This window comes from Capricornis sumatraensis, chromosome 4 (assembly GCF_032405125.1).
Source record: "Capricornis sumatraensis isolate serow.1 chromosome 4, serow.2, whole genome shotgun sequence".
Lineage (NCBI taxonomy): Eukaryota > Metazoa > Chordata > Mammalia > Artiodactyla > Bovidae > Capricornis > Capricornis sumatraensis.
Window position 1 is genome coordinate 36,696,880 of NC_091072.1, and position 72,089 is coordinate 36,768,968.

General features: G+C 39.1%; 1 protein-coding gene across 1 annotated transcript; it reads right to left on the reverse strand.

Moving 5' to 3' along the window:
* Positions 1-4,410: 4,410 nt before the first annotated feature.
* Positions 4,411-49,720, reverse strand: NEIL3 (nei like DNA glycosylase 3). Its single transcript, XM_068972096.1, has 12 exons — positions 49,611-49,720; positions 48,485-48,502; positions 42,767-42,794; positions 35,778-35,905; positions 28,512-28,646; positions 27,989-28,202; positions 22,372-22,446; positions 20,466-20,632; positions 15,223-15,392; positions 13,356-13,773; positions 7,279-7,453; positions 4,411-4,593 (listed from the first exon to the last, which is right to left on the reverse strand). Exons 1-12 carry the CDS (start codon positions 49,718-49,720, stop codon positions 4,411-4,413), a joined length of 1,821 nt encoding a protein of 606 aa, XP_068828197.1.
* Between the last annotated feature and the right edge of the window lie 22,369 nt (positions 49,721-72,089).

Below are 72,089 nucleotides of genomic sequence, written 5' to 3' on the forward strand. Positions count from 1 at the left end.
TTTTCAACAAATACATGCTCTTTGATCTGATTAGTTTTTGCCTATCTGTATGTAAGCAAATTTCTATAAAATGCCAATTTTTTTCATTTAAATTACTAGAAAGATTTAACAGCTTTTAGACACTAAGGAATTTCTCTTTTATAATAAACTAGTGACACTCTTTTCAATGACATTTAAGTGCATTCATGTTTGAATAGTGGTAACAAGGTTAAAAATGTTCCAACAGAGTGACATGATATTAAACCTTCATCTATTAGGTTCAACAAATGTTTACCAAGTTTCTACTGTGTACAGGCACAATCCTTGGTAAGACTCTGTGAAGAACAAAGAAGGATTACACACAGTCCTTTAGGTGAACATCAGTAAATGCAGACAGGACAAGTTATACAACACAAGGGAAACCCTAGCATAGGCTCCAGCAGAAATGCAAAGTGCTGAAAAGATATACAAAGAAAAAGGAGGTTCAATTTTTTGAAAACTCATTAGAACATTTGTTCTTTCATTCCACACACCAACTTGCTAATAATGGTAGTCTAGAATATGTGATTGTGAGTACAAATAATGGATTAAAAAAGTAATAGAAATTAATTTTTAAAAGTAATGGAAAGTAATAGGCTTAAAATCAATTTATAGAAATTTTTAACATGACAAATTTTAGAGAAAAAAAGACCATAATTTTATCATCCCACAATTATTTTCATTTGTATATGTTAGATATCTATTTGTATATACCAATGACACACAATTCTGGATACAGCCACTTTAATTCATGAAGAAAGAAGGATATCCACGTGTTTTAGCACTAAGCAAACTTCAAACCACAGCCTGTGTGACACACATTTCTGCGTTAGCCTATAGCAAGCCAGCTTTCTTAAACTGGAAAATTAGAAATAACAGGAAAAGATTTCATGGGGCAGTTAACAGAATTAGATAAAATAATTTATGGAAAGTGACAATAGCTGTCACCACATAAAAGTTCAGAAACAGCTCTTAAAATCATCATTTTACTTTCAATCTCATTTTTGGCTTTCCCTGAATTATGAAAAGCCTTTGTATTCACAGTATAGTAGTTTGAAATATCAAGAAATAGGCAGATAAACTCCAAAGGGAGAACAGTAGCAGACAACACAGCAGCTTCCAAAGGTTCAGCACAATGATATACCAAGGTAGGATCTGAAGGCTGACTGTCTGGTTCTGGCTCGGGTGCTGTGGGAACCCACGCTGTTGATGGGGACAACAAAAACACCAGTTCCCTTTACCCCGTGACATAAGGAGATGCAGGGGCAGTGGCTCCTGCCCTCCCCCCTCTGAACAAGATGTCCCAGAAACACCAGACAGCCCAGGGATCACCTTCTCTGCCTGCAGACAGCACCAGAGGGCTCGATGAGGACTCACAGCAAGTCCAGAATAAAGCAGGCCAGAACTGGACTGCAAGGGCTCTGAAAGTTAATCTGCCTCTGGGAATAAAACCCAAAATGTAAGTCAGAAACTACACACTCAGCTAAACAAAATGACTGCATGTCCTATTTACAGAAGACCAAGTCTCCTAACATAATAACCGAACATTAAAGTCTCCAAACATTAATAACCAAATACTTTTCATACAACTGAAAAATCATCTATCCTGTTCTGAACTGGAAAACACACATCTGAAGGAGAAAAGACGCTCAGCTGATGGAGATATTACGATAAATCAAGTATTGGGATTATCCAACAAAGATTTTAGAGCGGACACCATAAATGTGCTTCTGGAATAAATTATCTTGAAACCAATGGAAAAAAAATGGGAAAACATCAATAAAGAAACAGAAATCATAAAAAGAGAACCAGGTAGAAGTACAGGAATGAAAAAAAAATAACAAATAAAAATTTTAGCTGGATGATCTCAACAATAGAGTGAAGATCAAAAACAAGTCAGTGAACTTGAAGACAGATCAGTAGGATTTACCCAGTTTGAATGAGAGTGGAAGAAATAAACAGAGCCCAGAAGTCTGTGGGATAATAATAATGCAATGATCTAATATTTGAAACATCAGAATCTCAGAAAGAAGAGTGTGAACTAAAAAAGTACTCAGAAACAGTGGTTGAATAGTCCCTGAGTCTGATAATAGATATCACATACACACAAACATACACTTTTCATAATTAGAGTTAATATGGAACCATTTCACACAAAACGTAGAAAACTTGCAACTGAATAGCTCCTTTGATCTTTCTCTTTAGGCTATTGTCATGTCTACATACATTATAAATCTTACAAGATTATATTTTTGCTTTAAAAAATCCATGTATTATAATGAAACTAAGAGACAAAGTAATACCTTTTTATTTAGATGTTTGCCATTTCAGAGTTTCTCTATTGCTTCTTGAAGATCTGAATTTCTACTTGGCATCATATCCATTTAGCATTTATTTACTTTACTGAGCAGAGTTATAATAGCTGCTCTAAGATCCTTGGTGGGTAATTTCAACATCTTGGTCATCTTAGAGTAGGTCTTGGGTGCTAAGCTTTTTCTCCGAATCTGGGTCACATTATTCTGGATCTTCTTATGCTGTATAATTCCTGATGGAATAATGAATGTGAACAAGTGGTGGGCTCTGGATTTGGTATATTCTTTTGGAGACTCTTTTGGTTGACTCTTTTCTAAGGCGATTGATTTCATTGGATTCAAACTGCAAATTCTCCTGGGTGGTAGATAAAATCTTGGTTCAGTTGGTGTATCTTTAGCTGCCCTATACATGAATGTTGTTCAGGGGTCATTCAAGGTCATGGGGAGTTTAAACACAGAACTTAGGGCTCCTCATCTCAAACTGTCTTCTGAAATTCCCCCTTCTCAGGAGTTGTGGTTGCCCAGACTGCCTGCTGACTCTTCAAGACAGAAAGATAGTGGGTTGAAACTGACTTTGTCCCACTCTCAGGATAAAAACTGTTTACCTCCAGCTGGTCTCTTCCTCCAAACTCCACAGCCTTCTAGAAGCTGTCTGCATTTGTTCATTCTCCAGAATGGTTTTTTCCAGAATCTAGAGCTGGGTTCAGTTGGAGCTTACTCCTCAATGGAAGCAGAAGCCTCCCTGAGATTTTGATGGGAAATTTCTTTAAAACCCAAAATTAAGTTTGGAAGAATGACCTTTTTTAAACATCCATCCTTTTCAATCAAGATGCTGCCTTGTCTAGACACGTTTCTTTGATGTGTCAGTAAAATTTTCTTCATATAAAGCTTGCACATTTTTTAGTAGATAATCTCTAAATTTATTATTTTATTTGCCTATATTTATTTGTAATTAATTTGCTGATTTTGGGGACTAGAATTTATGGAATCCTGGTTTGCAATAGGCCTTTCCGCTTGTTGTTGTACAATCAACACGTAGTTACTTTCTGAATGCACACCCTGTGTACTTCACATCAGTCATTAACACCATCAATGGCCCAATTGAGCTCTAAAATTACCCTGTTGAGCAATTAAGATCACTGATCTTAGGTTGGTTCTGTGTCTCTTCAGAGTAAAATTTCAAGCACCTGGTGATGAAATATGCTCTTTCCTTGTTGGTAATTTTATATGCTGTTAACTTCCAGAGTGCTGCAGGGACTATTTGGTTTTAGAAGGGGCATGAGGGTCCAGCCATCTTCCATGCTATCCTTTAAAATAGATTGAACCAGCTCTGAATGGAATTTTCCACAAACATGCAGAAATGCATTGAGATTAATATTTTTCTTTTCTTTTGGGAAATAATTATACCTAAACTAAATTTTTTAATAAGAGGGGAGTTAAAACTAGAAATTAAAAAATAATAGCACATTAAGCTTTTGAAATGAACTTAAGCAATTAATTAACAGGCATTAAATCATGAGCAGAAAAGTTTAAACCAACTTCTCTTTTAAAGATATACAGATGACTTCTTTTCTTAAATGTTACTTTTATATTCTGAATCCCCATAGCTTTTCACAAAAAATGTGTTTGAAGTTATACATGTGTTCAGCATGTCTAGAGCATCTTGAGGAACTTGATGTTTGTTGAATAGAATAAAAAGAAAATATTTTCTATAAAGATTCCATTTCTTACATTTCACTTAGGAAAACAAGAAGTTCCTTTAATCATATATTATGAATAGTGGTGATACATGAGAAATTATTCATCACAGACAGAATACCGCATTATTTTATTGAACTGCACACTCCTCTCCTGAAAGAAAAAAAAAAAATTACTGCTTCCCTGAATAAGTTAAAACAGACCAAGAGCATATTAACAATACTTTATTGTCATAACTAAATAGGTTAAATATACATTATAAATGGAATATATTGTATATTTGATGAAACATATAGCATTCATCAAGCAAAAAAAGAAATATACACAGCCATTGAATGGAAAGATGACACACTTAAATGAATAGCTCTCAAATACTAGAAACTTAGCATCCTGGAATAATGTTTATTCCTGGCCCATTTTGTGCCCACTGGAAAAAATTGCACTGTTTTTCCTTCCCAAGAGGGCACACAAAAAAATTCTTTCCATTATTTGGTCCAATCTTCAACACTGTTCTCATGATGGAGCGTTTGCCATGGTTGCAGAATGGGAAGGACAAATCTGCCCACTGGAGAGAAACAGACGGTAAAGTTTAGATGGAAGTAGACTGATGAGATGTATTTCATTAGTACCTTGTTGTTTCCACTCCTTTTCCTATTAACCTGACACTGTAAGATACATGTAAGTCATTAGTTATTGCCCTTTAAAAGCCTTATATCCTATAAGTAGCTTCTCTAACAAATTTGCCTGAACCACACGATAAATTGTCATAATTCCAAGTCTCCTTCCAAAGGCTTACTTACAGAAGTTCCTTCACTTTATTGAAAATCTCATTGTAAAGTAAATCAGCAATGTTCCTGCTATAGATCTGTTTCAGTTAAAGCTATTAAGATCAAAGATTTGTTATGACTTTAATACTAAACTTTCTTACTCTCTTAGGAAAAGAATCCAATACAGAATTACCCAGACTAATTACTACCAGATTCCACTGTATTATTCTTATCCTTACTAATTTTGGCCTCAAGAGGCCTTTACCAAGAAGGCTGTGATTAATATTGTTAATAATATTTTCTCCAGTAAGTCTATACAAGCTTCTAGGGGAGATGTGTACGTTGAGTCAGATGGAGTCACATCTCGGACAGGGGCTAGGCTCTGAAATGATCACATCTTCTCTGGGGAATTCCTTAGGAAGACACCACATTGAATACAGATAACTTCTCTCTCAGTAAGCCCAACCAGCAAACTTCTGCTCCAGCACTGAAACAGATTCATCTTTTCTTTTTCCAGTCTTTCATCAGATAAAGCAGTTGGGGAGAACATGTATCTTTAAACCTTAAGATGACAGTCAGCAGCGTGAGGCTCACAATGAGGAAGGAAGCAAGACTGACCTGAAGGACCCAGGTTCCTGTCTTCTGTCTCATAGTCATTTGGAGGGACAAACTCAGACTGAAAGACTGGGGAATCACCTACACCTAAACTGTGTCATCACTTTTTTTGGCTAAGCCTGTGTAGTAGGATTCGCCAAGCTTATTGTAAACCCAGAGCATGTAAATTAGTTTCCCAGGTACCTCTACTCAATGTATAAACCAAAGGTCTGGATGTCACTCTGTGCCGGGAGCCAGCACGGGATATCCCGCCCATGACAAAGTCATGCAGAGAGACCTGACGGGCAAGACGAGTCAGGTCTCAAGGGGTCCTCTGCCTGAGCATCTACCCTGAAACCAAAATCTGTCTGTTTACTGTCTGCTATATTATACTCTTCTGACATTACAGGGGGCTATCCCCGACCACCTTTCTCTGGAAAAACTTAACTTAGAGCTCCAACTGGTCTCCTGCATATGAAAGGAATGTTTCACCTCAAACTCCTTTGATGGCTCTCTAACTTGCCTGACAGGTTTAACTACATTTGTGATTGTTCACAGCCCCCCAACTGAGAGAGGCAGGAAGCTTAAAGCATCTTAAAGATATAGAGCCCTTTGCTAAAAAGCTAAAAATTATATTGGTGATGGGTTTCACTGTTGAGTCAATGACTGCTGCCAGACCTCCATCGTCTTCATCTTTTAGGCACCTGAAGGATATTAATCAATGTAATTGGGATATAGAAAAAGGAATATAGTAGTTTTGATGTTAGCAACACTAGACTTTTGAGTTAGTAAACTTTCTCTTTGTTATAAATCACTGTACTCCTCTTTCTTTGTTATAAATCGTTGTGTCCTTGCTATGTAAGAATGTAACCTTAATTAGTGCTTTCTGAGAGTGGCACCAAACTTTGGGAAGAACAACACTATTAAGGCAAATAAGTTTTCTGGTTGACAGAACCTTATCAGAAAAGGGCCATAAAATGCTAATAGGCCTTTTGGCCAGAAGTTGATGTAAATCACCTAAGACTTGTGTATACATCTAGGTATCCAGAGAGAAAGCCTGGTCTCAATAACAGTCAGGGCTGCTGATGCTGCATAATTTTATAGTATCCATTGATCTCTATGTACAACCAAAAGTATAAAAAGCTTTCCTGAACAATAAAGGATGGACCAGTTTCTCAGACCAGCTTCTCGAACTGGTTTCTTGGAAATCTGGCTCCCCCTGTGTCGACTCTCTCTCCCTCCCTCTTCTTTTCAGGCTGAATTCCCATCTGGAGTGTGAGGCTCACCATGTCTACTTACTTGCCCTGGCTTCTAAGACCCACGCAAGAGGGAGCCCAAGGTGGGGCACCCTCCACTATTCAAGCGGGCACCGGTGGCCTACATAGATGGTGCAAACCTCTTGTCTCAAAGTTTTATTAGCTCTCCGTGTAAAGCAAGTTATTCAGCTTCTTTTCTCCACTAACTTTTCCTACTACATGACTTTTTCCTAATCTCTCTTTATATTTCTAAATGAATAAGTTTTTCCTCGCCTACTCTGTCTCCCCTTCAAATTACCCAGGATCCACCAGGGCTGGACCCCAGCAACTGAAGTCAGGAAAAGCAAATATCTATCTTGGATTATCAGTCCCTGGTAAGTGACTCGGTTACTTTTCTTTCTGTAAACCAAGGGACACTTCTACCTGTACTGGTGGCTACAAATATACTCTAATAACGGAACAGCTGTCATTGAATTAGTTTTTCTTTTTGAGATGAACACCTTCAAATTTTAACAACACCAGTACAGCTTTTATATTTAAAGATAAAACCATAAATGGATAGATATTTGCTACATTTTAGTGGCCTAAGAATTCAATGACACAATCATTAAGCATGATGAATCATACACGTACTTCAAAAAATCCACACTGTGCTTCTCTTGGTAGAGGACAAGCATAGAAGTGCCTGCCCTTGTTTTCTCCACTCTTCCTCACCACTCGGAGAGCGCAGGGGCGGCCGTGTTTACTGCAGCGGGGACTGCCGGCATTTAACAAACGAGGACCATCTGTCATATTGCTTTGAAGTTCACTGTAATGACAAGTTACAAAATAACTGCAGCACAACAGGGCTAAAAGGGATCATTCACATCACCTCACCTCCACATTAGAATCCTTCCTGTACAGAGAAATTGTGCCAAAAAGGGACCGTGGTCAACTTCACATAATTACGTACACTCCTGCTGCTGCTGCTGCTAAATCGCTTCAGTCGTGTCCAACTCTGTGCGACCCCATAGACGGCAGCCCGCCAGGCTCCCCCGTCCCTGGGATTCTCCAGGCAAGAACACTGGAGTGGGTTGCCATTTCCTTCTCCAATGCATGAAAGTGAAGTCGCTCAGCCATGTCCAACTCTTAGGTCATTCTAATTCTTGGTTTTCCCAGGTAATTCTAATTTACTTCCAAAGGTACCTATTTATGCAAATTTAATTTAAATTAGACATGTAATTCAAATTTCTCAAGAATAAAAACAGCTGACCTGCACATCCAATCTTCTTAGTTTTCATTTGTGACATTTGGTTATTTTCTTACCCAACATGACTGGGTGGCCACTTTTATTTCCCCTAAAATATGCTCAAGTCCAACAGCTCCCTGACCCCAAAACGAGCAAGAGTCACAATCTTCTCTAATTATTTTCTCATGGGTAGCAGACTGTCATCAGTGGCTCTGACAAGGCCAAAGAGATCACTCTTTCTACTGCCCACTCTAAAGATAATTTTCTATGCTTTGCTTTGATCAAGGCTACATAATAGTTGCAATCATATTTCAGCAGGCTGCCGCCAGAGCAGAAAGGTGTATTCTGTAAAGCTAGCAAGGAAGCTTTATTCTTCCTCATGATTAGATCAAGAGCAGCTGGAGGTTATCCCTGTATACAGTGTATAAAGGTCAGAAGCTGGCCTTCCACTGTATATGGATTTTCTCTTCAAAAAGGAGCTTCATGATTTAATTTTTATACTTTGCATAATTTTAATAATGCCTTTATAGTAGTCTTTTTAATAAACCAATTGAAGAGAAAAAGAGCCCTTATTAAAAACAGAAGCCCTTCCCCTAATAGCCCAATTTTAAATTTTTAAATGATAAACTTCTTCCTTTCTTTTGTTGATTTCTGAAGAACAAAATACCATTCTCAAGTGATTTTTTAAAAAATACTTATAAATCCTAAACTATATGCTTTACATACTCGTTCCTATAATATCTCAAGGCATCATATCTCATCAAAATGTTCAGAGTGTGAGATATTTTTTCCAGTTTCAATTGAGATATAATTGACATACAAGGGATCTTTTATTTGTGATGAAGTTGGTCTACACTTGTTTATAAAAGACATTTAACTATATCGCTTTAAATGGACTCAAACATCCTGAGGGTAGTTTCTGAAGCTGTTTGTGCAGCCATGTCTATGAGATGAAAGCAGCTGTGGGCATTGTGAAGAAACTGTTATTATTAAATATTCCTCAACAGGTATTTTGTTGGTAGCACTTTTAGTGTGGGGGATGGTGGCTTATTATTTAGAATCACAGGGAACACTAACCAGAAATAAATAAGGTGAAGGGCAAAACACTTCTCTTTTCCATCTCCTTTGGTTTCATCAGTGCCTCCAAAAGAGTAAATATTAAAATGTTAACTCCAAGAGAAGCTAAACATTTAGATAGTTGTAGAGAAGTTGAGTGATTTCAAAATCAAAGCAAGAGGGCAGTAAATAATGCTTACAAAAAATTTAGAGGAGGAGAAAATAAAGTTAAAAATCTTAAGAGAAGGAAATAAACTGATGCTTTCTTTTAAAAAGTACACATATGCAAACATAATTTTATTATTTGGAAGGCTGGGGTTAACAATCAAACATTTTTGAACCCACTTGCTTCAACCTAGAAATCTCCAGCTTCACAAATCCAGGGAGAGGTTTAGATTCCCTTATTAGTAAAGCTATTTTGGAGAGGAGCATGGTGGAAGATAGGATCAAGGTAGGAAGGAAAGACTCCAGTGTCTCTTGTAAGTTCCTCATTTGTGTCTTCCATTCCCTTTCTTCCTTAGTATAATGATAAATTAAAAAACACCATATGCTATCTTATCCTGGCCCTCTGAGTATGGCCCATTGACCAGAAGCTTCAGGATTACTGGGCAGCTCCTCAGAATCATCTGCCTCTACACCAGATGGCTGGCAGAATCAGAACCCCAGAGACTGAATATGCACACAGTACGTGTCAGAGTACCGAGTTACTGTGACCAAGAACACACAGGCTCCAAAGACACAACACAAATCTTCATTTCATGATAACAAACATTACCCAGAATAATTAAATGTTCTGATTAACTGAGGACATTCTGGTTCATCTTTGTTTCCATCATTACTTTAAAAACTCTCAATAATGTAGCAAAATGTTTTCTTGGGTAAACAGCATGTGGAATAGTTTTAACTTATTTTGATAACTAGGACTGTTATCTTAAATATTAATATTGGATGACAAATGGTCAGTGGAGGAGGACATGGCAACCCACTCCATTATTCTTACCTTAAGAATCCCCAAAGAGAGAGGAACCTGGAGAGCTACAGTCCATGTGGTCGCAACACAACTCTACGACTAAGCATGGCATAAATGGTCAATATAATAGATCGGGGTTGGTGAATTTTTTCAGAAGGGACATACGTTTAGGCTCATGGTTTTTTTGGTTTCTGTTGCAAAATATTCAAGTCTGCTGTTTTATCATGAAAAGTAGCCAGAGAGAATATGTAAACCAACCAGAAACGGGACTGTCTCCATAAAACTTTACTTATTAAAACTGGGGGTGGGCTGTCTTTAGCGCTGCTCACTGTAGTTTGCTGAGGTAAAAGTCATTAGAATCAAGAGTAATGCTTATAATGCACAATAGGTTCTCAATAAATACTTAATAATAAACACTGAACATGTTCAATAAGCATTGTTCAAATAATATTAAACAGATCAGACAAAAGCTATTATCAAAAAGGAGGACATTACCAAGCACAGGTTTTTAATTTTAAAGTGGGTATTTTTTTCAATGACCAATTTATCATGATTTAACTTACTATACAGATCAGGTGATTATAATAAAAATATTATCTAATTTTTTTAAATTAATCAGTCTCACTGAATGTATATTTTGTAGTTCAGTAGTATTTCAAGGATCACAGCAAACAAACAAACAGAGGTTAAATGACTCATCCTGGATGGTCCCAGGTGGCTCTGACATTCTTGGGGACTGAAAACCCCAAAAGGTGACCCAGGAGCATGTACAAGGTGTCAGTGCTTCACTGGTGACTAGAGGTAGAATTTGGCAACCCTGATGGCAGCAGACTGATTTTATCTCATTTCTCTGATCTACATGAGCCTTTGTATCAGCTCAGGAAAAACTTCAACCTAAAACACATGTATGATTTCTTTGAAGTGGTATCACTGTGTTTTGCTCTGTATTTACAATAATTGGATCAAAGACTTAAAACTGTCTAACAGTCATTCTTAACTGCTTAAAAATTGGTTCAACTATCTAATTTATAATCCAGTAGCTGGATTCAATTCAAATCTGTCTAAAGACCAATCTGAAAATATGCCCTGTCAACATAGCATGTATCATGTGGTGATGAGATCAGTAATTAAGAGAACAAAAGGCAAATTAATTACCATATAATTATTAAAGAAAAAATGAACTGGCTATCACTTCTCTGAGTGGACCACCTGCTTTAATCCTATTATGTTGTGAGCTTCTGCTCAGCATCTTGTCCATGAGATGAACACTATAGCTGTCAGACAAGGAGAAAAATGAAATAAATGACAGTAATTTGCAATTTATTCCTTGTAAAGTAGCTGGGTGCAGAAGGGCTGCTGGGTGAATGTATTTCATCACTTGACATTTATTCTGCTAGTTGATCTTGATTGATTTTAGAGTCGCATTCCTGGGGTTCTTACATTCAACACATTCGCATGCAGCAGTGTTTCTAAGTAATGCTGTGTGCATGTGATTAATCATATGACCCTATTACTAATGGCTTATGAAGAAATCATTTAAATTTAAGGTTACATTAATGTTTTTTAAATCCCTAATTCATTAGTTAAATTGTCTGAGATTTTCTACAAAGCACTAAGGAAATAAAAATATGCCAAGATACTTCATCTGAGTACAAAAACAGCCACAATATTTTTAAACAATCACATCTGCTTCTTTCCACTTATGGGACACAACAAAAAAGGCTGCTCAAAAACGATTTTCTTTCAGGAAAGCCTCCCAACTTGGGCCCTCTTAACTAGCTCCTTCATGAACTTTCATCATGAAACGTTAATTAGAGTTAGGTGAAGAGATGGTATACTGATCGAGTAGTTAAAAGTTTCCCCTCCATAACTTAACTCAAATGTCTCTATTTTATCAGTATTACAGACAAAAGTCAAACAAGTTATAATAAGTGATTAGGAAGAACAACAAAAAATTAGCCAAGAATAATTAATCAAGATAAACTGATGATAAATTTAGAACTAGTATGGGGAACTTGAGATTAAAGCATCTATTGACCAAAAATCATCTCAGAATTCTGTTATGAAATAAGTTACAAGGATTCCCAGAGGTTACTCTAGGTGTGTGCACAGGTGGTCCTTCACCTCACTACCCAGAGGAATAATCTTTCCATCAGCAAAGACATAGATAATCAGAGGAGAGGGTGGAAACCAGAATCCCTCCTGAGATTACTTCAGAGCCCACCCACAGCAGCTCTTCCCCTGCTCATCTCCCACTGGCAAGAAGACCCACCTTCACTTCATTTAAAATATTCTTCACTTCATGTAAAGATACTGGATACACAATGTCTGCTTTCTGAAGGAAAAGAAAATTATGGAGAGAAGTCTCTCCCTGATGGAGATATAGTCATCAGGAGCCCCAGACAAAATATTAAATAAGGCTGGAGAAGAACAGGAGGAAGAGCTGCCAATAATCATTAAGGAACAAGGATGACACTGTTTACTAAAGTCACTGTATCTCTGGTGACAGCAATTGGTGTCTTCTGAATGTATAGCTGCTGCTGCTGCTAAGTCACTTCAGTCGTGTCCGACTCTGTGTGACCCCAGAGACGGCAGCCCACCAGGCTCCCCTGTCCTTGGGATTCTCCAGGCAAGAACACTGGAATGGGTTGCCATTTCCTTCTCCAATGCATGAAAGTGAAAAGTCAAAGTGAAGTCGCTCAGTCGTGTATGACTCTTTGCGACCCCATGGACTGCAGCCTACCAGGCCGCCCATGGGATTTTCCAGACAAGAGTATTGGAGTGGGGTGCCATTGTCTTCTTCCAGTAGTCTCTTAAAAACATATGTGGTCTGGTAGTATTCATTAACTGAAATTACAACCTTTTAATTTCATGTCCAAAAGTAGTACACATGCTCTTCAAGCCTTTTTGGTTGAAACAATGCCTGCCACCTCTCCTTGGCTGTTTGAAATACAGCTACTTTCTTTAGCAGAAATGTCACTAAAAATGTCTCAGATCCCTTTCCTTCAGAACAGAGGACATTTACTAAATGAACAGTTTCCCTGTTAGAAGAACTACCTTTCATTGGAAGAAAAGTTAAAAAAAATAAAACAGAACACTGTTAACAGTGGAGACTGATAACCAGTATGACTGGGGGGGGGGGGGCGGGATTTAATTATTTGTATTCATAATTTCCAATATTTCCAAACATTCTGTATTAAGCATGTATATAGTTGTCAGAAAAACCAAAACCAAGTTTTCTACGGATGGAGGAAATTCTGTTTTTCATTCCTTTCCCTTCTGTAGTATTATAAGCTAGAGGAAGAAAGGGATGCAAATTATTGAATACTGCAAAAGTCTTTCTGGGTTTGATTTACATTTCCAAGATCAATTAGGCTTCCTTAGCAATGGATGATTCTTTTTCATCCTTAAAACTTAATGCAAATACCTTAAAGACCAAGGTGAGAAGCATCATACCTGTTAGAAAATCCAGGGTTGCAACTTTTAAGATCCGGTGATGAGTAGTGGGTTGTTTTTAATTTTTTATGTGCTGGACTAAATAATTTATACTGAGAGTAGACTATAGGTGATATATTTATTTTGTTAGACGGTTGACTTCTATAGTTTGTTCTCTCCTTGGAGGTGTTCAGTGTATCACTACCACACATGTTAGGAGGAGGGCTTGGAAACTCCCCATCTGGTATATGATTATGGCTTTCTTCTCTTTCCAAAGCACTGTATTTATTGCTGAAATCTGTCAAAACAAGAGTTGTAGTTCCAAATGCAGTTTTCCTGTTGATCTTCACTTTTGCCTTCGGTTTTCCAAAGCTATTACAAGGGTATTTCACTAAGTTGTTAAAGACAGTAGGATTTCCTTCATTCCTGAGTACTGAATCTGGAAAAAGAGACAAGTAATTCTATAGTATTCCTTTAAATACACTGACTATTCGAAACATCTTTTCATCTGATTAAAACATTCAGTTCATTTATTACAGTGACTTAATGTATATAACTAATAATACAAAGTTAGCTTGAGGAATCCAGAATTAGCCACCTTCTGATTAGGAAATAAAGTATTACATGAAGTGCAAAATTTCAACAACTTCCAGGGACTCAGAGGTGGGTTTAATAAAGATTTATATTTATTATGCTTTATATTGTGTTTTAGCATTTAAAGGTTATTGAGCTATCAATTTTGCAACTGTCAGACCAAATATTAATGCAGTATAGTTAAGAGGGGACATCCCACAAAGCTTTAGATCAGCAGTTAGAGCCTGTATCTAGATCATCAGGAATGTGTCTGTGAATGACAAGACCAAGTAAAAGGTTTATTACAAAAAAGTAAAGATGAATTACAAAGATTTACATTTACTAAATATGTTTCAAGAAAGCATCTTAGACTCTGTACTGTAATTTATTCTAAATTACTCTTGAGATAGATATGCCTTTCATATTCAGAAAAAATAAGAAAATAATTAAGATGTGTAAACGCATTTCAGAATGTCAAAATAAATGTGGAAATCTAAGACTGTGATTTTCTGAGGGCTCTCTGTTGAATGATACTGAAGAAGGCAGGGCCAGAAATAGGAGACACAGTTCCTTCTGCTCCCAGTGAAGCTGTGTAAGGGGTGATGCCTGCCTCTCTGGCCCAGAGAACAAAACACAATATGACAGCTCACACAATGTGGGGTCCAGAAGTCAAGAACGGACTTTCTCCTCTCTAATTGAAGAAAGAAAGAACACTTTTAGAGCACAATAGAAGCCACATCAATGAGATGGTTCTTAATCACAGGTTTCCTCTGAGGTTTTACATTCTCTGAACGCATGAAATTGTGAGCTATGAAGAGTTATTTTGAAGGATTTGAATGAAATCAGTACAATTGTCTGGGTAAAGATTTTAATAACAAGGGGTAGGAGGGATAAAGAAAGAGGAATAAATTCAGCATTTTTCTATTCCACCTGCAAAGATATTCTTACAGAAATCCTCCCTTTCAAATTATGAACCACTTGGACTGAATAACAAACTCAAAAGTTGCTGAAATCTGCATAAAACAACGCTTTATTGAATAATTCATTAGAAACAGAGAACAGATGTGATCATCTCAGCTTTTTGAGATACAAAGGCACACACCATGTCTTCCCTCCCTGTTTAAAAACAAAAAAAAGCACTCAACAGAATATTAGCATGGTTTACACGCAAAGGCTGGCAATTCTTTTAAACCTTTCAGAAAGAAGGCATTTTAGTTAGTTGTGAAATATCAAAATGGAACAAGATATATACTTGACTTTGTGTAATTTATTCTCTTTGAAATGGCAGGAACTCAGAATCAAAATTCAGTCTTACCTGCAGGCCTTGAAGTCAGGCAAGCATCACATGTCTTAGAAGATGGCTTATTTATTAGAGTACAGACCTCACATGTCCACTGCTCTTCAGATTTCTGGGCCACACAGTCTATAAGATGACCCTCTCTGCTAGAAGGCCAACTGACTGTGGTGTTTCTAACCGGCAGCATGCTAGAAGAGAATGTGTCCTGAAGTTAATCATTAACACTTTTATTCTGGCCTTGTTCTTATACATTCTGAGTACCCCAGAAACAATTACAGAACCACTAATATCCAAATGCTACACATTTACTATTGGTTAGAAGTTCTATGTCTCAGAATGTTTTCACTTGGGTCCTGAAGATTGCTGTTAAAGACAGAACTAACAAAAGTCTTACAGTCAAAGAGCTGTGTATGTGTGCTTCTAAACCAACTAAAAGCAGCTGACCTAACCACTAGGGAACATTTCTAAACTAATTTTTAAAATAAGTGGGACTCTTCCTGAAGCAAAACTATCTTTATTCAACCAAATGAGGGAGGAAAAAAGTTATGTAGAAATTAAAGCAATGACCGTTAAGATGAGAAAAGCTTCACATTTACTTTGTGTGCTTCCGGAATTTCTCAACATCTATTCAGCACTGTGGCAATTAGTTGAGCTACAATCTACTATGATAAGAAAGATATCTGTACTTAACGTTATTTCCCTTCAAGTAAAACTCTCTCATGTTGATATCTAACTAATAGATTAGTAAGCAAACAGCAAAACCAACCCTAATTTTTGGCATAGATGTAAACTATGATTCTCTACCCTGAACTCCTAATTGACTCTGCATTGTTAAAGGAAGTGCCTTTCTAAGCTCTGATATAGTCCTGCTCTGTAGCACGTTTCTGAGTCTACGGAGCACATCACATGGCTTAGCAACCAAGGCAATGTCATGGATTCCTTTCATGTGTCCAAACATTAATATTGAAAAAAAACTCTTCCGGTAAAGGCTTTCTACCTTACATTTCAGAACATGACTTCTTTGACTTTCAAAGGTAGTCTTGTCTTCTGTAATGTTTTGCTCCCTACATATAATTATAACAGGTTTTAAGTTCAGACTTGTCTGGTAAAATCATAAATAGCATAAAAAAATCTGAAAGTAAGACACATCTCATTATGGTTCTTTTATCTTTACTTACCTTGACTTTTAATGCTATTCAATATTTCTTATCCCTCTAAATCAACTATAGTTTAATAAATTTTAAAAAATATTTCTTATTCCTATGCAATACCAGACCTTCTAAAGAATTTACTTGACCTAATCCTTGCCCTCTACTGACTTACTATGAGAGGCAGCAGCATCATGCATTAATTCATAATTAAAGTAAAACACAAAAAATTTAAATAACCTTCAGATTTTTAATGTGCTCCAACTTTTCACCATTTTCATTTTCTATCCTATAAATTTACCATAAGAGGATATTTATTGTTATATACAGAAGCTTTGGAAGCATTTTCTCCTAACTGCTCCATGTCTTAACAATCTAGTAATAAATTATTTTCAGTCTCCAGTTGGACAGTTCACCAGAATTTCAACCTTAACATGTCTGCAGTAGGCTGAATAACGACCTCCAAAAGATTATCAGAGTGATCTCTTAATCCAAACACAAGTATCCTTAAGAGAGAGTGAGGCAGAGAGAGATTTGATACATGCAGAAGGGAAAGGCAGAGACTGGGATCATGTAGCCACAAGTGAAGGATATTAGAATTACCAGAAGCTGGAAAAGGCAAGGAGTGGATTCCCCGCTAGAGTCGCTGGGCTAGGGGTGCACAGCCTGCCCACACTGTGACTCTGGCCCAGTGAGAATAATGCTGAACTGCTAGCATTCAGAACCATGACAGAATAAACTGCTGCTGCTTTAAGCTATCTGGTTGCTGGTAACCTGTTACAGCAGCCACAGGAAACTTGTCCAGATAAAAGTCCGGACCCCTGCCCCCAATCCGCAATCCTGCTGGTTTGTCACATCTCGGTAAATGGCATCACCATGCACTCAGCTGATGAGGCAAGAAACCTGGGAGCTGTCTGTAACACTTTTCCCTCATACCCAGTCTGTCAACACATCCTGTAGGCCCTGCTGCAGAGGCAAATCTGCCAGACACTCAGCAAGCTTCCGTGGCTTGCTGTGTGGTCCTCTGTGAAGGGGTAGGGGAGGGTGGAGGATGGAAGCAGTCATTCCAGCAGCACCAGGTGGAGGGCGCTGTCCATGGCGTCAGGCCTGGGGTTCTCTCTGGGCAAGGCCCACATGCTGCCAGCACCACCGTGCACCTGCCCAGGGACCACATGCCCTGGTAATGTCAGGGAGCAGGTGGACTGTCTCAAATGTCCAATTCAAGAGATGCCACTCCATTCCTAGTTTAGAGGATGTCATGACCAGGGCCCCGAGTCCATTCAAACATGCACCATCCACCAGCGACCCAGGAACAGGCTGGTAGAGGGGAAGCTGAGGGAGACCTAAGAGCTGGTGGTCCTCAGAGAAAGGACTGAGCAGCAGCACCATGTGGGAACATATTAGTCAGAGAGTCACTATTCTATTTTCTCTGTGCTATCCCAGCACTTGATGTATTGCAGACCCTAATAAAGTCAACAGCAGAAAAAATGAAAAAGTGAGAAAGAAATTATAAAGACTCCAGTAAAGTCAAAGAATAATGCAGTTTCCCTTCATGGAAACAATACTCACACACACAGATTTTGCTAGTTAGCATGCAAGAAGAGCCAACCGTACACGGTACAGGTATGCAAAGTATGGTGTGACCAATGGACTAGAAAATCTGGGTAGGACTTCAGGAAGGACTGAAGTAAATTTTCAGTGACTGAAGGAACACAAGAATTTAGATCATTATGATGGGGATTTTTAATATTTCATTTGAATTTGAAATGACTTTAAAATGAAAAAAGTTTAGTCAATATAAAAAGTGCTCAAATGCTCATCCAGACAATGACTAGAATATACTTACTTGTAGAAATCTCTAAGAGTGGGGCAAATATTACTTGTTTTCAAATGCTTTATTAAGTACACACTTATTCTGCAATAAGTCTTCAGCTGGGTGCCAACATATAAAACAGAACCAGGTTAGGAGGGAGGGACTTGAGGGCCTAGGACATTTCCAGTGCACCATGCCTCTACAGCTCACAGGTGACTTCCAAGACTCTTTCAAGGAACACTTGAGGCTTTGAATCCTAGTTTCAAAAGACCTTTGCTTATTTGACAATCTGGAAAAATATGAATTTTTAAAAATTTCAAAAGCTATCAATTCATAGAAAACAAATACATACGGAATATTAATCACTTATTCAGTAGACGAATATATATTGAATGTCTTCTCTTTATACGTTTTTGATAGAATAAATGTAATATTAAAAATAAGAAACCCCTAAATTTGTGTAATATAACATTATCTAACCATATTTCAGATCTCTGATAGTAAAATGGGGTGAGGAAGCTGAAAAAAAACGGGGATATGGCATGGTTTAGAGAAAAGTAATTGTTAACAAAAGGTGATGAAGAAAATGAAACATAGGAACAAGGAAGGAAGAACAAACAAGACAGCTGCAGACATACTTACTGATGGAGACGTCATGGGGATCTGGACCACATCACTCCCGTCCCAGGGCCCTGAGCTCCCCAGACAAAACGGTGCCTCTGCCCTCCCAGGCCTCCTCACAGATGTGTATTTCCCTGCTTGCCCTCCTGTCTCCAACCACCGAATCCTGTTCCCTCTCTGCCTCTTTCCCTCCTACTGTGTAGTTAGGGATACTCTCCAAAGCTCAGACCTTGCTTTTTTTCTCTATACTTTCCCAGTGAATCAATCCTGTGTTAATACTTCCACCAATAACACAGGTGTAACCATCAAGTCATCATTATCCATCATATATGGATCTGGTCCACATATCCAAAACTTGATTTATCTCTTCCATTCCACCCATCTTTCCCAGTCCTGTAAAGTGAAAATTTCTGTTTTGGGGCTTGGAACTTTTTGCATTACCCCACATATCAAATCTGTCATAATTCTTGCTGGCTTTAGGTGACTATTTTTTCCTCCCTTTCCAGTGTCTTGACCTCAGGCCTAGTAACCATCTCTTGCCCAAGCTTCATGTGTGTTTCTCTCAAAAAGTCTTTAATCTACTGATTTAGGTGAGACATGAACCATTCCTAGTACTACTGATTCTGACCAGTTAACTCCACCCTAACTGTAAAATTAGCTTTTCCTATTTAACAGCTTGTAGTCTTCACGTGGCTTGGCCAGTGTTACCATCAATGATTTGAGGTTTGTGGCAATGCTTTTCCAATTAAATAATGTCTGCTTGCTCATTTACTTAGCCAAAATTATATCTCTAAAAGAAACATCAAATTAACCTTTTTCTATGAGATTTTCCCAAGCTTCTGTGTACCTATAAAGAGCTAATGTCCCTGCACTCTTGTAGCACTTAATATGCTTCATGTCTGTACTGATTATTCTGACTTAAAATCACAAACCCTGCAGCTCCTTTACATGGTTAATATTTCACCCAGCCTTCCCCAAAGAGACCTAAGGCATCTTACCAGGGTAAGTGTACACTGGGGAAGGAGAAATCAGCAAACATTTTGCAAACTACAGGACCTTAGTTCTGAACTGATACATACTTCAAGAGGCCCGAAGTACCACTGTGCTCCACGGGTCAGAGCAGGGGCTTGTGCAGGTCAGGAGATCAACACAGTTTTAGCTCAATTCTCGCAGTGGAGCCAGTGTGTCCTTGAACCCACCCAGTGGTGAGTTCCCTGCTCTGGAACGCAGAATGGGAACAGACTGACTCAGCCACTGGCTGAATCACTGCGTCTATGTTTAATAAGTAGTTGGATGCTTCACCAGGAAGACAGCAATTCTGTAAAGAGAGTTTGCTAATGTTTTCTACTATTAATTAAGAACTTTGGAAAGTAGTTGCATTTTTCCAATTATTGACAAAACTACACTTCCCGGTAATCATTTTATAAATGAGACAAAAGCCAAAGCCTGGATATTAACATCAAACTTCCAGATTTTCTGCAGAATCAGAAGAGGCTCATAAATCATCTCCAGATCATTCTGGTTTTTGGAGGATATTATTTACTATTTTCTTCCAAGCCCTCAAATGAGTTATGTTCTGTTCTTAATAGCCTGATAGCTCTTCAGCTATGTTCTCTTATTAATAGCCCTTTTGTTAAGAGAATTGGGGCAAACAGTACATTTTAAATTAGATTTCTCACCATATGTCAACATGCTGAGGATTTTCCTTCTGACAGTGAGGACAGAAATATGTCATTCTGTTATTCTCCCCTAAGCGACACACAGTTATTTTGCAGCAACACTGACCACAATTAGGACGCTTGTACACCTTATAGTGTTGAGAGAGAGCAGATCCCACTTTGCTGCACTAAAAACAAACAAACAAACATTATGTTATATACAAAACAGTGTTGATATATTCTTGAAAGTCATTTCTAAAAAGGATTTGTTAAAAATGTACATATGTTTATACATATATCCTCATAATCTTTCTTTCATCTGAGAAAAAGGTATTGACAAGATTCAGCAACATTTGTCAAGTAAGATTTGTGTGAGATAATAAAGCCATTATTTTATAACTTATTAGTATTTAAAATTGCTCTTTGCATAGCTTTTTACCCTTTTATCTAAAAAGGATACAAAAGTACTATAATTTAAAATGTCTTTCATGATTTTAAGGTTTTTACAATTAAACATAATTATGTGGTTATAAGAAAAAGACTAGATTAGCTTTAAATCTGATTATTTTTAGAACACTGAAGCTGCTCACTTTGTTTCAATAGCCAAAAAATTTATTTCTACAGGGTAAAGCTTAATAAGATCATCTTCTTTGCTGACGTGAAAAGGGACAGTTGTTTTTAATCTTACAGTTTCACTGAAAAAGAAGAAAAATTCAAATGCCATCCTAGCAGCAAACATGTTCCATTTGGCATAAGTTCTATCTCAAAAGACATTGATTATTCTCTGTCACAGTTTTATTCTACTCACATACACATAACACTCCTCCAAAGACAATGTTTGGGATTTATATCAGCAGTGTGAAAATTTAAAAGCTCAGAAATACAGTGAATAATAGTACAAACTGAAAAAATTTTTTAAAAACCCGTAATAATTTAAGCCAAGTATTGAAATACACATCTTAATCTGGGCAGAAAATGGGTAGTTATTTGGAACCATCTTTCCCTAAAAGCACAAGTGGGCATAAATAATATTAAAACAGCCACAGATACTTAGGACAGGTATATAAAGCTAAAGACTCATTAACACTTTAGGCCAACTAATGAAGAATCCCAACCTGACTTTCTAACAATAGCAAAAATAAACATTTTGAACATAGAAAATGGAATGTAGAGAAAAAAGGACATATTTATGATAATTTGTTTAAAGATAAAATGTTTCTACTTAGTTGCTCAGACATGTTTGACTCTTTGCAACCCCATAGACTCTAGCCCACCAGGCTCCTCTCTTCATGGGATTTCCCAGGCACTGGGATTGCCATTGCAAAGGGTTGCCATTTCCTTCTCCAGAGGATTTTCCTGACCCAGGGATTGAATCCATGTCTTCTGCATTGTCAGGCAAATTCTTGACAGGTAAGCTACCAGAGAAGACCATGCCTATATACACAACTTTCAAAATCTACAGTTTAGTTAGGACTTATTCTCAAAACAGTCTCTGTGTTATGACAAATATTATTCTATTTTATAGATAAACTAAACCTAAATCAAGTAACCTAAATAATATTAACCACACAAATGGTAAGTGGCAAAATGTGATTGCACCAAAGTCTATATTTATCCCAAAGTATGACTCTCTCTCTAGACTATCTTTTACTTTTGTATGCCCAAAATTAGAACATGAGTCTAAGTAACATGCCAACATACCTGTCCCCCCAACTTACTATAAACATAATTTAACATAATTATAGTTAGTTTGGACTGACCTTTGACCTAAAATTTTAAGATGTTAATTATGCCCACAACATGTCACTTCTTCCCACTGTGCCTCTACACTCTTACCCTTAGATGACTACATAGAGCCTTAACATTTTTGGTGCAATTAAAGGGAAATAAGCAACATGTTGCATAGTTGAAAAATGTTTGCTCTTACCCTGTAAAAAACAATGCTGAAATCACGTATCATTTTCACAAGGTGATGGATCTGTTCATCTGTTAACTGACAAACCTTAAAACAGAAAAATTACTCAGGACAGTTTCATAATTTGTTCATTACTATAGACAGTAGTACCACTTGCCAGTTCAAAGAGTACTATAAATAGATTTGAAATATATGCATCTCTTCTAAAACTCATATATCTATTTAGCGTTCTTAACAGCGTTGACCATTTCAAGCACAGATAAATAGACACCATTCCTGAACTTATTTACAAAACAGAAATGAACTCACAGACATAGAAAACAAACCAAAGGGGTATAGCAGCAGGGGTGAAAGTGAAAGTGTTAGTCACTCAGTTGCGTCTGACTCTCTGCGATCCCATGGACTGTATCCCACCAGGCTCCTCTGTCCGTGGGATTTCCCAAGGATACTGGAGTGGGTTGCCATTACTTTTTCCAGGGGATCTTCCTGACCCAGGGATTGAACTAGGGTCTCTTGCACTGCAGGCACAAAGGAAACCGCCAGTGGTGGGGTGGGGGAGATAAATTAGGAGTTTAGGATTAACTGATACACACTACTATATGTACAATAGACAATAAGGTCCTGCTGTATAGCACACAGAACTATATTCAGTATCTGGTAATACTGTATAATGGAACAGATGTTGAAAAAGAATATGTACATATACGTGTGTATAACTGGACGTGATCAAGCAGGAGATGGTCAAAATAAACATCAACATCCTAGGAATCAGCAAACTGAAATGGACAGGAATGGGCGAATTTAATTCAAATGACCATTATATCTACTACTCTGGGCAAGAATCCCATAGAAGAAATGGAGTAACCATCATAATCAACAAAAGAGTCTGAAATACACTACTTAGGCGCAACCTCAAAAATGACAGAATGATCTCGGTTCATTTCCAAGGCAAACCATTCAACATCACAGTAATCCAGGTCTATGTAATCCAGTAATCCAGGCCCCAACCACAGATGCCAAAGAAGCTGAAGCTGATCACTGCTATGAAGTCATAGAAGACCTCCAGAACTAAAACCTAAGAAAGATGTTTTATTCATCATCAGGGATTGGAATCCAAAAGTAGGAAGTCAAGATATACCTAGAGTAACAGGCAAATTTGGCCTTGGAAAACAAAATGAAGCAGGGCAAAGGCTAACTGAATTCTGCCAAGAGAATGCACTAGTCATAGCAAATACCCTTTTTTAACAACACAAGAGACAACTTTACACATGGACATCACCAAACGATCAATACCGAAATCAGATTTATTACATTCTTTGCAGTCAAAGATGGAGAAACTGTATACAGTCAGCAAAAACATGACCTGGAGTTGACTGTGGCTCAGATCATCAGCTTCTCATAGCAAAATTCAGGCTTAAACTAAAGAAAACCAGGAAAGACACCAGGTCAGTCAGGTATGACTTAAATCAAATCCCATATGCATTCACAGTAGAGGTAACAAATAGATTTAAGGGGCTAGATCTAGAAGAACTATGGACACAGTTCTGTAATATTGTACAGGAGACGGCAAACAAAACCATCCCAAAGAAAAAGAAAAGCAAGAAGGCAAAGTGGTTATCTGAGGAGACCTTACAAATAGCAGAAGAATGAAGAGACGTGAAAAGCGAGGGAGAGAGGGACAGGTACATCCAGTTAAATGCAGAGTTTCAAAGAATAGCTAGAAGAGACAAGAAGTACTTCTTCAAGGAACAGTGCTCAATAACAGAAGAAAACAACAAAAAGGGAAAGACTAGAGATCTCTTCAGGAAAACTGGAAACATCAAGGGAATATTCCGCCCAAAGATGGGCACAATAAAGAATAAAAACGGTAAAGACCTAGTAGATGCTGATGAGATCAAGAAGAGATGGAAAGAATACATGGAAGAACTGTATAAAAAAATCTTAATGAACCGGATTACTGCCATGATATATGTGGTTAGTCACCCAAAGTCAGATGTTCTAGCGTGCGAAGTCAAGTGGGCCTTAAGAAGCACTGGTGCAATAAAGCTACTGAATTCAATGAAATTCTAGCAGAACTATTCAAATCCCTAGAGGAGGATGCTATCAAGGTTTTGCATTCATTATGTCAGCAAATCTGGAAGACTCAGCAGTGGCCACAGGACTGGAAAAGGTCAGTCCTCATCCCAATTCCTAAGAAGGGTAGTAACAAAGAATGTGCCAGCCATCGGACAATTGCACTCATTCCCATGATAGTAAGGTCATGCTTAAAATCTTGCACACCAGGCTTCAGCATTATGTGAACCAAGAGCTTCCAGATGTCCAAGCTGGGTTTAGAAAAGGAAGAGGAACTAGAGATCAAATTGCCAGCATATGCTGGGTTATAGAGAAAGCAAGGGAATTTCAGAAAAACATCTATCTTTGTATCACTGACTATGCTAAAGACTTTGACTGTATGGATCATGACAAACCATGGAAAGCTCTTAAAGAGATGGTAATAGCAGACCATCTTACCTGCCTTCTGAGAAACCTGTATGCAGGTCAAGAAGCAATGGTTAGAACCTGTATGGAACAACTGATTGGTTCAATATTGAGAAAGGACTATGACAGGGCTGTCTGCTCTCACTTGCTTAATCTGTATGCTGAGCACATCATGAGACATGCTAGCCTGGATGAGTTACAAGCTGGAATCAAGTTAGGAAGGAGAAACATCAACAACCTCATATGTGCAGATGACACCACTCTAATGGTAGAAAGCAAAGAGGAACTAAAGAGCCTCTTGATGAGGGTAAAGGAAGAGAGTGAAAGAGCTGGCTTAAGACTAAATACTAAAAAATCTAAGATCAGGGCATCCAGCCCCATTACTGCATGGCAAATAGGGAAAAGGTGGAAGTAGCGACAAATTTCCTGTTCTTGGGCTCCAAAATCACTGCAGACAGTGACTGCAGCCATGAAATCAGAAGATGACTGCTTCTTGGGAGGAAAGTGATGATAAACCTAGACAGGGTGTTGAAAAGCCGAGATGTTACTCCGCTGTCAGAGGTCCGTATAGTCAAGGCTACGGTCTTCCCAGTGGTCATGTACTGTTGTGAAATCTGAACCGTAAAGAAAGCAGAATGCCAAATAATTGATGCCTTTATACTGTGGTGTTTAAGAAGACTCCTGAAAGTCCCTTGGACAGCAAGGAAATCACAACAGTCAATACTAAAGGAAATCAACCCTGAATATTCACTGGAAGGACTAATGCTGAAGCTGAAGCTTCAGTCTTTTGGTCATCTGATGTGAACTGATGACTCATTGGAAAAATCCCTGATGCTGGGAAAGATCAAGGGTAGAAGGAGAAGAGGGTGTCAGAGGATGAGATGGCTGAACGGCATCACTGATGCAGTGGATATGAACTTGGGCCAACTCCAGGAGGCGGAGAGGGACAGGGAGATCTGGTGCGCTGCAGTCCACAGGGTTGCAAGGAGTCAGACACGACTGGCGACTGAATAACAACATAACGGAATCACTTGGCTGTACACGTGAGACTAACACAGCATTGTAAATTAACTATACCTCAACTTAAGAAAAGGTGAAAATTAAAAGAAAAAGAAAAAATACCATTCTTATTTATAAACTTTAATCCTAAATTCAAGTATTTACTGAATATCTACTTTGTACTCTGGACATCTTCAAAGCCCCAACATTGCCTATCACAGCCACCTTGAAAAGTTTTGCAGAGGATAAAGAGGAAAAGAAAAAAAAAAAGACCACAAAGAAAGAGGGGAGGGAAAAACAAGCACAGGAGTAGATGACCACCAAGGTCACTGTCAAGTTTTAAAAAGATATGAATTTATAGACATGCATTAATACTAAAGTACTTGTTAATACATGGAAGAACTCAGAAACAGACTTTACTGAAGATTTTTTTTGGGCACCGCCTAATATAAATCTCCGGGTTCCCCTTGTAGAATTAGTTATCATTTGGCACATGGAGTTTCAACAGCAATTCCAGAACAAATTCTTCCTGATGACTCACTTTTGTTGTGTGTAATGAATACATTTTTACACAATGGAAATAGATTTATCAGTGCCTAAAATCTAAAACTGTTTAATCAACAAAATCCTTCTAAAAGTAAATATTATCTATTTTTTCACTTATTTAAAGTTTAAAACATATGTATTATACTTCTCAAACTCATTTATTTTTTACCACATCTTACGTACTATGTTCAATCATATCTTAAAATGCTATACTATACTTTTTCAATCATTATACGTATGCTTTTAGGGGACTAATAGCTTACCATTAATTTTTAACCTGCAGGCATTATGGGCAAATGATCTCCTACCAGATGAATGGCTGGCTGGATACAGTGATAACAAGTAAATTGCCAGTTTATCAAAGATAATAACAATGCTCTGGGTAACAACACTCAGTTCTTTTCTCAAAAATATTTTCCATAGAGGTCAAGGTGATTTTAAAAAGCTCATAAACTCATTCCTGTTATAATTCTGTTTTGTTATTCTGAATTACAGAAATTTGACTAGCTTGTTCCAAGGGTCAAAAAACAAACTGAATCTATAACAATTATTAACTAGTTTCTCTGAAAACTTATTTCCTACTGATTTAGATTGCATAAAACCTACCTGGGAAGAAATCACATAAAATAAATAGTTATCTTTGGAAACATGTAAAAGATGGTTTAGTTAATAGACACTACTTGGGTCTGGATAAAAGCCCTAATGTAACTTTCTTCCCTAGAAACTAAAATGTATGTATCCTTCGACCTGGATTTGAGTTCTAACCTCTCTGACCTTCTTACAACTTGGCCCTATTAATCACCATTTCCTTTTTTTTTTTAACCTTTCCCACTCTGCCAGTTCCGCCCCCTCGCCAACATATAAATAAGTTCACATCACTTCAGTTGAAGAACAAGGAAAAAAAAAACTAAAGATCCAGGTCTTATCCCAACTTCTCCCTCTGGCAGTCGAATATTTTCCCTTTGTTCCAATCTAAGCTACCTTAACAATTACTCTAAATTTTGCTTCCATTTCCTCACTAATCACTTAGTCTTTGCATCTTGACTTCCAGTCTTACCATTCCATCAAAACAGCATTTTCTAATGTCACAAAGAGCTATACAGAGTGAGTGCAGAGTATGAATTTAATATGCCAGGTACTAAGAGAAATTGGTGACCTTAGTCCCTTTATACATTCACCAGATATTTCTTTAATGCCTTCCATGTGCCAAACACTATATTTAGACACTCAGATATGTCACTGAACCAAACAGACACTTTCCTCCTAAGAGACTGTATTCTAGCAGAGAACAGATCTTACATACTATGTATGTAACAAGTAAACATCAGGCTGTATTTGAAAGTGATCAGTCGTATGGAGAAACAAAAAAGCAGAGCAAGTTATAGAAGACTGGGGGGATGAAGTGGGCACACCCAACTTTAAAAAGAGTGGCTAGGGTTGGCCTCATAGAGAAGCTGACATGGGCAAACACCCCCTGAAGTCTGTTAGGGAGAGTGTGCTACTGACATTCCCTCCGAACAAGTCAGGCCAAATTTAAGTGTTCCTTGTTGAGCCCTTCACAATATTTAAAAATATAGAAATCATTTTAAAAATATTTAAAACCTACTTTGACAGAGGGATGGAGACCACTGTCAAAGAGAGCTTCATTTTTGATGATGTTTCCCACCCCAGGCAACACTTTCTGATCCATTAACACGTCACATAGCATCCGTCCTTTCTGCTTTTTCACTTCACTTTCTGCTCTGGAGAAACTAAATCTAGGTGAACATACATCTAATTCTTCCATCACTCTTATTCTCTGTTGGCTTTCTGTTGAGTTTCTAAAGAAAGGAATAGACAACACATTAATCATGGACCTGGTTACAATCCACAGACCGTCATTTTAAATGAGCTTTGATATAAACCCTTTATGTTAACCAGCATATAAAAGCTATATAGCCAAACAATGAAGATCCTATCAAACTATGTTATTTGAAGACTCTTTTAAATAACTGTTTTTTATCGATTATAAACCACTTTTAAAAATTTTGTTTTTATTTTTTCATTTCCACATGTGACATCCCAAACCCAACTGCAGAGCCAACTCTGCAGTTTTGCAGCAGAAGCATTTTCTAACTTAATTTTTTTACCTGATTTCTACTGATGAGTCAAAGAAACAAATCAGATCTTTGGTGAGCTGTACTTCAAAATCAGGAGAAACTCCATTCTTATTTTTAGACTCAACTGGATTAATCACGAGGGAGCCTTTCATTCCAAAATGAATCCTGGAACAAAATCAAACCCATCTTTGAGCAACAGAAAGTATATTGTGTGTTAAATTTTTGTTTCTTCATTTACTGAAATATAAGCAAACAAATACCAGTCACAATAAACACTCAAGGGCACAAAATGATAGCTAATATCACATATTTTTTTTTGTTAATGGCTTTGCATCCTTATAAAACAAGATATGGCAATCATTTTTTCAACCCACAAATAAAATAAGTTCCTAGAGAAATAATAAGGCCCTGACAATAATCCCAAGAAAACATCCCCCTGTTCTTGTCAGATGAAGTATCTTTTATTCACACAACAGTCTACTGTCTTCTCAGCCTTTTCTGAGATTCAAAGGCTTGGGGTGAGATAAGGCTAAATTTAAATTGCCTACAGTTGGTGTTTTTATGAATTCTACAAAGCCACAAACACTCACATTTCTTACTTCTAGCCACAGTGGATTGGAAATGTACCCATTCCAAAATGAGATCTATAGCTTAAGACACTTATTCTTTTTTACCCCCTCCCCTGCTTTGGGATAACACAATGAAACAATTTTTTAAAAAGTCTTTCAGATCAAAAGAAAAGAGAACAAGTCAAAATACCATTGTCTTCAATTCTTTTAGTTTCCTTCTACCTTCATATGTATTGGGAAGAGGGGATTTATAAATATTTACACTTAACTTTAAAGCCACAGTGCAGTGATGAAAAATTCATAGCCTTTCAGTTTTTATAGGATTGATTAGCATGTCCAGTTAAAAAATAAAGAAAAAAAGTGGTTCTATGAGACTTCTGATGATGAAGATCAGAAATGATTCTCAAGATGAAATATTGTGTTCTGCCTTTCAAATCCTTCTCCTTATAGCTTTGTTGAGTTAATAAATATGGCTTTTTTGGCAGCAAATGTTACTGCTCTATGCTTCTAATTCCAAAGCACCATGTTATAGTTTTGTACAAGGTTAACCAGTCTAACTTTAAAAATGTGGGTTTTAAACTCTGTGTGCCCTACTATCAATCATATATGCATTTTACATGCCCCATAGTTCTTGACAGGAAAAATGTGTGCCTGTAAGTACTCTGTAATTTAGCTTATGGAGGTTCAACCCCAGTGAAAGGTGTACAACTGTCATGCCCAGAAGCCATCATACCTAAAATCTTTTCAGCTGCATGGCTCATAAAGTGGATTCTAAATCATTTTCTATAATGAAACTGCATCCACATATAAAATCTCAAAGGTTAAGACCCAACTCAAAGGCAGGAGTAGTCTCAGTAAGAACCCTGGATCAAATACACATACATATACCTTTTTTTGGTCTTACGAATCTATTTAGGGAGAAATGTGCATAAAAATAACTTCTTATAATTAACAAAGTTTAGTTAATTTTTATGAAATAGCAAACTGTTGTGATAACCACGCCCCAACAAAACAAATTTTGTTTATCGTTACATACTCTTTGTCTAAAACTATGAAAAACTTAACAGTATCATGAAAATTTTCAAGGCATAGTAAAGACCTGTACTGTTATTACAATCGTCATACTGATGTCTTATAAACTAGGACATACACCCTTATTGTATTTGCATTCAAGAGTCAGATTTGTTTTCAAGATTCCTCATTGTTATCAACCCAGATTAGGAAAATTTGATTAGATCCTTATTTCTTGACATCTCATGTTCCCTCCACCCCAATCCAACTGGTTTCTTGGGCTCATTCACTGTGCATAACATGACTGCCTGCCCACAGTGGGCTCCAGGCTGCACCAGGGGCAGTTTCTGTCCCTTCCTCTGATCCCACACTTTTGACACAGTTGATTCAGGAATGGACACCTGAGTCAAGCTGCATTCATCAGAGTTCTCCCGACAAACTTATTTGGGACAGAGAGAGATCAGTTTCTTGTTAGGACTGGGAGACCTGGGAGCTGGGAGCTGTCTATGATGTTACCGACAGGGCACTGGGCACCAGAAAAGCCAAAGGAGGCCTGTCTGCAGACACACAGATTGTAGAGAATTTCAGAGGAAGAGAATCACGGAATGCAGTCTTCATAGCATTTAGTCTTTGCTTCCAGTCGTACCTGAAGGCTGATTCCATTATTAAAATACACTCATATTCTTATAACAGATAATTATTAAAATTGTTTAAGTTGAGCTTCTGCAACTTACAACCAAAATTTTAATATGAAAATTCTGTCCAAACTAAAAGCTGAAGTGATAGTAAGAAAATTGTATATTTTTCCAGTTACACATAAACCATTATGGTAACAAAAATAGAAAATAAGCTACTGCTTCAAAACCTTATTTTTCATGAATTAAGAACTTGCAGATGTACAAGCTGGATTTAGAAAAGGCAGAAGAGCTAGAGATCAAATTGCCAACATTTGTTGGATTATAGAAAAAGAAAGACAATTTCAGAAAAACATCTATTTCTGCTTCATTGACTATGCTAAAGCCTCTGTCTGTGTGGATCACAACAAACTATGGAAAATTCTTACAGAGATAAGAATACCAGACCACCTGATCTGCCTCCTGAGAAACCTGTATGCACGTCAAGAAGCAACAGCTAGAATTGGACATGGAACAACTGACTGGTTCAAAATGGAGAAAGGGGTACATCAAGGCTGTATACTGTCATCCTACTTATTTAACTTACATTCAGAATACATCATGTGAAATGCTGGGCTGTTATGACTCACAAGCTGGAATCAAAATTGCTGGGAGGAATATCAACAACTTCAGATATGCAGATGATACCACCCTAATGGCAGAAAGTGAAGAGGAATTAAGAAGCTCCTGATGAAGGTTAAAGAGGAGAGTGAAAAGGCTGGGTTAAAACTGAACAATCAAAAAACTAAGATTATGGAATCTGGTTCTATCACTTCATGGCAAATAGAAAGGGGAATAATGGAAACAGTAGAAAATTTTATTTTGGGGGGTTCTTAAATCATTGCAGACAGTGACTGCACCATGAAATCAAAAGATGCTTAAACCTACGCAGCATATTAAAAAGCAGAGACATCACTTTGCCATCAAAGATCCATATAGTCAAAGCGATGGTTTTTCCAATAATCATGTGTATGGATGTAAGAGATGGACCATAAAGAAGGCTGAGTGCCAAAGAATTAATGCTTTCGAACTGCAGTGTTGGAGAAGACTCTTGAGACTGCCTTGGACTACAAGGAGATCAAACCAGTCCATCTTAAAGGAAATCAACCCTGAATATTCACTGGAAGGACTGATCCTGAAGCTGAAACTCCAATACTTTGACCACCTGATGGGAATAGCTGACTCACTGGAAATGACCTTGATGCTGGGGAATACTGAGGGCAGGAGGAGAAGGGGATTAAGAGAGGATGAGATGGTTGGATGGCATCACTGACTCAATGCACACGAGTCTGAGCAAACTTTGGGAGATAGTGAAGGATAGGGAAGCTTGGCTTGCTGTAAGTCCATGGGATTGCAGAGCCGGACACAACTTGGCAACTGAACAACAACCCATAGACACTTTACTGATCAGGTTTCTTAGATTGCAAGTGACAGAGACTCAACTCAAAAAGTTTAGGCATTATGGGATATTTGGTAGCTCATGGGTCTTCCCAGGTGGTTCAGACAGTAAAGCGTCTGCCTACAATGCGGGAGACCTGGGTTCAATCCCTGGGTTGGGAAGATATCCTGGAGAAGAAAATGGCTACCCACTCCAGTACTCTTGCCTGGAAAATCCAATGGATGGAGGAGCCTGGTAGGCTACAGTCCATGGGGTTGCAGAGTCGGACATGACTGAGCAACTTTCTTTCACTTTTTTACTTTCATGGCTCTTAGGAAGGCTGAAGAATCAAAGTGCAGGAAAGCTGGATCTCAGGGACAGAGGGAATAAGGAACGAAGATGCCTTGGGGACTCTCTCTGTTTCACGGAGACTGGCTGTATCTTCCATCACTTTGTCTTTTTGGACAAGCTAGTGGCCACATACAAGGTCTAAGACCTCACATCCCAGCTTCCTTCCATCACAGAGAGACTAACTCTCCTCAGCTCCAGCTGAGAAAGTTCACAAAAGAACTCAGACTGACCCAATAGGTTGTGTTAGGAAAGAAATGCTAAATTCAACTTGAACTCTCCAGTTCCTGTGATCAGATAACCAGTTTCCAGAAGAAATGCTGTCCCCAAAAGTTAAGAGGGCAGACTGGACAAACAATAGGTATTTACTACTTTAAAGTGTAAAATTTGGAGTACTTATCACATTCCAACTTTTCCTAACATGTTATATGACAGATTACAAAGCTACGTTTAAGCTGTAAAACCCTCTAATATGCAGCATATCATGGATTCCTTAAAGATTTTCCAGCAAGCTAAACAAACTGTCACATTATCTTTTGCATTTCTCCAATAAATTACTAAATTACAAAACTGATAATGCGTAATGCTTCACTAAAATGGCAAAACCCAAAATATTTCATATACAGCTTTTGGCCTCTGAGTATGTATGTAACTATTATTGTATGTATGTAACTATTATTGTATGTATGTATGTAATAATTATTCATGTAAACCACAAGTTAAAAATAGCAAATTCTTTTTGGAAAAGATTCTCATTTAAAAATATATTTACATACCGGTTAATCCACAACATAAGCTGTGTCATTTTGATTGAAAATAGTGGCTTGAAGGGTGGGCGAACAGATTTACAGATATACATACACATAACGTCGGCAATATATGCACCCACAGTTAGTAGATATTCTATTCAGTAGTGGGAGAAGGCAGTGGCACCCCACTCCAGTACTCTTGCCTGGAAAATCCCATGGACAGAGGAGCCTGGTAGGCTGCAGTCAATGCTAAGGGTTGGACACGACTGAGTGACTTCCCTTTCACTTTTCACTTTCATGCATTGGAGAAGGAAATGGTAACCCACTCCAGTGTTCTTGCCTGGAGAATCCCAGGGACAGGGGAGCCTGGTGGGCTGCCGTCTATGGGGTCGCACAGAGTCGGACAAGACTGAAGTGACTTAGCAGCAGCAGCAGCAGCCAGTGGGATTGTGAAAGTATACATTTATTCATATTTGTTCATTATCCTTAGCTTGGTTTAATGAATATTTGATACATATTTAACAAAAAGTTAAACATGACTTTTTTTGTTACATATTAAAAGCTTCTAAAAAGTGTTTAGAAACAATATAGGTATTAATCACACATAACACCACAACTGTGCTCCTAAAATAAATATATGTTAAATCATTTTTATTATTTTCTGGTACTGTTCCAAGTGCTTGAGCACTTAGATACATCTTTTAGCAACAGAAATAGTCAGTATCTAATTTGTACTTTTCTGAAGCTTGGATTTTACATGGCAGGTTCTCCTCCAGAGGGCTAGGCCTGTATTTAACTTGGATAACAAATGACTCCCAGGAAGACTCACAGCCTGACCTATAAGATGGACCAAAATCCAAGGGCAGTTTTAATTGTGAGATGCTGCCTATGGAGGGAATACTGTAAGTGATCATTAAGCATGTTTCTGGCTATGGGCTTTCGAAAGAGACCAGCCTGGTGAGGAGAAAACAGGTCAGAAGTGAAGACAACATTCCTATCTCACACTCACAGACCTGCAGCCTCACACAGGATCCCATTTCTCTGACACAGTCATCCATCCTCCTGAGCAGCTTAGGTCAGGAAAGCATTTCTGTATTTTGTGTTAAACTGTGAAAGGGAATACAGTTGATTTTAGGTTGCTTACTTCATATTCAAACAGCTGATCTGCCAATGACCTTGAAATATCATATCAAATAGTATTTGAGGCTGCAGAAACTGGAAAGAAATAGGGACCATGCTGCTCCTCATCCATAAGCTGAGATGCATACCTGCCAGGGATGGTACTATGTCGCTGAGTTTCAGGAAACAACTGCGCTGGTTGAGAACTTCAGCGGACACCTACAGACAGCCTTTCACTGAGAAATGATTCCCCTTATCAGTCTGGGGGAGAGAAGACATGATAAAAACGTCCCTCTCATTCTACAGAAATAAATCTGCACCTCACACCAGAGAATCAATAATATATCAATGTTTTCAACTATCTCACATGGATCCCATTGCATCCTTCTCTGTTCACAACAAAGAATTTTCAATCACATCAATCAATCTACTACCACAACAATGCAGCCTGCTCCTACATGAACTGGGAGGTTATGTGATGTTATCAATTCCAGACAAAGAAAAACCATGAAGGGACAGTGCTCTCCAAGGACAGCAGCTGCTGACAATGAGAGAACAACACGTCAAAGAAAAAGCAGCTAGGTAAACTCTGAAGTACTCAAAACAAGCAAAAGCTAAGATGCAATAAATAACAGTTACGTAGTCATATTATCTATGACACTATTCATCTTCACAGGGTCCAACAGCAGAACTTTCAAGAAGATGAAAACTGTTTAACATCTAAAAGAAAAATTTTAAAAATTTTAAAGTTTACAGTTTGCGATAGCTTAGGCTAAACTCCAAGAAGACAAAAATGACAGACATATTATTTCATAGGACTTTTTCATATTTTTTGCAAAAAATCAGATAGGTGACTACATACATTTCAACACCTTTATCACTAAGTCAACCTGTAAGTTAGCAACTGATTTCCATAAGCACTGTAAAACAGCAGAGAACCAGTTACTTCTGTGGAAAGTTTTTGAAACGTACAGGTAAGCTTCTACTTCTGTACAAGGCTTTGGAGAAAGAAGGAAGAGAGAAAAATATACAAATCTGGAGAGACATTCAAATCAAACTAGGAGATATCATAAGGAAAATGAAGTCACTAATGCAATAAACATTTGGTAAAAACAAGGGAGGGAAAGGGCACCAGGGGTTTGCAGATGAGCGAAACAGAGATGCGTTATTCTAACAACCTTTGGGAAACCTTGCCAGACTATCTTTTTTTTTTTTTTTTTAAGAAATAAATTGACTAGCTCTCCAAGTAATGATGACATCATACTTTTATTCTTCTACTTGCCACTTTCCACGATAATTTCAAAAATTTCAACCTCTTGTAGTAGAGCTCTCTTAAAAACGGAGTACTTTCTCTGTGATTAAATGTGACATGTAGCAAACTGCAAGAAAAGCCTTCTGCAGATCTTTAAAGACAGACAGGTCAGATGTATTGTACAGGTTTGTCTTACCGTAAAGCTTTTGGCCCAAAGTACATGAAGAGCTCCTTCCCCAAAGTTTCCACACCACTGTAAACATGTCCATTAAACAGTCTCAAGAAATCCTGACTGGAATTTTTATTATTATTCAGTGCAGCAGCCTAGGAGAAAATACACATGTGTAAACACACAAACTTGAAACAAAAATCATAATTTAAATCTTAACATTTTTATATTACTCCATGCTCAGGTGCATCCCAATGAGAAGAATCATCTCCAATAAGTCGAATAATGTAAACAGCTGTTTACGTATATTTTGTTAAATTACTCGGCAGTTATTTAAAGAGAGAGAGGCCAAAAAAAAAAAAAATTAAGTGGAAAAAAAAGTCATTGGCACAGAATCAAAATGAATTTCTCCCAGGACTATACTGTTCTGTGCATGTGAAAATAAGGCACAGGGAAATGACATGAATGTTTTAAAGTTAAAAACTAGGGCACAGAGTCTTTCGTTTCCAAAGTACAGCCAAGGTCCTTGGAAGAGCATTCAGATAAAAACATCTAACTGTGGTAAAGAATAAAATAGGTAAAGAATATAGGTAAATAGTATATTTTGGTAAAGAATAAATTTTGACCTTTGATGATGAATGCATAAACCAGTAAGAAAGAAAAAGAGGGCAAAAGCCAAGTAAAAGTGAGAGTGAACCCCAAAGGTAAGGAGCCAGATTTTATCAGAAAGGCATTTACTGGACATTAAGACATGAGACCTCCAGTTTTCATGGCTCTGTGGGATACAGAGGGTCAGAGGCGGAGCCCGGGTCCCTCTGGGGAGGGGATTCTGACTGCAGGGCTGCTCCTCTCCCACTCCCCAACTGTGATGTTCAGAATAAAGGAAAAAGAAACCCAGTACACCTTCCCCCATCAGCATGGAAACCAAACAACATACACAACATATATACTGAACATTATAAAAAAGACCAAGGTAATTACAGACATAAAATATCAGGACTCCTGCAGGTGAAGGGAAGGAATGCATTGAGTTTACAAATACCTGAGAAGCCATGCCAAGTAGCCATTTTCTTTTTTAAAGAAATAAATTGACTAGCCTTCGAAGTAAAAATGCATAATGACAGAGAAAATGATGACAGAAATAAAGCTTTTTTCAGAAGCCAAGCAGTATGCATGCTGTGATTATAAAACTATAAAACAGTTTAGATACTGTCTAAGAACAAACAACCCACTCCAGTATTCTTGCCTGGAAAATCCCATGGATGGAAGAGCCTGGTAGGCTGCAATCTATGGGGTTGCAAAGAGTCGGACATGACTGAGCAACTTCACTTTCACGAACAAAAGGAGACAGTATGCCACTAGAGAAGAGTGGAGAAATAACTCCAGAAACAATGGAGACAGAGACAAAACAAAAATCACACCCAGTTGTGGATGTGACTGGTGATGGAAGTAAAGTCCGATGTTGTAAAGAACAATGTTGCACAGGAATCTGGAATGTTAGGTCCATGAATCAAGGTAAATGGAAGTGATCTAACAGAAGACGGCAAGCACGAACCTGGACATTTTAGGAATCAGTGAAATAAAATGGACTTGAATGGGTGAATTTAATTCAGATGACCAGTATATCTACTATGGTAGGCAAGAATCCCTCAGAAGAAGCAGAGTAGCCCTCATAGTCAACAAGAGTCCAAAATGCAGTACTTAGGTGCACTCTCAAAAGACAACAAAACGATCTCTTTGTTTTCCAAGGCAAACCATTCAATAATACAGTAATCCAAGGCTATGCCCCAACCAATAATGCTGAAGAAGCTGAAGTTGAACGGTTCTATGATGATCGACAAGGCCTTCTAGAATTAACACCAAAAGAAGATGATCTTTTCATTATAGGGGACTGGAATGCAAAAGTAGGAAGTCAAGAGATACCTGGAGTAACAGATAAGTTTGGCCTTGGAGTACAAAATGAAGCAGAGGAAAGGCTACTAGAGTTTTGCCAAGAGAACACACTGGTCATAGCAAACATCCTCTTCCAACAAAACAAAAGACAACTCTACACGTAGACATCATGACCAGATGGTCAATACCAAAATCAGATTGATTATATTCTTTGCAGCCAAAGATGGAGAAGCTCTATACAGTCAGTAAAAATAAGACTGGGAGCTGACTGTGGCTCAGATCATGAACTCCTTATTGTCAAATTCAGACTTAAATTGAAGGAAGTAGGGGAAACCATTAGACCATTCAGGTATAACCTAAATCAAAACCCTTACGATTATATAGTGAAGGTGACAAATAGATTCAAGAGATTAGATCTGATAGACAGAGTGCCTGAAGAACTATGGACAGAGGTTCATGACCTTGTACAGAAGGCAGGGATCAAGACCATCCCCAAGAAAAAGAAATGAAAAAAGGCAAAATGGTTGACTGAGGAGGCCTTACAAATATCTGAGAAAAGAAGAGAAGCTAAAGACAAAGAAGCAAAGGAAAGATACACCCATCTGAATGCAGAGTTCCAAAGAACAGCAAGGAGAGATAAGAAAGCCTTCCTCAGTGATCAATGCAAAGAAATAGAGGAAAACAATAGAATGGGAAAGACTAGAGATCTTTTGAAGAAAATTAGAGATACCAAGGGAACACTTCATGCAAAGATGGGCACAATAAAGAACAGAAGCAGTATGGACCTATCAGAAGCAGAAGATATTAAGGAAAGGTAGCAAGAATACACAGAAGAACTAAACAAAAAAGATCTTAATGACCTATATAACCACAATGGTGTGATCACTCACCTAGAGCCAGACATCCTGGAGTCTCACGTCAAGTGGCACTTAGGAAGCATCACTATAAACAAAGCTAGTAGAGGTGATGGAATTCCAGCTGAGCTATTTCAAATCCTAAAAGATGATGCCGTCAAAGTGCTACATTCAATATGCCAGCAAATTTGGAAAACTCAGCAGTGGCCCCAGGACTGGAAAAGCTCAGTTTTCATCCCAATCACAAAGAAAGGCAATGCCAAAGAATGCTCATACACAATTGCACTCATCTCACATACTAGCAAAGTAATGCTCAAAATTCTCCAAGCCAGGCTTCAGCAACATGTGAACCGAGAACTTCCAGATGTTCAAACTTCCTTAGAAAAGCAAGAGGAACAAGAGATCAAATTGCCTGCCAACATCCTTTGGATCATAGAAAAAGCAAGAGAGTTCCAGAAAAACATCTACTTCTGCTTTATTGACTATGCCAAAGCCTCTGATTATGTGGATCATGACAGATTGTGGAAATTCTTAAAGAGATGGTGATACCAGACCACTTTACCTGACTCCTGATAAATCTGTAGTAGGTTAAGAAACAACAGTTAGAACCAGACATGGAACAGACTGGTTCCAGATTGGGAAAGGAGTATGTCAAGGTTGTATATTGTCACCCTGCTTATTTAATTTCTATGCAGAGTACATCATGCGAAATGCTGGGCTGGATGAAGTATAAGCTGGAATCAAGACTGCGGGAGAAATATCAATAACCTCAGATATGCAGACGATACCACTCTAGTGGCAGAAAGCGAAGAGGAACTGAAGAGCCTCTTGATGAAAGTGAAAGAGGAGAGTGAAAAAGTTGGCTTAAAACTCAACATTCACAACTAACATCATGGCATCCAGTTCCATCACTTCATGGCAAATAGATTGGGAAACAATGGAAACAGTGACATACTTTATTTTCTTGGGCTCCAAAATCACTGCAGATGGTGACTGCAGCAATGAAAAGACGCCTGCTTCTGGGAAGAAAAGTTATGAGCAACCTAGACAGCATATTAAAAAGCAGAGACATTACTTTGCAACAAAGGTCATCTAGTCAAATCTATGGTATTTCCAGTAATCATGTATGCATGTGAGACCCGGACCAAAAAGAAAGCTGAGCGCTGAAGAACTGATGCTTTTGAACTGTGGTGTTGGAGAAGACTCTTGAGAGTCCCTTGGACAGCAAGGAGATCCAACCACTCCATCCTAAAAGAAATCAATCCTGAATATTCATTGGAAAGATTGATGTTGAAGCTGAAACTCCAATACTTTGGCCACCTGATGGGAAACTCCAATACTTTGGCCACCTGACTCATTTGAAAAGACCCTGATGCTGGGAAAGATTGAAGGCAGGAGAAGGGGACGACAGGATGAGATGTTTGGATGGCATCACTAACTCAACAGACATGAGTCTGAACAAGTTCCAGGAGTTTGTGACGGACAGGGAAGACTGGGGTGCTGCATTCCATGGGATCACAAAGAGTTGGATGAACTCTAGCACCAATCAGTGGTTATCAAGTACTGGCACAACAAACCTGAGTACTCAGTGAGGGAAAAACATTCTTTCACATTTGCCTTATTTTTATAAATGAATCAATTAGAGCCCTAAACTGAGAAGCACCAAGAATTTGATATTTTTCTGCTGAACAAGACTTTTTGCTGTCTCTTGCATACACTTCAAACCAAGTGCAGATTAAGATAGCAGTTTTGAGGTGGGTTTCCATGACAACCAATTAGTAGTTGAAAATTCTCATATATTAGCCCAGAGACTTTGAAGATGATGATTAATAGAGCAGATATAGACCAGTTTTGAATAACCTTTGCCTCAACACAGACTAGGTTTTATATTTTTCAGCATTTTGGCCATAATGTCTTATGACCTTTTAAACCTTCCTTTTCTAAATTAATGGTTTGGGGGCCTGTGTCTCTGTCACTCTAGAGCCAACAGCCTCTTATCCCTTCCAGTATCCTTTACTAGCAACTGGTTTTAACCATGTCCTCTGAAGTCCTCTGACTTTTATCAGGGTTCCCGGTGAAGGCCGGGTGGGAATCTGGCCCTGGTTCACACACACAGCCCTGGACACCACAGCAGCATCCCCGACTTTTGGTTAGGAGAAAATGTGCTGACTGTCACCCCAATGTTTGCATCTTCCTTTAAGCTTTACAAGTTAAATCTAAAACCCATCATCTATCCAATATGCAGGAAAAGGTCACCATGCCAGTCCACACACCCTTCGTCCTGCCTTGAACCTAGGATACTTCCTTTCTGGGACATACAGAACCCTCACAGCCTGTGCTTGATTCCCTTGTGAGGGAGTCTCTCCCTGTTCCAGGTTGAGTGCACATCCCTACGTTTCCCTAAGCACCTGTGTGCACCATGACCCCAGTGTTCAGATCTCCTTTTCGTTCCTTGATCTGGCTTTACCAAGTTCTGTAATGGCTCATGGCAGAGACAGAGACGATAACCTTGAAATAGACAGCGGTGTCACCATATCTAATAAAATAGTAAATGGGTCCCTAATGTCTCCCTGGAAGTCTGCTCACAGCACTAAATTAACCATTTTGCAAGAACTTAACACCATTTAGTTTAAAATTCTCAGTCAACAGCTACCACAGTTCATGCCACTCACTTGGCTGTGTCCATGACTTTGACATCCTCTAAGGATAAAGATGGCAGGTGGCATCTGGACACACACCCTCCACATAAAAAATGTATCATTCAGGGCTGTTGAACTGGATTTATTCATTTTAGAAAAGCTTGTTGACTTTCTACTACGTGTGAGGCATTGCGAGGCCTTATTCTAGACATTTGAAAACCAGATCATTTTCTGGGGAAGTTTCCCACTCTGTAAGGATAACTGCTCACTGTTCAATGACTAGACTGGGCCATCTAAAACTGCCCCATTATCAAAACACCCAGATGTAAATCAACAGTAACACATCATTGGGTTTTGTTATAATTAGCTAAACAAAATCTCTGAGTACAATTCATATCGAAAATTTTTGTGCCACTTATTCTTAAACCACTGTAACATCCATTTCAGAAGGTATAAATTAAAAGAAACCATAAAACCCTGGGGAGTGGGGAAGTATGGGTTCTTAATGAAAGGCTCTACTTTTTCTTGGTCAAAGTTAAATGCCAGGGTTCCTAATAATGTCTATGGCTAGGAAGAAATCCAAATCTAGCTTATCCTGATTTTTATCCTAGATTTTCCCTGGGAAATGTCTAACTCTGTGCTAAATATTCCTATTAGTTCCTACAGTCCTGAGGGAGTTTGCTTCCATGTGTAGCTAACGGAGAGCACAGCTGAAATGCCCACTAGACGAAGATTGAGGGGCAGGTTAAAAAAAGAGCTTTTCCATACAGTATTAATCTGTTAAGACACCACAGGCTGTCCTGGAGTATGCATCTACATGCTGTCCAATTACTGCCAACCATCAGAGGTTTTAGGAAGTCTAATGGATCTGACCATGGGAAATGTCTCTCCAGCCAAAGGAGGATTCAACAGAAGGCCCTCTCAAATGTTAGGGTTCCTGGACCACTTATTAACAAGACAAAGAGGAGCATGTGCCCTTAGACATAAATTGCTTGTACATAGGAGGATGAGTCAAAAAACACAAATGCCAATATACTTAAAATGCATGACACCAGTAAGTCTCTTCAAACAACTGTCCATGAGAAGTGAACCATGGTATCCTGATGGACAGAGGCTCAAGGAACCAGAAGCCAAATCTTCACAGGTGTCCTGGTTTTGTACTCTAGTCTCTATAATCAAAAATGACACAGAATAGGACACCAAAAACAGAATGTGGAAAGGGATGATATTAAAGTCTCTACAAATACTGAAAAAAGATGTTTTGGGCCTGATGAAGGTGAAGGTGACTATGACAATACAGACGTCAGCAGAGGGCAGGTGGGGAACGATCACACGTGGAGAGGCCGGAGCTGTGGAAACACACAGACCTGACACCATCCGATGACTTCTGTGGCACAGCCTGCTCCAGCTACAGATGCCGCGAGCCCTTGGCTCAACTGTGTGTCAGAATTAGTTTTTTAATACTTGATGAGGTGCTTGGGAATTAAAAAGACATGTTAGCATAACCTCTTCCCTGCTCACATACACGGTTTGTCACTCGCTATACACTCCAGTACACTCGCTGGGACTAGAATTTCCCTACCTGGGAAGAAGAATCATCTTGAGGCTTTCTACCTGCCAAACCCAGCACAGGGCTTTCTACAACCACTGTGCTGGCACTTACCAACTGAACAAGTGTCTGTGACTCGTGTTTCTCCCTTAGTTGTCTGTGAGCTCCTTGTGGACAGCAACTATGGTGTTTCCTTATCCCTGGGCACTTCGCACAATGCCTGGAGCTCAGGAAACATCTGTGGGATGAACCAGATCCTTTCCTCCTTCCCTCTTGGTATTCCCCACCCATCATCCCCATCTTGCTATACCTTTCCCAAGGTTTCTTGGCAAAAACTTCTGTTCCACCAACTGTTTTAGCTGCTTTGAGAATTATTAACATCCTAGTCTCTTATTTTCTAATTATCTTCAAAGAAATGAGGCTTAAATATAGGAGTACCAAGTTACTACCAAAAGCTAGATGTATGTAAAATATTATAGTTAATCAGAATTTCCCATTAAGTAAAAAGAACTTTACGGGAAGGTTTAGGATTTCAGCAACCAGTCCCAGCCTGCCCTGGTTTTTACTTAAGATGTTTACTTAGCATTTAAATGACTGCTTTAAAAACACCTATTCTAATAACTTATTTGGGTTTTGAGGGAGATGATACAAATTGTTTATCATGTGGGCACTTGACCTAAATCACCTGATCCCTAGTACACTATCATTTCTAAAATAATCTGCTCTAGAGAATATACTCCAGGCAAAATAAAAATTCCAACTTATAACTGACCATCTCAAGCACCTGCATACATTTTTAACTGTTTTTTTTTTTTTCTTTTAAAACACCATTTGAGGGAGAAATTCTTATGTACCAGTGATGGTTTGTTCCATTTATTTTGAGAGCTCTTATGTACAAACAGGGCAAGGCTTTTGCAATAAACCTAAGAACTACAAGAGATTCAATTGTCCTACTGTAGAACCCGGGGTTATCACCTCTTCATACAAGATCCAGCAGCCCATGCAAATTCAAAAATTAATTTCCACAAGCCTATTATCTTTGCCGTAACTATACACAATTGTCCAATATATACCTGACTTTCTCATTTTGACCCTTATAAACTTGTTACTGTATTATCTGAACTTTTCATTCTTCTTTCCCCTGAAATAAGAGAAGAAAATATCCTTTGCCACAATTTTAAGTATGATTTAGAAGGGTTCACCTTCCCATTTTCAAGTGGCTTAATAATAGGAAATCATCAAAACAACATATATCTTTGGAGACAGCACATGATTTATTGTGCTGATTACCATTTATCCTGCCTATCCATGGGTGAACAAGGAAGATGAACTTTTAAGAACAGAATAAGGCTTTTCCACAGATAAATGGTTCACCTCTAGTTCAGTTACATATTTCCCCTAGAGAGGAAAAATATACCGTATTTACAATCACAGTCTCTTTTTGTCCCCCACATGCTTTTTACCCCCAATACAACAATACTTTTAGTAATCACAAGCCACTTATCTATCCATTTAAACTATCAAAAAAACCTAACTTTAAAATGGTCTCTAAGACCCCCAAAAGAGGTCTTACAATTTTGTAAGAGCAGAGGCTATAAGCACTTACTCAGAGGCTAAATGTTTTATACACAATATGATTACACCAGAAGATTACACCCCTTTATAAAGTCATCATCAGATAGGTGGGTCTGGTGAGAAAGCCCTGATCTGGGAGAAAAAGGAACAATTACCAGGACTTTTACTGCAGCTCAGACAGTAAAGAATCTGCCTGCAATGTAGGAGACCCGGGTTCGATCCCTGGGTCGGGAAGATCCCTGGAGAACAGAATGGCAGTGCACTCCAGTATTCTTGCCTGGAGAATCCCATGGATGGAGGAGCCTGGCAGGCAGGCTACAGCCCACAGAGTCACAAAGAGTTGGACACAACTGAGTGACTAACACTACTACTGTGGCACGAAGCTAAGAGTTTTATGTGTCCTATAATCTGATTCTGACCAAATAGGCAAAGATGTGAGTATAAGCAACAAAGGAGCTGGAATTCAAAAATCAAGATGATCAGATGTTCTCTCTACGTCATCCCCAACACTTTAGGGTTCACTAAAAGCTCCAATGGCTGTGGAGAATCATCTCCCTGAGTTTCCTTAACCGTTCTCTGTTCACTCTTGCTCCATGACTCCATGTAATGCTGAATGCTGGTAGTAATGATCCTGAGTCATTAAGATGAAACCATTACCCAGATCCATGGAATAATGTAATACTATTATGCATGTTCTATACAAGTTAAAAAACCTCTTTTTAGATTTAAATGAATAAGCTTCATTTAGCTAGAAAATTAATCTCTGTGGATTAGCTCATTCCTTCATATAACGACAATCGAATGAATTATGATTTCCACTTCCTCAACCATAAAGAGAAAGGAGGGAGGAAAACTTTTATTATGTGGCTTCATTATTTTCTTGTAATAGAAATTTCCATTTAACATGCATAACAAAATACACACTCATGGAGAAAGATTCCAAATTGAATTTATTTTTAAATCTTTCATCAAAACTATTTTTGCACTATTTAAAACTTTGCTCTTCTTGATCCATTCAAATGTTTACTAAATAACTCTGAGACACTGTGAAGGGCATATCAAGATGAGTAAGAATAGCTAGCATATTACATACATATATCAAATCTTAAGGAGAGAGAGAGTAGCCAGAGGATCATGTTTCAAATGAAATGAATGCTTATAAACTCTGTTTCATATTCTGTTTTGTGAAAGGAAACTGGAAACATATGTAGATTACACACCGATTTCACCAAAATATTGTATCCACCCAATAATTAAAATCGAAGGATTGACTCTTCACAGCTCATTAAGCAGGCATGTTCATTTATATTCCAGTGTTGTCTCTTACCATAAGGTTCCAAAAGCTCCAGCAGAGTTTTATGCGATGTGCTTACAGAATTGCATAGTTTTATGCTGACAAGACAGTGGATCAAAACTCAGAATATAGTGCGTGCACGACTAGCAAACGCTGGGCTTCTATGGCTAGGCTTTCTTCTTCAAATTGGGGGTCACTTGTCACAAGGAGACATGCCTTAGAACATGTTCTCCATGAACTTCAAACTTGAGCCAAGAGGACGACTACAGGCCACAGTAGCTGATTCATTACAACAGTAGCTACACAGGTGGGGTTCTTCTTTTTGGTACAATGATTATCTGGAGTTTAACTCATTTATTTTAAATGCCCAATCAGTATTTACTTAACTCTCCTTTGTACTTTTTCATGTTTATTGCAATATAAAGAAGATCACATGCAGTTATTATTTTTCAGCTGCTGCCTTGTGAAAACTAATGATTTCAAGTCAGTAGCAGAAACCTTTGAATAGCTTTAATGCTCAGGCATAAAGGTCTAGGAAGCATGGGATCACCTATTTAAGTAGTGATCATGCCAGAGATCTGTGACAACCTACCACGTTTTGATGAAATTTACTATAGGGCTTCCCTGGTGGTTCAATCAGTAAAGAATCTGCCCACAGTGTGGGGGACCCGGGTTCAAACCCTGGGTTGGGAAGATTCTCTGGAAAAGGGAATGGATACCCATTCTAGTATTCTTGCCTGGAGAATTCCATGGACAGAGGAGCCTGGCAGGATCTCAAAAAAGTCAGACACGATTGAGCGACTAACACTATGGATTCAATGCTCCTCTAAAATGCAAAGACCCTTCATGTTTACAAAGATTATTATTTCTTTAGATCAAGGGCCCATAAAGTGAAGCTATGGCAAAATATTTAGAATATTCCCAATGATAAAGGGATTATTAATTTCACATTGATTTTCACAAAGGGGTTATTCATTTCATATTGATTTTCAAAGCCAGTTCCCATAGAACAAGATTCTTGATTCCAAATCATAAAGACCTATTCCAACTTTTAATACCTCTTTATGTCAAAGTATTAAATATAGTAATGTTCAGTGATTGCTTTCCAAGTGATATTAATTTCCCAACCACTGAAGAAGCATCTACATTATATTATCAGGCTGCACTGTGAATATGGGAATGGAAGCCATTAGCATTACCAAAGTAGGTAAGCCAACTGGCTAAACTGAACGAAAGTAAAAATGGTGGCAGACACAGCCAAAAACTTAACATCTCACTTCTCTGATTAATAAGTAGTCACCACTATATGCTGAGCAGTATGGTATTCTTGCCAAAATGAATCAGTCATTTTCCTGCTGAACCTTTTATAACTGAGGGGAACTATGGTTAAAAGTGTAGGCTTTGGAGTTTGAAAGAAGAAAGATTACACCTGGTTCAGCCCTTCCTAGTCATGTGATACCGGGCAACTTAATTATTTAAACTCACTTCAAGCTTCACATTCCTTATCTGTAGAATCAGGTTAATCCTTTATCATGGGGTTATTATTTTTTATAATGAAATGATATATAACAGTTCTTCAAAAGCACTTTATGCCTTGGAACTGAAGATAATCGTAAATGGAAAGGAAATGTTCATGCTGGTCTGGCCTGAAGATCAATGAGGTAATGTCTATTTAAAACATTAAACGGGATTCTCAAGGAAGTAAGTTTATCTGACTCGTATCCTCGGGAGCTAGTAATAGCTTAAAACTTAATACAGAATATATTATTGTTTAATGATGTAAATTATGATATCCGTAACATATTCATGCCATATCCATTACCACACCCTACTCCCTTTACTTCCAAAATAGCAATTCTGTTCCCTTCTCTTCATTTGTCACCAGCCCCCTCCTCTGTGCTCCAGGTAGCCTTCTCAGATTCCTGTAATCTCACCTGAGAAGGCAGCATGTACCCTGGCTTTCTGCCAGTCTTATAATTTTCCTTTGCAAGGAGAATGATCTTTCAAAGTGTCACTGGATCTTAACACCCTTCAAAGACCCCCATTATTCCGGAATGAGTCGAGTCCCTACAAAGTTCTGCAAAGATTCTCAGGATCTGACTTCGACCAGCAATCTCAATTTTGTCTTATTTCAAACCACGTTCCCTGTATCTCATCATCCCCTTTCCAGCCACACCAGATTTCTTTCAATCTCTCTTCCTTTGCTATTGCCTGCAGTGTTCCACCTTCAGTTCAGATCTAGGTATCTCCTCACCCTTCACACCTCAGCTTAATTGTTACTTTCTCAGCAAAGCCATCCCTGAACTTCCTGTACGTTCTCATGGAACCATGTATCTTTACTTTAGAGAATTTAATCAACTTATATTTCTTTCTGTTTTCACCTAATGAATGTCTATGTACCTTGCCAACTAAAGAATAGCCTCCACAAGGGGAAGTGTTAGATTCTGTTACTGAGGTTCCTTGAGTATTCAAAATTCTGTTGAATGAGTGATTTTTCTATAAACATTAATACTCTTAAGAGACTACTCAGGATTCATCTCTGTGGTATCCTGAAATGATTTTGAAAGAAACACTATAATAAAAGAACAGGTACAGAGTACTAACTGACATATAGTCAAAATAAATAAAACACAAGGGCAATTGGAAGGAGATGCAAAAATTACTCTTTGTCCAAGTTTGAAAATGTATTTACTCAGACTCAGAACTTCATTTCTTTCAAGTTGTAAGCATATGCTAATTTCATAGCAAGCAACTTTTTCTTCCAAGACCAAAGGCTATGATGAAGCTTTGCAGGAGAAATTGAAGTACAGCGCAATAATGCATGCATTCATGAAATACAATCATCCGTACATCTGAAGGGCTTTTAAGGCACGAGGTTTAATCAGAATATTTTCAGTACAAGTTCTAAGTTCTTACCAAATGAAAATCACACCACCTGCAATGCATGCCTGAGTGGCAAGAAGCTGTGCTACAACTTCCTTTAAAAAGAAATAAATTCACTTAAGAGATCCAAAATGGTTCTGCCCCTTCATTAGATGGCAATATTGAGTTGAGTGGACAGGGTGGTGCCAAATCTTCTGTGGGAAATTTTAGGATTATATATTAGTTATAATACACTTTCAGTTGGAGAATATTAGGCAGGCGAGAAGCTAGAATTTTATTCTACAAGCTTATTGTTTTTAAAACGTGAAAAAAAGAAGAAAAAAAAACAAAACAGAGGTTGCAGGCATCTGATAATATTAACAGCAGCAGCTGCTGCTGCTGCTGCTAAGTCGCTTCAGTCGTGTCCGACTCTGTGCGACCCCACAGACGACAGCCCACCAGGCTCCCCCGTCCCTGGGATTCTCCAGGCAAGAACACTGGAGTGGGTTGCCATTTCCTTCTCCAGTGCATGAAAGTGAAAAGTGAAAGGGAAGTCACTCAGTCGTGTCCATCTCTCAGCGACCCCATGGACTGCAGCCTACCAGGCTCCTCGTCCACGGGAGTTTCCAGGCAAGAGTACTGGAGTGGGGGGCCATAATATCTGAAAATATTAACGGCAGAAAATGCGGCTATGGATAGAAGGAAACCATCTTTTGCTGGGTTGTAAAGAAGCTAAGCAAGGTGGCATGGAATAAAACACCTTCCATCACTTCCCACCTGGGCATCTCCAATGCGGCCTTAACTCGGCGGTCCAGCAACCAACCCTCAACCGCGCAGGCGCACCAGTAGGGCATTCTCCCTCAGGTGAGGTCAAGGTACGTGTTAGGAAAGGCGAGGCCCCAGGAAGCCTTGTGGAGAAGGAAGTGACAACCCACTTCAGTATTCTTGCCTGGGCACTCCAGTGGACTGAGGAGCCTGGTGGGCTGCTGTCCACGGGGTCGCAGAGAGTCGGACACGACTGAAGTGACTTAGCTGCAGCAGCAGGAAGCCTTGACCAGAGCTAAGGCACTTTGGACCCTGGAAACCTGATGAGCTTTTTGTTCTATCTCCCACTGCTGGTCCCCTAGGGAGACACGAAAGCTGCTCACCTGTGAGGGGCCCTGAGGCCCGGAGGCGGCGGGCGGCGAGCCGGGCCCCCCCAGGCCCTGCAGCGCGCGGCCCCGCACGTCAGTCAGCGCCTGGCCCGGGCGCACACGCGCCCGAATCTTCTCTCCATTTAGAGTACAACCCGGGCCTTCCACCATCGCCCGGGCCCGCGCTGCGCCCCACTAAGTTGCAAAGCCAGCTGAGAAAACTGCCGCGTAACTTCACCTCAGCGGAGATACTTAGCTCCTCCTAGAAGTTCAAATCTCGCGCGCTCCTGGTCCCGCCCCGGCCCCGCCCCGGCCCCGCCCCGGCCCCGCCTCTCCAGCCGCACCCTCCCCCACCTCCCCAGGCCCGGCTTCTCGGCGCAGGCGCAGTGGCCCAGCCTTCGGGCACAGACGCAGGGGTGCAATAGAAAGAATTGTTGCTGCTCACTCACCACCCTCCTCTGGGGGCCGATCTGTATATCCTCAGAAGCTCTAATTTTGTTTCCTTTGCTTTGAAGTTTTGCCCTTGTCGTTGAGCTGCACGGTACACGCACGTTTTGTGACCTGATTCTCTTACTCTTCCCGAAGTCCGAGGTGGCCTGGCAGGCCTCAGGTTTCTGCAGGTCCTCCTTGGGCTTGGGTGGCCGCAGAGGGACTCAGGGGAAGGTTTTTACAACAAGCAGCTTTTACTTTTCTCCTATAGGTTTCAGACGGTAAAGCGTCTGTCTACAATGTGGGAGACCTGGGTTCGATCCCTGGGTCGAGAAGATCCCCTGGAGAAGGAAATGGCAATCCACTCCAGTACTATTGCCTGGAAAATCCCATGGACAGAGGAGCCTGGTAGGCTACAATCCATGGGGTCGCAGATAGTCGGACACGACTGAGCGACTTCACTTCACTTCACCTATAGGTTTAGCATGTCTTAGAAAACGTGGCCTATTATGCCAAGTATATCTTAGTGTCTATGTTAAAATCCACTTCATTTTTTGATACCTGAGCTAAGCAAGATTCTACAAAAATTCATACAAATATTCTGTTTTGGGATGTCTGAGATGAGCACCATTTGAAATTGTTTTGTAAAAAGGCAGGGCTCTATATAAATTTGAGGCAATGCATAGTTTTTCGAATTTACATAATGTTGCACATATGAAAATATATAATGACTCCATACAACTTTTTAAATAATGAAAAATCTAATCCTTTTTGAAAATTAAAATATAGCACATTAAAACACAACGTCAATTTATCAAAAATTTAGTAAGCATATCACAGCCATCATTAAACCAGAATATATATACTAATGATTTAAATTTAAAAATTGGGAAAATAATGTCTTTCTCTCTGTAGGGAGAGATTAGTCATAAAAAGTTAGCTGGATCAGGCTCAGGATTCTTTGTACTTCCTTGTTTAATTACTGTTTACGCTTCTAGGTCAGGTTACAAAATAGTCAAGGAAGAATCCTATTCCCTAACAACCTAAATTCAGTCATGATTTCTGCCCTTTGATGGAAGACAGTCTTCATATGCCCAAGCTCAGGGGCCATGGCTGAGAGGAGCTATCCCACGTCTAAGGTAAGGAGCACCAGCTGTGCTTTGCTGGAGCAGCCACGAAGAGATACCCCATGTCAAAGGTAACAGAAACCCAGGGAAGACGGTAGGTGCTGAGAGAGGGCATCAGAGGGCAGACAGTCTGAAACCAAAATCACAGACAACTAGCCAATCTGATCACATGGACCACAGCCTTGTCTAACTCAATGAAACTAAGCCATGCCCTGTGGGGCCACCCAAGACGGATGGGTCATGGTGGAGAGGTCTGAAGAATGTGGTCCACTGGAGAAGGGAATGGCAAACCACTTCCGTATTCTTGCCTTGAGAACCCCATGAACTGTATAAAAAGGCAAATGATAGGACACTGAAAGATGAACTCCCCAGGTTGGTAGGTGCCCAATATGCTACTGGAGATCAGTGGAGAAATAATTCCAGAAAGAATGAAGGGATAGGGCCAAAACAAAACAACACCCAGTTGTAGATGGGACTGGTGAAAGAAGCAAGGACAGATGCTGTAAAGAGCAATATTGCATAGGAACCTGGAATATTAGATCCACGAATCAAGGCAAATTGGAAGTGGTCAAACAGGAGACGGCAAGAGTGAATGTCGACATTCCAGGAATCAGTGAACTAAGATGGACTGGAATGGGTAAATTTAACTCAGATGACCATTATATCTACTACTGTGGGCAGTTCAGTTCAGTTCAGTTCAGTCGCTCAGTCATGTCCGACTTTGTGACCCCATGAATTGCAGCACGCCAGGCCTCCCTGTCCATTACCAACTCCCGGAGTTCACTCAGACTCACGTCCATCGAGTCAGTGATGCCATCCAGCCATCTCATCCTCTGTCGTCCCCTTCTCCTCCTGCCCCCAATCCCTCCCAGCAGCGGAGTCTTTTCCAGTAAGTCAACTCTTCACATGAGGTGGCCAAAGTACTGGAGTTTCAGCTTTAGCATCATTCCTTCCAAAGAAATCCCAGGGCTGATCTCCTTCAGAATGGACTAGTTGGATCTCCTTGCAGTCCAAGGGACTCTCAAGAGTCTTCTCCAACACCACAGTTCAAAAGCATCAATTCTTCGGCGCTCAGCCTTCTTCACAGTCCAACTCTCACATCCATACATGACCACAGGAAACCCATAGCCTTGACTAGATGGATCTTAGTTGGCAAAGTAATGTCTCTGCTTTTCAATATGCTTTCTAGGTTGGTCATAACTTTTCTTCCAAGGAGTAAGCGTCTTTTAATTTCATGGCTGCAGTCACCATCTGCAGTGATGTTGGAGCCCCAAAAAATAAAGTCTGACACTGTTTCCACTGTTTCCCCATCTATTTCCCATGAAGTGATGGGACCAGATGCCATGATCTTCGTTTTCTGAATGTTGAGCTTTAAGCCAACTTTTTCACTCTCCTCTTTCACTTTCATCAAGAGGCTTTTTAGTTCCTCTTCACTTTCTGCCATAAGGGTGGTGTCATCTGCATTTCTGAGATTATTGATATTTCTCCTGGCAATCTTGATTCCAGCTTGTGTTTCTTCCAGTCCAGCATTTCTCATGATGTACTCTGCATATAAGTTAAATAAGCAGGGTGACAATATACAGACTTGACATACTCCTTTTCCTATTTGGAACCAGTCTGTTGTTCCATGTCCAGTTCTAACTGTTGCTTCCGGACCTGCATATAGGTTTCTCAAGAGGCGGGTCAGGTGGTCTGGTATTCCCATCTCTTTCAGAATTTTCCTCAGTTTATTGTGATCCACACAGTCAAAGGCTTTGGCATAGTCAATAAAGCAGAAATAGATATTTTTCTGAATCCCTTAGAAGAAATGGAGTAGCCATCATAGTCAACAAAAGAGTCTGAAATGCAGTACTTGGATGCAATCTCAAAAACAACAGAATGATCTCTGTTCGTTTCCAAGGTAAACCATTCAATATCATGGTAATCCAAGTCTACACCCTGACCAGTAATGCTAAAGAAGCTGAAGTTGAATGGTTCTATGAAGACCTCCAAGACCTTTTAGAACTAACACCCCACAAAAAATGTCCTTTTCATTAAAGGGAACTGGAGTGCAAAAGTAGGAAGCCAAGAAATACCTGGAGTAACAGGCAAATTTGGCCTTGCAATACAGAATGAAGCAGGGCAAAGGCTAATAGAGTTTTGCCAAGAGAACCCACTGGTCATAGAAAACACCCTCTTCCATCAACACAAGAGAAGATTCTACACATGGACATCACCAGATGGTCAACACCGAAATCAGATTGATTATATTCTTTGCAGCCAAAGATGGAGAAGCTCTATACAGTCAACAAAAACAAGCCTGGGAGCTGACTGTGGCTCAGACCATGAACTCTTTATTGACAAATTCAGACTGAAATTGAAGAAAGAGGAGAAAACCACTAGACCATTCAGGTAAGACCTAAATCAAATCCCTTATGATTATACAGTGGAAGTGAGAAATAGATTTAAGGGATTAGTTCTGCTAGACAGAGTGCCGGATGAACTATGGACGGAGGTTCGTGATATTGTACAGGAGACAGGGATCAAGACAATCCCCAAGAAAAAGAAATGCAAAAAAGCAAAATGGCTGTCTGAGGAGGCCTTACAAATAGCTGTGAAAAGAAGAGAAGCAAAAAGCAAAGGAGAAAAGGAAAGCTATAAGCATCTGAATGCAGAGTTCCAAAGAATAGCAAGGAAGATAACGAAGCCTTCCTCAGCGATCAATACAAAGAAATAGAGGAAAATGATAGAATGGGAAAGATTAGAGATCTCTTCAAGAATATTAGAGACACCAAGGGAACATTTCATTCAAAGATGGGCTCGATAAAGGACAGAAATGGTCTGGACCTAACAGAAGCAGAAGATATTAAGAAGAGGTGGCAAGAATACACAGAAGACCCGTACAAAAAAGATCTTCACGACCAAGATAATCACGATGGTGTGATCATTCACCTAGAACCAGACATCCTGGAATGTGAAGTCCAGTGGGCCTTAGGAAGTATCACTACTAACAAAGCTAGTGGAAGTGATGGAATTCCAGTGGAGCTATTTCAAATCCTGAAAGATGATGCTGTGAAAGTGCTGCACTCAACATGCTAGCAAATTTGGAAAACTCAGTAGTGGCTACAGGACTGGAAAACGTCAGTTTTCCTTCCAATCCCAAAGAAACGCAATGCCACAGAATGCTCAAACTACTGCAAAATTGCACTCATCTCACATGATAGCAAAGTAATGCTCAAAATTCTCCAAGCCAGACTTCAGCAAAATGTGAACTGTGAACTTCCAGATGTTCAAGCTGGTTTTAGAAAAGGCAGAGGAACCAGAGATCAAATTGCCAACATCTGCTGGATCATCAAAAAAGCAAGCAAGTTCCAGAAAAACATCTATTTCTGCTTTATTGACTATGCCAAAGCCTTTGACTGTGTGGACCACAATAAACTGAAGAAAATTCTGAAAGAGATGGGAATACCAGACCACCTGACCTGCCTCTTGAGAAACCTGTATGCAGGTCCGGAAGCAACAGTTAGAACTGGACATGGAACAACAGAATGGTTCCAGATAGGAAAAGGAGTACATCAAGGCTGTATATTGTCACCCTGCTTATTTAACTTATATGCAGAGTACATCATGAGAAATGCTGGGCTGGAGGAAGCACAAGCTGGGATCAAGATTGCCAGGAGAAATATCAATAATCTCAGATATGCAGATGACACCACCCTTATGGCAGAAAGTGAAGAACTAAAGAGCCTCTTGATAAAAGTGAAAGAGGACAGGTAAAAAGTTGGCTTAAAGCTCAACATTCAGAAAACAAGACCATGGCATCTGGTCCCATTATTTCATCACAGATGGATGGAGAAACAGTGGAAACAGTGGCTAACTTTATTTTGTTGAGCTCCAAAATCAGTACAGATGGTGATTGCAGCCATGAAATTAAAAGATGCTTACTCCTTGGAAGGAAAGTTATGACCAACCTAGATAGCATATTGAAAAACAGAGATATTACTTTTCCACAAAGGTCCATCTAGTCAAGGCTATGGTTTTTGCAGTGGTAATGTATGGTTGTGTGGGTTGGACTATAAAGAAAGCTGAGCGCAGAATTGATGCTTTTAACTGTGGTGTTGGAGAAGACTCTTGAGAGTCCCTTGGACTGCAAGGAGATCCATCCAGTCCATCCTAAAGGAAGTCAGTCCTGGGTGTTGTTTGGAAGGACTGATGTTAAAGCTGAAACTCCAATATTTTGGCCACCTGATAAGAAGAGCTGTCTCTTTTGAAAGACCCTTATGTTGGGAAAGATTGAAGGCAGGAGAAGAAGGGGACGACAGAGGATGAGATGGTTAGACAGCATCACCGACTCAATGGATATGCGTTTGGGTAAACTCCGGGCGTTGGTGATAGACAGGGAGGCCTGGCCTACTGTGCTTCATGGGGTTGCAGAGAGTCGGACATGACTGAGCTACTGAACTGATACTGAGTCTTCATACAGTTTATTCAGGTTTACCTTTTTATTTATTTATTTACTTTTTGCTACCTAACAAATTACTTCATTTCATATTTCAAAGTTTCTTCATGTCAAGAATTTGTAGGGGTTGGGCTGAGTGGTTCTAGATCAGTGCTTGTCAAGCAGTTTCAGTCTAAATGCTTGATTGTAGCTAGAATACCCATATAAGAGAAGGCTCTCTTGCACAGCTATTGGCAGGAGGCCTTGGTTTCTCCATTATGGGTCTCAGCAGAGGGGTGCTCAGCTGTTTTCCTGATGTGGCAGGTGACATCCCAGAGTGTGTGATCCAAGCGACAAGGCAAGGAGAAAGCTGTAATGGTCTTTACACCTTGTCTCCGCAGCGTCACACTCATACCCTCACTTCTGTTCATTAGAATCCAGTCATTCTGAACAGCCCCCAGAGGGGAAGGGAGGGGAATTTAGCTTTATCCCTAGAAGCGAGAAGAATCGAATAATTTGTGAACATATTTTATAACCATCACAATTTTCAGTCATCTGACTGATTCGTCATGGACTTATTCTCTTTAGCTGTTGTGTACTGGTGCACATTTGGATTAAATAAAATCTTTAATTAGAATTAGGTTTACCATCCTCCAGAGAGCTGAGTTAAGAGCTGGGGAGTAACACTGAAGACATTGTGAGATGTCACTAATGTGCCCCTCGAGGCCAAGACAGATTTTGTTTCACTGTGACTAGCCTTTGAGTCTTTGCATATTTCTCTGTTATCCCTCCTTACATGCAATTAGGAGCAAACTTGTATGCACTGTGCATCTTCAGTGTTTATAAAGAGTCATGTCACTGTAGCAAGTAAACCTACTCTGCTTTAGACTCTATTTCTTCTTAAGCATTATTTATTACTTGATGACTTTATAAAAGTCATTCATTTTCTCTAGAATGCACTTTTTTCTTATGTAAAATAAAACATACTTTTCTTATAAACCTCCACATGATGTTTTTTGCTTTAATTCACAATTAACGTAAGATATAGGAAAGCACTTCAAAAACTGTAAAACACTACAAATTCAAGGAATTAGGATAAATCCTATTTGCTGTTCTCTGTACTTTCTGTTTCTTGGCTCATGCTATAATTCTCACGTTTTCTTATTTCTTAACTTTGTCTTCATCCCAGTTTCCTGAAATTCTCCCAATCTTAAATCCTGCTGCTACTGCTAGGTCACTTCAGTCGTGTCCGACTCTGTGCAACCCCAGAGACGGCAGCCCACGAGGCTCCCCCGTCCCTGGGGTTCTCCAGGCAAGAACACTGGAGTGGTTTGCCATTTCCTTCTCCAATGCATGAAAGTGCAAAGTGAAAGTGAAGTAGCTCAGTCATGTCTGACCCTCAACGACCCCATGGACTGCAGCCTACCAGGCTCCTCCATCCATAGGATTTTCCAGGCAAGAGTACTGGAGTGGGATGCCATTAAATCCTAGCTGAATGCATATCTTCTAAGAAACTTTACAGATACATTTTACAAATGTAAGAACTAGGGCTCAGAGAGGTTATGTAACATGTTCAAGGTAACAGACTTGGGATTCAACCAGGCCAGCCAAGGTCTTAGCCAAATGTTTTCAGCAACATCACTTATATGACGCTATCCACAATCAAATATATTTAGCAACAACTTATGAAATGGTTGTTTAGAGGAAACATACATCTTAGTCAGCCTCATGTGGGAATTAAAGACAATCTCAAAAGCTTCCTTTAGCTTATCTGCTGTTCTTGTTTAGTCATTAAGTGGCATCCAACTCTTTCATGACCCCATGGACTGTAACTCGCCAGGCTCCTCTGTCCACGGGATTTCCCAGGCAAGAACACTGAAGTGGGTTGCCATTCCCTCCTCCGGGGGACCTTCCCGACCCAGGATTGAAGCCAGATCTCCTATGGCTCCTGCGCTGGCAGGTGGACTGTCTACCACTGAGCCACCTTTAGCATATTAAGGGTTGACACATTTTGTGTAATGAAACTTTGTTTTTACTCTTCTCTTTACAATGTCTGTGGACAGATTTTTAGCTTGAATGATAAAAATGTAGTATGGGGGAAATTTCTTTTAATTTTACATAAATTACCTGTATATATTTACCAAGTAGAGAGAGAACACCCATCCTCTCTGATCACCTTCTTAATTTGGGCTCTGAATAGAGGAAATAGTCATTAGTGAACATCACATGCAGGTGTTTTCAGTGATATTTACTAAAGAGTCTCCAGTTTCTGCCCATTAAGAGAAACTTTTAATGTTAGGCTATAAGAAGAAGCATAAAATGCATAGCAACAGAAACCATTTTTGACACATCTATTATCTGGAGCAAATACCAAATGCTGAGGCTTTGCAAAGCAGCGGATTTTGTTTCATTGTGAAGGCTGGAAGTGCCAGCTGACAGTTTTCTTCTTGCAAAGTCAAAATCGAAATTGCAGAGCCAACCGTGGGCTCTGAGGTGGCCCACAGAACTGCTCTGACACATCTGACCTTTTCACAATGATGTAAAGTCTAGGACAGGGCACTTCAATTTTGCCAGATCCTCCATGAGAAGGATTTTTCTAATTTATTTCTTAATTTAAGCATATTTAGTAAGCCAAGATAGTTTCTGAGCATGAACTTAATTTGGGACAAACAATAAGCAGTTCATAAACACAAAACAGCACAGATACTCTCTTTGTGGGGGGTTGTTTCTATGAGAAAGGGTAGGAGAATGAATTTATTTTCTGTTCTGGAATAGAAAAGTGTATTATTTTTGTAAATACCTTGAAGCAACATTCCTCTCTGTTTCAGCTACTGGAGAGCACTCTCAAGTTGAGGCGTGAACTTGAGGCCATTTCCTCATTCATTTGAATGAGGCCATTTCCTCATTCATTTGAAAAGCAGTGAAATTATTGGGCCCTGAATTTGTTGCAGGAAGACGGCTAGATCCATGGAAATGGATAAAAGTCAGAGATCTAGACAGCTCACCAACCAGTGCAGAGAGAAGAAGAAATAAACACCAGCATGCAAACAGAGGTAACCTCAGGTGCTCCCAGCAGACACAGGGAGGAGACCTTGGTCCCAGGCATCTCAGCTAAATTCTGAGGACACATAAGTATGAGTTCATTGCATAAAGAAAAAGGAAACGGGGAATTTTATGCAGATGGGGGAAGCATATTTACAATGCCAGGAGGTATGAGAGAATCTCATAATCTCATATCTGGGGAACTACAAGAATATCTGAAGGACAAGAGGACAGGGAGTAGGGGCAGATGGGGCCGGGAGAAATCAGAGAAGCCAGGTTACGGAAAATTGAATGGTATGCTAAGTGTGAGGGGTTCTTTCTATTAGAGAGGGTAGGAGATTCTGTTGAAAGGAATAGGGGGACAAACAGGATTCTGTGCAGCAGATTAACATGTTTAGATATGCTTTATTAAGTGATCCCCAGAAGGGCATGAAGCAGTGGGTCTTGATCCATAACATTTGGTCACATCCAGGGGGAAGAGATAGTTCTAGGATCTAATGGATCCAGGGAAAAATGCTACTAAATATTCTATAGGGTTCAGGACAAGCCACCAGAACAAACAATTAATTATCCATTCAAAAGCGCTAATTGTGCCAAGGTTGAGAAAGCCTGGGGTGCAGGGAGAGAGCTGAATAATGCTCCCCCCCACCAATACGTTCATGATCTGATCCATGGAATTTGTGAACAAGTTTCCTTAAGCGGCAAAAGGGATTTGACAGCTGTGATTAAATTAAAGAGTGTGAAATAAGATGATCCTGAATTATCTGAGTGTGCCCAATGTAATCATGAGGGTCTGATAAGAAGAGGCATGAGGGTCAAAAACAAAAAAGGTAGTGTGAGTAAAGATGCAGTCAGTGAAGAAGACGTGATGACACCTTTGAAAATGGAGGAGGGAGACAGGCACCAAAGGAACGCAGGCGAACCTGCAGAAGGAGGCAGCCCTGCTGACCTCCTGGCCAGGAAGACTGATTCTGAACTCTAACCTTCAGAACAGTTAGAGAATAAATGTGTGTCATTTTCAGCCCCTGAACATGTACTACTTACAGCAGCAACAGGAAATTTATATGTCTGTCTTGGAGACTAGGGCAGATGGGACGTGAATCTTGAGGCAGATTAAACGCTAGGAGGAGGGGTCAGTATTGCCAGGCGCTCATCTGAGCTCTGGGGATACAACAGCGATCAGGGCAGAGAAAAATTTCTGTTCTCTTGAAACATATAGTGTTTTCCTTTCTTTTATGTATGCATGAGTTCTTATTGTATTCCAGGAAGTAATGCCCACATCATGCTAACTGCCTTTCCCAATTCATCATACATAGACTAACTTTTCTATCTTCAGTCTTAGTTTTTATTTATTTGAACTTATCAGTATTTTACATTATAATTTGTATCCCCAAGTCCAAGGTATTTTAATGTCATAAAAATATCTCCCCACATTTTTTCTATTAATGTTGCTTATAGTTTTATTATGATAGATTGGTGGTTATTCACAGTTACCCATTCACTCCTTCACATCACTGTTATTAACCCATTCCTGCCATGTGTCCCTGCAAAGGAATAGACTTCACAACACCATTGACAGACCCAACCATTGGACACCTTTGGCTGACTGAATGCACCTTCTCTTATCTGATCATAAACTTGCAAGTAAGAAATAAAAAGTCTATTGTCAGAAGCCAGTGAGACTTTAGGTTGGCTTGTCATGCAGCATACCCTGGATAAATTTATGCTTACATTTAGGCCTCTTACCTATGATGCCATTGGGCTTTCCCCATGTCTTATCAGTAAAGAATCCCCCTGCATTGCAGGAGCCACAGGAGATGAGGGTTCGATGCCTGGTTTGGAAAGACCCCTGGAGAATGGCATGGCAACCCACTCCAGTATCCTTGCCTGGAGAATCCCATGGACAGAGGAGTCTGGCGTGCTACAGTTCACAGGGTGGCAAACAGTTGCATATGACTGAAGTGACTTAGCACACGCACATCTGTGATGCCATCACTGTTATATGCAGTTATCCCTCATATATAATTCTGCTTGGTCTCTTTATTCTGTTTTGTTGGTCTATCTGTTCCTATACCAATTCTATACTGTTTCTTAGTATTGTGTTATTATTATATGTCTTAATAGTGCATGAGTTCCTACTTAAGTCTTCCTTCTCAAAATTATATTAGCTTTGTATGACTGTGTAAACCTTATTATATTTAAAATCAGTTTCATGTTCTCCTGCAAATTCTACTGAGCTATTGATTATATTGAGATATATTAGATATAGATAGATAGATAGATACTCACACACACTGAGTTTTAGATAAACTTGGGAAACTATCAATAGCTTTAAAAATGTCAACATGCCTTATTTTATTAAGGTCTCATTTGATTAATTTTAGAAATCTTGTATTGGTCTAATTCCTAGGATTTCATATTTTGGGTTGATATTTTAAGTGGAATATTATCTTCTATTTTTAGTTAGTTTTTACTGTTAAAGTGATAGACTCCAATGTAAATTATGTACACTCAATTGAGGAAAAGAAGAAAATATTAGAACATCTGTAAATGTTTATTTTTATTTTATTTTAACATTTTAATTTTTAGGTTAATAGTAACTAATGTATTAATATATTAGTTCTAGAATAATAATAGCTGACTTTTATATGACACCAACTTTGTGCTATACAAATGCTTTCCACGTATTAATTCACTTAATCCTCACAATACCCTAAGTGGAAATTTTTTTCTTCTCATTTTATAGCAAGACAAATGAGGCAGAGTGATTATATAACTTGCTTAAGTTCACACAGGTGTGACCCCAAGGCAGTCTTGCTTTTAGTCTCTACACTATGTTGTTTGTAAAGTACATAACTGTAGTTTATAAATAAATATTGGGGTCATATTAGGCTCATAAAATGAGTTGGTTTGCTTTACAAAGATAAGAATCATATGTTTTTAAAAAGTTTTATTTATCAACTTTTAGAGAACCAATATTTTGACACTAGAAGTATAGAAAAATGCTATTAATCTTTAACGTCAACCTTATACCTGGCAATTTCACTTAACTCTTTTATTAGATGCATTAATTTGTTCATTCTGTTGGGTTTTCTATGTAATCTTATCAGTGACAAATAATGACAGTTTTATCTCTTCCTTTCAAATTCTTATCATTGTTAATTATTTTCCTTGTCTTATTGTGTTGGTTAGGGCCTTCAGTACTATACTGAATGGTAGTGGTGATAAAAGATATCCTTGCTTTATTGCGTTCAAATTTTTGTGAATAGACACTGTCTAACTGAACCTTTTAAATGAATACTTTTATTAAGTTAAAGACATCATATTTGCTCTCAGTTTTCTTAGTTTCTTTTGTTTTACCATTAAATAAATATAAAATTTATTAAATATCTTTCTTTATCTACTGAGGTGATAATATTTTTTTTAGTCCACTGTCGAGATGAATTGCACTGATAAGAGTTTTGATCGGTAAATCGCTATACCATTCCTGAGATTATTCCTACAAATTCACACTATATTGTCCTTAATAGACAGTATTTGGCTAACATTTTATTTAGTATTTTCTTATCTGTGTTCAGAAGTAGACTATTTCCCTGTTTCTTCTGTATTATCCTTATATAATTTTAATATCAAGATATTAAGCTCATAAAATGACTTGTGCAGTCGTTTTTTCTGGAAAAGCTTTTATATGATAAAATTATCTGTTTTTTAAAGTTTCATTTAACCTCTAAAGGTCCTTGTTTCAACTAACTTCAAAGTATTTAGTTACCTAAGAAGAAAAAAGGATACCAAAACTGTACTATGGCATTTTCTAGAGAAATTTTATTTAGTCAGGTAAATATTTTCTGCAATTCATCATAAGTGAGCTTTAAAGTTTCATAGTACAATTTTGAAATATGTGGTATTTGGCAATTTTGGAAAAGATTAAGAACTTATAGCTCAGTTGGTAAAGAATCCACCTGCAGCTCAGGAGACCCTGGTTTGCGGGGTGTCTGGAAGATTCCCCTGGAGAAGGGATAGGCTACGCACGCCAGTATTCTTGGGCTTCCCTTGTGGCTCAGCTGGTAAAGAATCCACCTGCAATGTGGGAGACCTGGGTTCAATCCCTGGTTTGGGAAGATTCCCTGGAGAAGGGAAAGGCTACCCACTCCAGTATTCTGGCCTAGAGAAGTCCATGGACTGTATAGTCCATGGGGTTGCAAAGAGTCGGACACAAATGAGCGATTAACTTTCACTTTCCACTTTTCAAGAACAGTAGTACTTTTGTATATTTGCTTCATGGCATTGTCATTCAGCTACCAACCATTTTTCAAGATAGTTTCCCCACAATTACTGTGAAATTACTTATGAAAAGAATTAAAATAACTACATCAATGTACACTAAGTTTTATTGGGCAAACTGAAAGACAAAAAGGAACCAGTTCTCAGAAGGTAATTACTATAAACATTAGATTTCTGGTGAAGACCACATTTGTTCTAGTGAGAAATTACATCAAGGATATCCTTCTTCAAAACTGCGGCATTGCACACTGAGTTGCACTCAATATTTTGTAATAACCTATAAGGTAAAGGAATCTGAAAAAAATGTATGTATGAGTATGTGTGTGTGTGTATATATATTTGATTGACTGTGCTGTACATCTGCATCTAACATGACATTGTAAATCAACTATATTTCAGTTTTAAAAAGGAAAAGAATCATCATGTTGTACACTTGAAATACTAAAAATGTGGCATTGCACATGGATGGGCAACAATATATTACCTGCCTTGACTGGGTCAGAATGTGGGGAAGGGCTTAGTGAGGCACTCTTCTTAAGAAACAAAAGTTGAGAACAGAACTCTTAACAGCTTTCAGGTAGCAACCCAGGCAAGCACTTGGTCATTTTAGACCAAAGATCAAAACTACAAGAGGTTTGAAATCTTCCTACTTGCAAATTCATTGTTTTTATTTTACATCCCTGCCAGTTTCACATAATGAGTCACTGGAAAATTCTTAGGGCGTCAGCAGCCTGTGTGTTGTTTTAGGAAATGCAAGTCATTTGGAGAAGTGGAAGCAAAACAGAGGGAGGGGACAGCAGACAATAGGAGCAGAGATTAAGCAAAGTATTTCTGGCCATGACAGAGAAGAAAAGAACGCCAGAAATTGTCCTGAAGCTGAGAATGGACCTGGCGCTGAAAGCAGAAGTGCCTGGATCCTGTCATTATGCTGTGCTATCTACTTTGTGGACATTCTGAATGTGGCTGGACGGCGCTGAGGCATGATTTGAAGTTAGGTAACAGTGAAACTCGGAGAAGGCAATGGCACCCACTCCAGTACTCTTGCCTGGAAAATCCCATGGATGGAGGAGCCTGGTAGGCTGCAGTCCATGGGGTCGCAGAGTCGGACACGACTGAGCGACTTCACTTTCACTTTTTACTTTCATGCATTGGAGAAGGAAATGGCAACCCACTCCAGTGTTCTTGCCTGGAGAATCCCAGGGACGGGGGAGACTCGTGGGCTGCCGTCTCTGGGGTCGCACAGAGTCGGACACAACTAAAGCAACTTAGCAGCAGCAGCAGCAGCAACATTAAAACTGATGGCTGTGAAATGACAGCAACAGATGGACCTCACTAGCATGAAGCAATCAAAGGTGTATGCAGTTTACAGAAAAATACTCAATCCTGAGCTTGACAGACCATATAGAAGCAGGTTACACCATCAACTAAAGGTCAGATATAAATATAGTGAGCTTGTTTAAGATGGTTCAGCATGCTCTAGCCTTCTTAATCACATTTATCTACCTGGCGATAACTCATCAGCTCTATGTGTATCCACCTCTATCTATGTAATAGAACAAACAAAAGTCCCAAAAAAATGATTTAGTCCAATCTATTGTATTTTGAGGTTTTAATAAGAACACAATGGTCATAATAAAGTAAAATAGATTTATATTCCTAGCAGAATGAAGTTCCAGTTCAGCAGACAAATATAAGATCACTTTTTGTCAAACATTTAGCACATGTAATTTTAATCAGCTGCCCAAGTCACCACCAACAAAAAACTCAGTCTTAAGTAATTTGTAGCTGTCTTGAAACTTATACAAAAAAAACTAAGAACAATATTTTCACATTGTTCATATCATGCAGACAGGGTTCAGAGTTTATCTGTTAAGCTTCAAGAAGGATTCTTTGACATTTCTCATTGTTATTGGCTTGGACCCAATTTGGACTAGTGATTAATTCACAATAGGCTCTATTTTCCATTATTAATCTCTTAGTCTTGAAAAGTTTATAAGACTCAAAGCTGTTAGATATCTAGAATTCTGCACTTTTTGCTTACTTGTTAAATATTGACTCCAGGTTTGTTTTTTTTCTTCTGTTCCATTATTTTCATTCATGAAGCAATTGGAAAATGCTAGGGTGTGTGTGTGTGTGTGTGTGTGTGTGTGTGTGTGTGTGCACACGCATGCCCCTGTGCATGCACAGATACAAGTTTCACAGTCTTTCAGGACTAAGCACTCAAGTTCACAAAATATTCAAATTTAGGTTAACAGAGCTGAGAAGCACTGCATTCTACTCACGCACTAACTCTCAACCTGGGCCTTCAGAGCCTTATCCTAAATGTCGATTGGAATTGGTATCTTTTTCAAATGTAGAAGTTTGCATCAGTAGATACTCATGTGACAGCTTGATTGTAAACGGGTCGATTAATTCCCCAGCACAAGCATGTAAGAAATTTCATCTGAGGTTCACTGCTAATGCGAAAGGGATTTGTACTGCACACTGAGAATTCAGCACTCCCAAAGAGAAAAGGATTTAACGTGATGTCAATTCAAGAGAGAAAAGGCCAAGGCAGTTATAGAAACACATTTGCTGAGGTCCCAGATAAGAAAATAATTTTGTACAAATTTCACCATATAATGTCTTTCAAACTGTGTAAGAAGTCAAATTATTCTACAGAAGGGCAGTCAACAATCTTCCTCGGTATGTCCTGGGCTTAATATTTCATTTCAGAAAAAGAAGTGATATTTCAAGGAGAGAGAAAACCACTATTTGGAGGACTTCTGATTACCAAAATGATGCAAAATGGGTGAAAGCCTGCACTGAGTTCTTTGCATAATAACATAGAAAGTTTTGAAGTTTACTTTTTATAGAAATTTTTCAAGAAGAGTAGAAAGTGTGGAAGTGTAACTCTCAGGCCAAAGTTTGAACTTGGCTTCTGATAGAGTCACGTGTCTCTTAATAAATTTCTCTTTTGGGTTAGTTAGGGAGTAGGTTCGGAGAAGGCAATGGCACCCCACTCCAGTACTCTTGCCTGGAAACTCCCATGGACAGAGGAGCCTGGTAGGCTGCAGTCCATGGGGTTGCACAGAATTGGACATGACTGAAGCGACTCAGCAGCAGCAGCAGCAGCAGCAGGGATTAGGTTCAGCTGCATATAAACACAATTATGTTAACCGAATTAGGCTGTTCTTTCTTGTCCTTATATATTAAGTCTGGACATAGGCAGGTGACATTGGTGCAGTAGCCTCATGATAGCATCAATACCCTGGATTTATTTTGTCTTTTTGTTCCTTCACCCTTATGGTTACTGCGTAGTCACAAGATACCACTAGTCTCCCTTCTGCATTCCAAGCAGGAAGAATAAGATGAGGAAGAAGGGCTGACACCCATGCCAGAAAAATGAAACTACATAGGAATTCCCGGTTAGGTTTCAGTTTATCTCAGCAACAAAGCCATGTGCTGTAGGCAGCCTTTGCTGTCGTAGAATCTGAAAAATGGTAGAGCTTGTTTGTTTGGGGGTTTTTTGTTTGTTTGTTTGTTTTTTGGCTGCATTGCCAATAAAAGCTGAAAACAAGGGTTCTTTTAATAAAAACAAAGGAGAGAATGGATTTTGGCTAGGTGAGCAGCAAGCTGAGACACATGTTGCTTCAAGATATTGACCAGGGTCCTTTTGGAACTGGCACTGCCATGACATGCTAACTGCTATTGTGTATACTGTGCCCTCTTGCCCTTATTTTGATGGATTAGAAGTGGATTTTGTTCAACATAGCTTTGATGCAAAGTGGATGTTCTCAGGGAAGAATGATATTCTATAAGTTTGTTGCTCGAGTACCTTCCTCCACAGGACTCCAAAACAACCACAACAGCAACCACAACCACCCAACCACCCGTCCATGCAGAGAGGCTAGGGAGGCGTGTTAGACTGTCAACCTGGATACGAAACCAAAAGCAAGCTTGACATCATTCTTCGTGTGGGGCGGCCCTGAGAGCTGAGACTTAAGGGATAAACTATGTTGATAACAAAAAAACCCCAAAGTAAACATTGGAAGAACAATACGGCAATCCAATGGAGATTTTAGCACCCCTTATCAGGTGCATATAGCAAAATCTCCAAGATAAACTATATGTTGGGAAGAAAACATATTCAATAAACTTAAAAGGCTTGACTTGTAAGGAAGTTAGCTGACAATAACAGACTTAAATTATAAATCAATAACATATCTAAATAAACCTAGACATTTGGAAACTGAAGAGCTCCCTTCTAAATATCAAAGAGATCATAAAAATGTGTGAAAAAAATCACAAAGAAAATGAAAACTTTATTTGAAAAAAATTATGAAATATAGCCTATGAAATTTTATGGGATGTTTCTAAAGCAGTACTTAAAGGAAAATTCTTAAATTAGGAAAGAAAAAAGACTTGAGATCACTCTAAATTTCCACCATAAGAATTTAGAAAGAGACAAGCAATTTAAACCCAAAGTACAAAAGGACAAAAATAATAGACATGAGTAGAGATCAATAAATATAAAACAAAGGAAATTAACAAAACTGAAAGTAAGTCCTCTGAAGATTAACAAACTATTTCTTTTGATAAAGACAAGAAAGTTAAAATGAAAACCAAAACTATTTCTTCCAGGAATACACGAGAGTTTGGCTTTTTCCATATATCACAGATATTAAAGGAATAATAAGGAAATATGAACAAGTGTGTGTGTGCTCAGTTGTATCCGACTCTTTGTGACCTCATGGACTGTAGCCTGCCAGGCTCCTCTGTCCATGAGATTTTTCAGGCAGGAATACTGGAATGGGTTGCCATTTCCTCTTTTAGGGTCTCTTCCTGAGCCAGGAATCAAACCTGTGTCTTTTGTATCTCCAGCATTGGCAGGCAGATTCTTTACCACTGTGTCTCCTGAGAAGTCCATATGAACAAGTATATGGCAACGTATATGACAATTCAGATGAGGTGAACAAATCCCTCGTAAAACAAGTTACCAAAACTGACAAAATAAAAAAATCTGTGTAGTCACTTAAAAATGGAATTGAACCCATCATCAGGATCTCCCCACAAGTAAAACGTGAGTCTCAGATGGCTTTAGTGGTGAATTCTATCAAGCTTTTAAAAAGGAAGTAACACAAATCCTGTAGATAATTTCACATAAAACAGAAAAGGAGTTAACGATTCCAAAGTTTTTCTGTGAGGCTGTTATCTTGCCTGGCAGTTGGTCTAATCTGACTTGCAGGTTGATAAATTAACCTGTTTCTGTTTCATAGGTCCTGGAAGAAGACATGAGACTCTTGGGTCAGAGACAAAGGACTTTGCTGCTCACAGGCAGCAAAGCAACACGAGAGCCACCATGCTTGCATCTGCTCCTCTTGTTCTCTAGTCCCATGGAGGTGACACAAAGGACCCAGATAGAGGCTGACACATGCAGGGAGCCTGTGACACAGGGGAGGAGTCCTGCGTCTGGAGAACCCACTGACTTATGCGTCTGCTGACACAGAGCCTGAATGAAAATCAGGAGAGAAAATCGGCCTGAAAATGTCCATCTCCCTTGCCCTACAATTCGTTTGTTACCTAGGGATCTATAGTTTCCTGACACTTATATTTAAGATTTCAGATTTGTACTACTCACAATCCAGTATTCTTTTCATATCCATTTAAAAATATCTCTTGATTGTGAGAACAAATTAAATAAATATACCAAGCTATTGTATGGAAGTATCTAGCAAGCATCCAGCTGTATATGTACATAACTATATATATACATACGTACATGGGTGTATATATGTGTGTAGATATATATATATATATGCATGCATGCATGCTTAGTAGCTCAGTCATGTCCGACTCTATGTGACCCTTTGGACTGTCGCCCATCAGGCTCCTCCATCCATGGGATTTTCCAGGCAAGAATACTGGAGTGAATTGCCATGCCCTCCTCCAGGGGATCTTCCCAACCCAGGGATCAAACTTGTATCTCCTGTATCCATTGGGAAAGCCCAGATATGACTATATAAATTGATAAATACAGGCATATCTCAAAGATATGCCACTTTGGTTCCAGACCAAGGTAAAAAAGTGGATATCACAATAAAGTGAGTCACACCAGTTGTTTTGGTTTCCCCGTCTACATAAAAGTTATATATTTAAAAACAATTCCACCAATAACACATGCTCTACATAACATTATGTTTGACTTTGAGCCAGAGAAAACTTGAAACACAATGGCTTAAGCACAGAAAGGGCTCATATACATTTTTCTCATATGTAAGACATTGTATAGATAGGGAGTCCAAGGCTGCTATGGTTGAAGCCCTGCAAGACCATCAAGGATTCAAACTCCTATTTCCTATTCTGCCCTCCTCAGCATGTGGCCTTCACCCTCATGATTGCATAATGGCTGCTCCCTTTCCAGGCTTCACATTTTGATCCTGCATGGGAAGAAATGGAAAGATCCAGAAGCCTTTCTCATGAGGCTTTGCTTTATCTTGAGAAGGGATGCTTTCCCCAGACACGTCTGCCTGTATCTTATTGGCAAGAACTAGGTAACAGAGCTTTCCCAAGATGCAGAGTTATTTAGAGGAAGTGAATTTATATATTAAGCAGGAAACACTGATGATCATCTCCAGCAAAGCTGGAGTTCTGTTAGCAAGGATGAAGGGAAACCAGACCGTGGCAAGTGACAAGCAGTTTCTGCCATATGCCTACTCTAGAAAAATCAGAAAAAAACAGAGGCATTTGTCCATTCTTTTTGTTCCATTTACTTATTCCTTTATTTAGTCTTTCGGCTTCTGTCTCCTGATCAATACCTTATTTGAAAGAAGAGACCGTCATGGTGGCCTTATGTCAGAGAGTTAAAGCACCTTTGAAGCTCTATCCTTAAGTGGATAGCTCCCTGATACAAATAACATCCTACCCCCACCCTCCCCACTCCGCCTCCCCACCACTGAGAATTGAGTATCACGAAGACAGAACCTTCAAGGGAAAAAACATGTAAATAAGGTTTCAGGGCAGAAAATGGTTTCATGACCGACTGTCAGCATTTTATCTGGGTCAGAAAACAGGCCATTTCCTGTCCTTCCAAAGCCCCATGCCTCTTCAGTCACTGCCCTGTAACCCAGGCAGGCATGTGGAGATAGACTCAGAGGCCACAGAGGCGGCAGCCTCCTTTCCTGAGCAGTCGGCGTCTTGCTAATGGCTGTAGAAGCTGATTGCGGGGCCCAGGCCTGTTCATCATTGTCATAATCACCGTGGATTATATTTTTGAGTGCCCACAGGGGGCATGGCCCTGCACTGTGCAAAGTGTTTACTGTCCTATTTCTGCTTCCAAATCATTAGATGTTGTGCTCGCAGTGAGCTGAGCTCTGATTGCTAGCAATACTGTCCGCTGCTGTCAGCTTACCTAGAGTTGAAACTTTTCATACTGTGGACATTCCCTAAAGGAATCTGATGAAACAGTGACACTACCAGCTTTTTGGCTAAATTTCTTCATCATTAATGAATGTTCTCAACAAGTCAATTGGCAGGTACTACTTTCTTTGTTACAGAGCTCAGCGATGGCATAACTGACTTCAAGGTTGGCCAGAACCTTTGGGATTCGGAGGTAAAAAGAGCTAATATTGATCAGTTCTGGGGACAGTCTTACAGACTACTATATATAGAATAGGTAACTAATAGGGGCCTACTGTGTAGTACAAGGAACTCTATTCAGTACTCTGTAACAGCCTATATGAGACAAGAATCTAAAAAAGAATGGATATATACATAACGTAGAACTGATTCACTTTGCTGTACACTTGAAACTAATACAACATTGTAAATCAACTATACTAAATTTTTTTAAAAAATAAAAGTAAATACTTTATACTTCATTCTCCAGTTATTCCTCTGAAGGCATAATCAGTACACATTTTGTAGATGAAGCAGCTGATTCTAAGAGTTTAGATGAGTTGTCCAAAGTCATGTAAGCTGGTAAAAGATCAAAATGGAACTTGAACCTGGGTCCTAATTTAATTACCTTTCAATTCCAGTATATTGTCCTTTAAGAAGAATCATAATATTTCACTGCTGCTGCTGCTGCTGCTGCTGCTGCTGCTAAGTCGCTTCAGTCGTGTCCGACTCTGTGCGACCCCATAGACAGCAGCCCACCAGGCTCCCCGTCCCTGGGATTCTCCAGGCAAGAACACTGGAGTGGGTTGCCATTTTCTTCTCCAATGCTTGAAAGTGAAAATATTTCACTAAGAGGTCATAAACCCACCCTTCACTAGTGAAGTGGGTTTAACCTAAACTGAAGGGTCCTTACTCGCCTCTGCTGACGTCAGCGGTTACCCTGCATGAGGAGGAACAGGTGCTTTTACGAGATAAGTGAAGTGACTTTAGAAGTCTAAGAGAATTCAGGAATAGGGCATAGTCTTTTCTTCAGGGTATATTAGGTACTGTGCACATTTAATGCAGCAGAACTAGAATTACTCTCTGTTCCTGTTTATTGTGCTTTATTTCCCCTGTACATATTTACATTTTATTCCATTTCCTGACTTTATGAGTTCTCCATCACGGTGATAGTATTCCTCAGAGTTTATCCTTGCTCTTAATTTAACTCTTCTTTCGTTGAGCAGCAGTTTCTGGCGATGCTATATTTGACTCGCGCTTTCTTACTTTTGTTCAAGCGATTTCATAATTTTCATCCTCATTCACATCAGCCTCATTCTCCTTCTGCATTATCTCTGAGTGGTACTAACTGCACATTTATTTCCCGCGTATGTGTTAGAACCTCCCTCTCGCCTCTGTATTTGACAGTTGCAGATGGCTTTTCAGAAGCATCCTTCTTTTCCCAGAGTCTGCACTTGTTAGAGCTCGAGGCTCCCGTTCACTTAAATAACGATTCAGTAAGAGCCCGCATCTGCACATTGTGGTTGCTATTGAGTCTAATCGTGCCTTCTGTTTCACAGGTATCACGGTTTTCCCTCTATCTAATCATTTCATCTGGGATGATTTTAAGCTGTGTCATAACTTTAAAAGGAATCTTGAAGACCTTTATTTTTGCATGTCTCCTTCTTTACAGATTTTGCTATAAAGGTGCTGTTCTTTCCTGCAGTTGTTCTCAGTAATGGAGACTGTTTGTGGTGGTGGTTTAGCTGCTAAGTCGTGTCCGACTCTTTGCAACCCCATGTAGTATAACCTGCCAGGCTCCTCTGTCCATGGGATTTTCCAGGCAAGAATGGGTTGCCATTTCCTTCTCCAGAGGATCTCCCAGACC

Coding starts and splice junctions, on each gene's coding strand:
- NEIL3 (XM_068972096.1), bottom strand. CDS start 49,720: ATGGTGGAAGGCCCGGGTTGTACTCTAAATGGAGAGAAGATTCGGGCG. Junction 35,906..42,766: donor CAGTGGTTGTAGAAAGCCCT/GTGCTGGGTTTG, acceptor ATTTTCTCCTAG/GCTGCTGCACTGAATAATAA. Junction 28,203..28,511: donor GACTCATCAGTAGAAATCAG/GTAAAAAAATTA, acceptor TCCTTTCTTTAG/AAACTCAACAGAAAGCCAAC.